The sequence below is a fragment of the Benincasa hispida genome, chromosome 6, assembly GCF_027475165.1.
Source record: "Benincasa hispida cultivar pf3 chromosome 6, pf3_genome.v1.1, whole genome shotgun sequence".
NCBI lineage: Eukaryota > Viridiplantae > Streptophyta > Magnoliopsida > Cucurbitales > Cucurbitaceae > Benincasa > Benincasa hispida.
Genome location: NC_143483.1, coordinates 32603926 through 32676014, shown reverse-complemented (window position 1 = coordinate 32676014; position 72089 = coordinate 32603926). Strand labels below are relative to the sequence as shown.

General features: G+C 34.2%; 3 protein-coding genes and 1 pseudogene across 6 annotated transcripts; 1 reads left to right on the top strand and 3 right to left on the bottom strand.

Annotated features, from left to right (window-relative positions):
• Positions 1-20839: 20839 nt before the first annotated feature.
• LOC120079309 (Zinc-binding dehydrogenase family protein) lies at positions 20840-25875 on the bottom strand. The gene is made up of 5 exons (XM_039033462.2): positions 25445-25875; positions 24309-24489; positions 23279-23445; positions 22508-22590; positions 20840-21395 (listed from the first exon to the last, which is right to left on the bottom strand). The coding sequence occupies exons 1-5, from the start codon at positions 25664-25666 to the stop codon at positions 21017-21019; spliced, it is 1032 nt and encodes a 343-aa protein (XP_038889390.1). The 5' UTR covers positions 25667-25875; the 3' UTR covers positions 20840-21016.
• A 486-nt stretch (positions 25876-26361) lies between these two features.
• Positions 26362-28094, bottom strand: LOC150035604 (serine/threonine-protein phosphatase 7 long form homolog; annotated as a pseudogene).
• A 13945-nt stretch (positions 28095-42039) lies between these two features.
• Positions 42040-42510, top strand: LOC150035603 (uncharacterized). The gene has a single exon (XM_090314369.1). The coding sequence runs from the start codon at positions 42040-42042 to the stop codon at positions 42508-42510; it is 471 nt and encodes a 156-aa protein (XP_090170495.1).
• Positions 42511-50997: 8487 nt separating this feature from the next.
• On the bottom strand, positions 50998-64367 carry SYN4 (sister chromatid cohesion 1 protein 4). 4 transcript variants are annotated; one of them, XM_039035049.2, is made up of 16 exons: positions 63460-64363; positions 62058-62319; positions 61853-61950; positions 61712-61761; positions 60518-60567; positions 59446-59536; positions 58945-59266; positions 58331-58825; positions 57740-58192; positions 57491-57635; positions 56697-56833; positions 54439-55403; positions 54095-54128; positions 53528-53627; positions 52918-53047; positions 50998-51278 (listed from the first exon to the last, which is right to left on the bottom strand). In XM_039035049.2, the coding sequence occupies exons 1-16, from the start codon at positions 63581-63583 to the stop codon at positions 51219-51221; spliced, it is 3516 nt and encodes a 1171-aa protein (XP_038890977.1). In that variant the 5' UTR covers positions 63584-64363; the 3' UTR covers positions 50998-51218. The 4 variants fall into 4 exon arrangements, with proteins under 4 accessions (XP_038890977.1, XP_090170846.1, XP_038890976.1 ...); XM_090314720.1 differs by having other exon boundaries at positions 58331-58729; positions 63460-64359; XM_039035048.2 differs by having other exon boundaries at positions 51274-51791; positions 63460-64367.
• Between the last annotated feature and the right edge of the window lie 7722 nt (positions 64368-72089).

Here is a 72089-nt window from a genome sequence, read left to right as displayed (position 1 = left end):
AAGGAATATTATTATAAGGTGGATTGGAAGAAGACCATGCATTGATCATGAAGAGCATACATTGAGCATGAAGTTCCAAAAGAAGGAAATATTGTCAGACAGTGAGGTCTAGAAGTAGCTCCAAGGGAATCGGGTTGGTGAGTGAAGAAAAGACAGAAGGGTCGAGTTGTCAGGTAAGCTTGGGCAAGTCTTGATGTTTTAATGATTTCGGCCAAACCATGAGAATTTATGAGCTAAGATTTTAAGGTAAGCTTCCTGAGACATTAAAGAACATTTTTGTAGAAGAAAGTATCTCGAGATAAGGCTTAGAACTATTAGTAATCTGAGCTTTAAATTGAATCTGGATCTTAGGGTTCAAAAGGGAGCCCGAGGTGATCAAGGAACTTCTAGAAAGAAAGGTTCCTACCATACTAAGATGAGTGGTACTTTCCTTTAAGTCTTAAGCATATCATTTAGAGTATGTGTATATGCTTATGTTATGAATGAGAAATTAGCATGAAACCGAGATTATATGATTGGAATGGTTAGGGGGTCAATAGACCTAGTTCCTGAGCCCTGAGTGGAACCTCACGGGATGGTCAGGGGACCAAGAGGTCTAGTTCCTGAGCATGTGGGAGGAACCTTGCATGGGATGGTCAGAGAGCCGACGGGCCTAGCTTCTGAGCCCATGAAAGGGAGGACTATATGCACATAGGTTAGTGAATGTTTATAGATGTGAAATGTTAACTATCTACCGTGTGTATAGGTAGAGTTTAAGATCAGACTCATTCAAAGCTGAGGTTTGAGTGTTAACCTTGTATATATGATATGTTTGTTATTATGAGTTGAAATAGACTCTAGAAGTTGTTTATCACTTACTGAGCTTTGTGAAGCTCATTCTTTTCTTTCATGTTTTCTTCCCATGTAGCGAAAGATGAGGAGTTCCAGGGTGCTGCTAAGGTCAAAGTCTGCCACAGCCACAGTTACACTTCTAGGGTTTTAGAGTTGTTGATGTAAACTTTGTAGACAAGTCTTGGAGTTGTATAAACATTACATTGTTGTAATAAAATGGGTCTACTTAATCAATTGTTGTTTATCTCCTTGACTTAAAGTTTACTGAGTACAGTAAGGTACGGATGAGCAGTAGGTATCACAAACGGGTGGTATCTGCAGTCCCTCACGCCTCTCATCGGGCTCGGGGCGGGGTGTGACACAGACCTTCAAAGCTAGACTTACAGCAAAGGGTTATACCCAGAAGGAAGGGATTGACTATGAGGAAACTCTTTCCCTTGTTTCTATACTTATAATAATTCTCTTATCCATAGCCACATATTATGACTATGACATATGGAAAATGGATGTCAAGACTGCTTTTCTGAATGACAATCTTGAAGAGAATATCTTTATGTCTCAGCCCGAAGGATTCGTTATTCAAGGTCAAATAAAAAAGTTTGCAAGTTGAATCGATCCATTTATGGGTTGAAGCAGACGTCTAGATCTTGGAACATTAGATTCGATATTGCAATAAAATCTTTTAGTTTTGATCAAAACGTTGATGAACCTTGTGTCTACAAGAAAATCATCAATAGTAAAGTAGCTTTCTTAATACTTTATGTGAATGATATCCTACTCATTGGGAATAATGTAGGGTACCTCACTGATATTAAAAAATTGCTAGAAAGCCAATTCCAAATGAAAGATTTGGGAGATGCACAGTATGTACTTGCGATCTAAACTATCAGGGATCGCAAAAACGGAACATTTGCTTTGTCTCAAGCAACTATATTGATAAAATATTGACTCGATATTCAATTAAGAACTCTAAGAAGGGTTTATTATCTTTCAGGCACGGAGTTCAGTTGTCTAAGGAACAATGTCCTAAGACTTTTGAAAAAATTGAGGATATGAGACGTATTCCCTATGCCTCAGCTGTGGGCAGTTTAATGTATGCTATGCTCTGCACTAGGCCAGACAATTATTACGCAGTGAAAATAGTCAGGAGGTACCAATCCAATCCAGAGTTAGACCACTAGACAGTGGTTAAGAATATCCTTAAGTATTTTAGGAGAACGAGGGACTACAAGCTGGTGTATGGTTCTAAGGATTTGATCCTTATAGGATACACCGACTCTAGTTTCCAAACTGACAAGGATTCTAGGAAATCCACGTCAGAATCAGTGTTTACCCTAAATGAGGGAGCTATAATGTGGCGTAGCATCAAGCAAGGTTGCATTGTAGACTCCACAATGGAGGTGGAATACATAGCTGCTTGTGAAGCAGCAAAACAAGGAGTTTGGCTCAGAGTTCCTAATTGATTTGGAAGTGGTTCCAAATATGGACTTGCCCATCACCTTATATTGTGACAACAATGGGGCAGTAGCCAACTCTAAAGAACCTCGCAACCACAAACAAGGAAAACATATTGAAAGGAAGTATCACTTGATACGAGAGATTGTGCAATGAGGAGATGTGATTGTCACAAAGATTGCTTTGGAGCACAACTTTGCTGATCCATTTACGAAGGCTCTCTCGGCTAAAGTGTTCGAGAATCATCTAGAGAGTCTAGGTCTGTGAGACATGTACATTGTTTAATCTAGGACAAGTAGGAGATGTGTAATTGGTATATGGATGCCCTAGTTTATTGTATTTATATTACCATTCCCGTTGTTTTGGATAGTGATACTATGTACATCCCACTGACTAAAGTTCAAGTGGGAGTTTGGTGGGTTTTATGCCCTAAAACTCGTAAATAGTAAATGTAATTAATTGATCGTCATTACTAAAGAGTTTGATGTTATTTCAATAAATGTTATTGATTATGTTACATCATCAATAAAGAGTTATCAATGTCATTTCGACAAATATTAGTGATTGTGTTATATTTTATTTTGTCTTGATAATCATAAATTCAATAAACTAACATCCAAGGCTGTGTGTATAGAGACATATAGGGATCAATGTTCAAGATATAGCCTAAATGGTTTATAGTATAGGGATAAGGTTGGGTGCCTTATTCTAGTAACATTATGGATACAACCCACTTTGTATTTGATACAAACGCAATGATTCAACGTGTTTATGTAGGTGACATGCGGTGGGGGTATCCTATGCAATGAGTTTGTATAAGACTAAATTGTGAAATAGTAACTACTAGATGTAACACCGTTGACTAGTTAAGTTTCTATTTCAATAGGGTGACCTAAGTAACTTAGTCTTAATCCTAAGTGTATTGTGAACTCCTGTTCACGAGAGATTGTCTTTTGATTTGTATGGGTGAGAGTGGCCAGTTTTTCGACTCAATAAGCCTACCATTTTAAGGACAAGACCGAGTGAGAAGCTGGGAACATAATATTACAAGATGAAATTCACTCCTTCTCGACTTTAGGGTAAGTAGATGAATGTTCCCTTAAGTGGTGTCTCCAGTTTGTAAACATGATTGAACAAACTCTTTACGCATTTAATAAAATATTTGATATTTTATTCATTGTCTATAAAATATATAATATTTTGTTGCATTAACCACAAACCAATAAACTAATATCCGAGGTTATCATTATAACTTAAACATGTATGTGGAGACATACGAGTGGATCATGTTTAAGTGATAACTTAAATGGTCTGTAGTAGATGGATAAAGTTGGGTACCTTATCCTGGTGACACTACAAATATGGCTCGCTTTGTAGGTATTACAATTGTTGCAAAGTGCTACAAATGATCTGATCCTGATCATTCATGTATTAGACATACGAGCGAGGATATTCTATACAAAGGAGTTTTTATAAGATTGGACCACGAAATGTTTAGTTTCATTATATAACACCGTTCATAATAGAGACTTACATTTCACCAAGATGATAATAGGTAACATGATCTGAATCCTAAGTGAGTTGTGAACTCCTACCTATGAGGGCGGTCCATTTATTTTTAAAGGTGAGAGTGGCCAGATCGCCGACTCAACAAACCTATAATTTTGGGGATTCATCTGATTAGGGAGTCGGGAACACAACTACACAAGATGGAGTTCACTCCTTCCCCAAGGCAGGGGTAAGTAGACAAATTGCTTCCTTAAGGGCTGATTCCAGGTCTTGAACAATGTGGCGCCACACCCTCTCCTAGCCCGAGAGGGGTTTAGTCATAGTTGGACTATGATCTATTGTTCATTAGAGGGATCAGTGGTACTTAAAGGTTTAGATGTAACTACAAGGGCAAAATGGTAATTTGGCACAACTGTACTTACGAGCAATTTGTGAAGGGTCATCGTACTATTGATTGGTTATATCCAATGGACACAGAAATATATCTGTAGTGCGAAGAGTGAAGTTGTCGGTCTTTAGTGGAGTGTCTGACAGTTAACGAATGGTGAATAATGTAATTAAAGAGTTTAATTAATTATTCATGTACCATTGGAGCTTCAAGCTACAGGTCCATAAGGTCTCCTTGGTATCTCAATAGGATTTAGTTGAGAATTAACTTTTGGATTAATTTGAATTGTTTAAATTAATAGAGAGATTTAATTCTATATGATATAACTAAGTTGTTTCAATTATATGTTATATAATTATCATAATGTATTTGATACATTATAGCTTAATAGAAGGAAATAACTATTTGAATGAGATTCAAATATATTTTCTATGAATGAGATTTATAGTTGTTAAATTTAATATAAATATGATTTATATTAAATGTCATATAATAGAGAAAACAAACTATAGTTATATTGTATGTGATACAATATTAAAACTATAGGTTATATGTTTTATTTGATATAACATATAATATATATGTAATATGATAAGTTAGTTATCATATTTATATTTATATTATTATTATTATTATTGTGATAATAAGGAAGGGAGTTACAACTCCCTTCTCCATCTTTTCTCTTCACCCACATTAGTGGGGGTGGTTATTCTTTGGCAAAAGAGAATAAAAAGAAAATGGTTTTTCTTCTTGTTGCTGGATGTTGAAGGTATTGAACGATTGAGAAATATTTACAGAAGTGTTTTGTGTATTTTTGCGTTCTTGAGAGAATTCTTAATCTTCTTCTTCCTCTATATTAACCTTCTCCTCTTAACAAAAATAAACAGAGTCCACCACTCTTGGGTTCTCTAATCTTCTTCTTCATCCACATCATGAAGAAAAGGTTTTACAAAGGTGATAATTCTTGAAACTTTTTCTTGTAAAGCATGTTGTAATTTAGTTTTAAATGCATATCTAGTTGTTTGTTTACTGTAAACTTTGTATTCAATAATTTATGGAATTTAGTCGATCCGTTTTCGCTCAAGGTTCTCTCATACGAGTTCCTTCATCCAGGTCTTGAACAAAGGGACCTACCCTCTTACTGGCCCGAGTGGGGTTTCTGTTTAATGGTTGGACCATAAATAGGTTGTTAATTAAAGAAGCACTGGTACTTAAGGATGAAACCAAGGGTAAAATGATAATTTGACCTAGTTGGTGTTACGAACACTCATAAAGGAATAACTCGCTGTTATTGGTCTATATCCATGGACACATAAATATATCTACAGTGAAAAGAATGCAACTGTGGGTCTTTATTGGAGTGTACCCGCAGTTAACGAAGATTGATTAATTTGGTTAATGAGTTTACTCAATTAATCTCATATCATTAGAGCTTCTAATCTGTAGGTCTATAAGACCCCTTTGTTAGCTCACTATAGGATATTAATGAGGAATGATTTGAATTTTTCAAATCAATTGAGGTAATTGTATATTAATGTGATTAATATATAATTCTAGTTATGTAAGAGAGATATATTTGAATGTTATTCAAATATTAGATTTATATGAATTGGATTCCTAAAGAGATGTATACATATAAATATATGATATTTATATGTTAATTAAATTTATATTAATTATGATTTAATATGGTTATTTAATCGATTAATTAATGATTATTTAATTGATCAAGAGTTGATAGAGAGGTGGAAGTATATAAACATATGATGCTTATTTATTAATTAATTGACTATATGTTAAATTAGATTAATGTGTGGTTATTTAATTAATGTGTCAATAAATTAAATAAGGGGTTATTTAATTAATTGACACCAAGAGTAAAAAGGGAATTACTTGGAGAAGGGGTAAACCCTTCTCCTTATATAATCATCTTATTAGTCCATTTAGTGCAAGAATTGATTTGATGAAATCAAAACCCTAGCCTCCACAAAAAGATTTTCCTCTCTATAATTCTTCTCTTCAATGTCTCTACCTCTCTCTCTTCCAAGGATTGGAGACCACTCATCCAATTCTTGGATTTCCTTGAGAATAACAAGGTATTCTTGTGGTAGTGTCGGTATTCGTTGAGGACATGTTCGTGCAAAGATTGAGAGAAATTTTGAGGAGCTCGGGAGTCTATAAAGGTAATAACGACTCTTCCCTTTTGCTACTCCTTCATAAAGCATGCTGTAAAATATTATGTATAATGTTTATCCTTTTATTCTATGTGTTTGCTTGCTGTTTTTGTTTCTCATAAAATGGAAAAATCGAATTCAAGCCAATCCTAAAGCTTCTGCTCGGGATTCGATCCCTTCAACCACCACAATTTTAATTTGGTATAGGGTGGATTTGTTTTTGAGATGAGAGATTTCACAGAGAGTTCCTGCAGAGAGAAAGATGATGAAGATGAAGTAGAGATCTCTTTCTCCTATATTTTCACGTATATGAGAGGTTAGGGTAAATAACTTCTCACTCTTTACTAAAATTAACTCTCTAAGGAGTTATTGATATTAAATTCAAAATTTAAAATCAATTTTTATTTAATTATATTGACTAACTAATATAATTAAACTATATATTATATCTCATATAATATATAACATAGAGTTTATTATATCACATATAATATAACCCATAATAATATGAATTATATTCACATTAATTTTAACCTATAGTTTATATATAAGTCACATTCATATAATTAATATTTGAATCATATTCAAATTTTTATTTCTCTCACTAAAACTTTATATTATAATGTATCATATACATTATATTAATTATATCTTATATAATTAATCCCCTTTAATTAATTTTAATAATTCAAATTAATCTAAAATCAATTCGATTATCATTAATCCTTATTGAGCTAACAAGGGGATCTTATGATTGAAGCTCTAATGATACTTGATTAATTAATCAAACTCTTTAATTAAATTAATCAATCTTCATTAAGTGTCAGACACTCCACTAAAGATTGACAGTTGCGCTCTTTGCACTATATATATATATATATATGTGTGTGTGTGTGTGTGTGTGTGTGTGTCCATTGGATATAACCAATCAACAATGTGTTGACCCTTTATAAATTACTTGTATGTACAACTTGGTCAAAATTACCGTTTTACCCTTGTAGTTACATCTAACTTCTTAAGTACCACGGATCCCTCTAATGAATAATTAGTTATAGTCCAACTATAACCGAACCTCTCTCGAACTAGGACAGGTGTAGCGCCACATTGTTCAAGCCCCGGAATCAGTCCTTAAGAAAGCAATTTATCTACTTACCCTAACAATAGGGAAGAAGTGAGTTCCTTCTTGTGTAACTATGTTTTTAGCTTCCTAACCAGACTAATCCCCAAAATGGTAGACTTATTGAGTCAAAAAACCTGGCCACTCTCACCACACAAATCAAAGAACCGCCGTCATAGACAAAAATTCATAACTCACTCAGGATTTAGGTCAAGCACCTATGGTCATCCTAGTGAAATGTAAGTCTTTGCTAGCAACGATGTTATAAAAAGATACTATTCATTTTGTGGTCCGGTCTTATACAAACTCTTTGTATAGGATACCCTTGCTTACATATCTCCTCATGAATGATCAGGATCATATCATTTGTAGCACTTTACAACAATTGTAACAACTACAAAGCAGACCATATCTATAATGTCACCAGGATAAGGTACCCAACCTTATCCATCTACTACATACCGTCAGGTTATCACTTAAACATGATCTACTTGTATATCTCCACATATATGTTTAAGTTACATCTAATAACCTTGGATCTTAGTTTATTATTTTTTGGGTTGATGCAACTAAATGTTAAATAAAACACAACTTATTTTATTAGATAAATAATAAGTTTGTACAAATACAATTACAAACTACAAGATCACGAGATTTAAGGTATCAACCCACAATAGTATATCACTAATATCACAAACATCATTGATTTTATGGGCTAGAATTACCAAATTCAGATTTTTTACACTTTCAATAAGGCTTTAGTGAATTCTTTTCTAAAATTCAAAGACAATAGGGATAATCATTGAATTTTTCAATCAATAATATAATCCTTTGAGTGACTAATATAAAGGATATAAATGACTATCACCTATAGATTTCAATTATTATACATGTCATGATAATAGAAGTTCAACAGTGATAGCTACTAATAAATTTTATAAGTTTAGACTTTTAGTTTAATCTAGTATCTAATTACATTCTAATTACAATCATTCAAATTAAATCTTCTACACCAATGTTTATTTACTCGAGAGAACGTGTTATCAAACAAATATTTACTTATAAAGTATTAAACATTAGTTGATTAAAGTCTATGAGTTATAGACTCTTATCACAAATTGGAGTAGTTAATTTGTTAGTGATAGATTCCTATCACTAGTAGACTATGATAAACTTAGTCTATTATTGATATTTCATACTATCAGTGATAAAAGTTTGTTACTGAAGGATCTCTTGACGAAGAGCATCCATGAGCATGTTCGGATCTTTCCGATTTCACTATGACCGAAATACAACATATACATTTTAACATACAGTTATGCAAACAAACATTAATTAACGGCATGCTTTGAATACTAAAGAATAAAGGAAAGAGTTCTCATACTAGTTGAAGACCCTCTTCAAGCTTTAGAACTCAGATGCAGTGGCAGAACCTCCACCCGTACTCTATCACCCAACAAATGAGTCATCTGCAGCAGCACGATCAATCACGAATAAGTGAACGCAGCGGGGACAACACCACCAAAATGGAGCCCTTGGTATTCTCATAGTGAGAACCCAAAGTGTGGTCTTTGATGAGTTTGGTAGAGGTTGGAGAATGAACTAATCGTATAGACGATAAGCAAGTGGGAGAGAAAAGGAAGCTATCGTATAGCTAAGTGCTTATTGTTTAGAAGAAGCTACACGATAGTGTAGGTTTTACTAAGCGATCGTTTGATAAAAGGTGGATGATCGTTTAGAAAAATACGACACACTATGCGATCGTTTAGGAACGTTAAGCGATTGCGTGCGATCGTTTATGCACGACGTGTGTGATTGTTTAGGCACTGAGCGATTATCGTATAGGATCTCGACTATGCGATCGTTTACGTTTCCACACCGATGCCAAAATTTTCAAACTCTTGTAAAATGAAAATAATTTTCATTTTATTCTTCGGTTACCATAACCGAAGGGGCTACCACCACTAACGCACGTCTGTACCTCCCATCAGCACCCCGTTTGTGCTTGTAGATCCATTTATAACCTATATGTCTTATCCCATCAGGCTGATCTACAAGATCCCATACTGAGTTAAAGTACATCGACTCCATCTCGAGATCCATGGCCTCAACCCATTCATCTTGGTCAACATCCTTCATTGCCTTCTAATAAGACAATAGATCCTCAACATTTCCATCTACTACCATAGCAAGGATTTCCGTGAAACCCAGATAACGAATGGGTGGGTTCGCAACCCTCCTACTACGTCGAGGTTCTCCCAACTCTTGAGGTGGAACCGACCTACTAGATGAACTCCCATCAATAACTCTTGCTGATATAGCAGGCTCTTCAACACTCTTGTTGAAGTTTCAGTAGTTTCATTGGAAAGCTCACGCAACACGACTTTACTTCGTGGACTGTGCTCCCTTATATGATCCTACTCCAGGAAAGTAGCGTTCGTTGAAACAAACACCCTATTTTCCATCGAATCATAAAAATAACCCACCACCCCCCCTCCCGCGTGTACCTTCGGGGTAGCCTACAAAGAGGTATAACCTCGATCGTGGTTCCAACTTCTTTGGGTTTGTCGCTAGCACATGTGTTGGACAACCCAAAATCCTAAAGTGGCGTAAACTACCTTTACGGCCTCTCCATAACTCAAAAGGTGTTTTAGAAACACTTTTTGAGGGAACGTTGTTCAGAATATAACATGTAGTCTGCACTGCATAATCCCAAAATAAGTCTGGAAGATGAGCATAACTTATCATAGACCGAACCATGTCCAACAAGGTTCTGTTTCTTTTTTCAATACACCATTCTGCTGAGGTGTACCAGAGGCCGAGCATGTTCTATCATATAGTTCTGGAATTGGAAGTCCATATACTCTCCATCATAATCAAATCGTTGTGTTTTTATCTTCTTACCTAACAAGTTTTCAACTTCAGCCTTATACTTCTTGAGCTTGTCAAGGGCTTCAGACCTACGTTGCAGAGATACCCAAACCTTGAATAATCATCTATGAAAGAGATGAAATATTTATACCCACCTCGAGCTCTAACATTCATCGGACCACAGAGGTCTGAATGTACAAGCTCCAAGGCTAACCTGGTTCTAATACCAATTGAAGGATCTCTTAACGAAGAGCATCCATGAGCGGTTCGGATCTTTCCGATTTCACCATGACCGAAATACAACATATACATTCTAACATACAGTTATGCAAATAAATAATAATTAACAGCATGCTTTGAACACTAAAGAATAAGGGAAAGAGTTTTCATACCAGTTGAAAACCCTCTTCAAGCTTTAGAACTCAGATGTAGCGGCAAAACCTTCACCTGTACTCTATCGCCCAGCAAACGCGTCGTCGCAGCAGCACGATCAATCACGAACAAGTTAATGCAACGGGGACAACACCACCAAAATGGAGCCCTTGGTATTCTTGGAGTGAGAACCCAAAGTTTGGTCTTTGGTGAGTTTGGTAGAGGTTGGAGAATGAACTAATCGTGTAGACGATAAGCAAGTGGGAGAGAAAAGAAAGCTATTGTATAGCTAAGTGCTTATCGTTTAGAAGAAGTTACACGATCGTGTAGATTTTACTAAGCAATCGTTTAGTAAAAGGTGGACGATCGTTTAGAAAAACACGACACACTATATGATTGTTTAGGAAAGCTAAACGATCATTTAGGTGCGAGGTGTGCAAACGTTTAGGCGCTGAGCGACTATCATATAAGCTCTCGACTATGCGATCGTTTACATTTCCACACCGATGCCAAATTTTTTGAACTCTTGTAAAATGAAAATAATTTTCATTTTATTCTTCGGTTACCATAACCAAAGGGGCTGCTCCCACTAACGCACGCCCGAGAGGAATTTTAGGCCAATTATCATATAATTAACCAATTTAATGATTAATAAATATAATCATATTATATTCTTACCTTATAGTTTGATATCACATATCTACTATAATAATTTCTCCTCTACTTGATATAAATCATATTTATATCTAATTTTCTCCAAAATAATGTATCTCATACATTTAGTTAATTATATCATATATAATTAACCATTTCAATTATATCATATATAATCGAACTTTCTCTTATCAATTTGAACATTTCAAATTAACCCAAATACTGATTCTCGACTTTATCCCAGTTACCCAGGGGACCTAATGGATTTGTGGCTCGAAGCTCCAACGGTCCATGAATAGTTGACTAAACTCTTTAGCCACGAGATCCACCATCCGTTAACTGTCAGGCATTCCACTAAAGACCAACAGCTGAACTCTTCTTATCACAAATATATTTCTATGTCCATTGGATATAACCAATCATGAGTACGATGACCCTTCACAGATGCTCGCAAGTACAGCTGGGCCAATTTACCATTTTTCCCCTGTAGTTACATCTCACTCCTTAAGTACCACTGATTCCTCTAATGAAGAATACAACATAGTCCAACTATGTGTGAACACCTCTCCAGCCAAGAGAAGGTGTGTGGCGCCACATCGTTCAAGCCCTGGAATCAGCCCTTAAGGGAGCTATCTATCTACTTGCCCCTACCTCGGGGAAGGAGTGAATTCCATCTTGTGTAGCTGGGTTCCCAGCTCCAAAATCAGACAAAATGGTAGATTTGAATCGGCGACCTGGCCACTCGCACCCATACAAATCAAAGGACCACCCTCAATGGCAGGAGTTCCCAACTCACTCAAGATTGAGGTCATCTTACCTATGGTCATCCTAGTGAAGTGAAATCTCTGTCATGAACGGTGTTATATAACGAGATATTAACACTTCGTGGTCAGGTCTTATACAAACTCTTTGTATAGGACGTCCTCGCTTGTATGTCCCCAACACGAATGATCAGGATCAGACCATCTGTGATAAGTCACAAAACTTGTGACCATTCCACAAAGCGGGCCGCATTCGTAGCGTTACTAGGATAAGGTTTCCCTCCTATATCCATATACTACAGACCATTTTGGTTATCACTCAAGACATGATCCACTTGTATGTCACCATATACATGCTTAAGTTACATACAGATAACCAGGGATTTTATGTTTATTGGTTTGTGGTAAAGCAAATAAAACATACAACTGAGCAAAAAACAAGATGTGAAGTAAATATCATATATTATACAATACAAACATTCGTACAAACTATTTACAAACTACAGGACACGAGACTTTAGGGCATCAACCCCAACAATCTCCAACTTGTCCTAAAGCGAAGTGAGGTGTACAAAAAAAAAAACTAGTACAAAACAATAAACTAGGGCATAAAAGCCGAGTACTAAGTTACTAATAGACTTCATATTTTTAAATTCTCACAAAAATAAATAAATAAATAAATAAAAACTATGAGATCATTTATAAAATTCATGTTGCCAAAGTGAGCTTGGCTCAATGGTATTGACATGTGCTTCGTCCCTATAGGTCGAAGGTTTAATCTCCCCACTCTACAATTATTGTATTTAAAAAAAAGGATAGCGTTCAAGTTTCCTATTTTTTGATAAATAGACTTTTTTGATAACCATTTATGTTTCTTACTTCTAAATTTTAAGGAACGTTTTTAAAAAAGAAGCAAATGTTAATAAACTAATAAAAGTAGTTTCTTTCCATTTCATTTCTATTTAATATTTATATTTAACATTCCATTTCAATAATCAAACTTGACAATGGCTCATTGGTGTTAAGGCATCTATGAAATGATTAAGTACTATTCAAATCTTGGATTCAAAATCCAACTTCGTCGGTTCTTATTTTTAAGGAGAGGAATTGAGAAATTGGAGAATATGAAAAGTAGAGAGGAACTGAGAGATAGGAAAAGATGAGGTGGATTGAAATTTGGAGATGGAAGGTGAAGGAACTCTTATACAAGAATACCTCTGAGCGGAAGTGGATCGTTCCAAATACATTGTGACAGAGTTTCCACATTTACATTCAAACAAAACAGATATGCATTATACTACAAATTACCGACATGCTTTCAAACTAAAAACAAGAGAACAAGAAATACATACCAGTTGAAGAACACTTCTTCACCAAAACCTCGTTCTCTCCAAACGAACTGCTACTGTCACACTCACTGGAACGTCCAAGCAATCGTTCACTAACACCACCGGTCGTCTACTCACAAACGGTCTCCACATGAACAGAAGAACAATGGGGACGACACCACTTGGAACCCTCGGTATTCGTGTGAGAATCCAAAGTGTGGACTTTGTTGGAATTTAGTAGAGGGAAGGAAGAAAGAATGTCGTATACAATAATCAAGCAAGTGGGAGAAGGGCAAGGTCTATCGTATAGACAATGCTTGATCGTTTAGAAGAAGTACACGATCGTGTAAGAAATAGGCAGCGATCGTATAGACGATCGTTTAGTAAATGCTCGGATGCTAGACGATCGTTTAGTAAAACTTAGGCGATCGTTTAGAAAGAGACGCGCATGTATACGATCGTGTAGTAACTTCGAGCTATCGTATAGTCTCTCGGTTAGCTATACGATAGACTGTATACACCTTGTTTGAGCGAATTACGTGATCTCTTGCAAAATGGAAACGATTTTCATTTTATTCTTCAGTTATGAAAACTGATTGAAACTTCCTAATATCACACGGTTACGGAGAAAACGGTAGGCACAATTATCCTAATTGTCCAATTAAAATAATAAATATAATCATATTATATTCATTAACCTATAGTTTATTATCACATATAAATCATAGTGTTTTCTCTTCCACTAGATATAAATCATATTTATATCCATTTTTCTCCAATTAATGTATCTCATATATAAAGTCAATCATATCAAATATAATTAACCAGCTCAATCATATCATATATAATCAAACTCCCTCTTGTCAATTTGAACATTTCAAACTGACACAAAAACTTATTCTTAACTTAAATCCATTGGGTTACCAAAGGGACCTTATGGACCTATGGCTCGAAGCTCTAATGGTACGTGAATAGCTGACAAACTCTTTAGCCACGAGATCCACCATCTGTTAACTGCCAGACATTCCACTAAAGACCGATAGCTGAACTCTTCTTACCATAGATATATTTCTGTGTCCATCGGATATAACAAATCAACAATACGATAACCCTTTACAGATGCTTGTAAGTATAGCTGGGCCAATTTATCGTTTTGCCGCTATAGTTACATCTAACTCCTTAAGTGCCACTGATCCCTCTAATGAACAATACAAAATAGTCCTACTATGTGTGGATACCTCTCGAGCCATGAGAAGGTGTGTGGCACCACATCGTTCAAGCCCCAGGATCAACCCTTAAGGGAGCAATCTATCTATTTACCCCTGCTTCGAGGAAGGAGTGAATTTCATCTCATGTAGCTGAGTTCCCAGCTCCCAAATTAGACGAATCCCCAAAATGGTAGGTTTGAGTCGGCGACCTGGCCACTTGCACTCATGCAAATCAAAGGACTGCCCTCAAAGGCAGAAGTTTCCAACTCACTCAGGATTGAGGTCATGTTACCTATGATCATCCTAATGAAGTGAAGTCGCTGTCATGAATGACGTTATATAACGAGACATTAACACTTCATGGTCAGGTCTTATACAAACTTTTTGTATAGGACGCCTCCATTTGCATGTCCCCACATGAATGATCAGGACCAGACCATCTATAGCAAGTCACAATATTTGTAACTATTCTACAAAGCGGGTCGTATCTGTAGCCTTACCAGGATAAGGTTTCTCTCCTTTATCCATATACTACAAACCATTTTGGTTATCACTTAAGACATGATCCACTTGTATGTCTCCACATACATGCTTAAGTTACATAATGACAACCATGGATTTTAGTTTATTGGTTTGTGGTAAAGCTAATAAAACATCCAATGTTCAAAGACAATAAGTGAACAAAATATCATATATTATACATCACAAGCGTTTGTTCAAGACTATGTTTACAAACTACAGGACACGAGAGTTTAGGGCATCATCCCCAACAAGAGAAGATTAAAATCAGAAGAAGAATTAGGGATAAAAAAGGGACAAAGAATTATCATTTTAAAGATTTTCCACATTTTCAAATCTTTTTAAAAATTGCTATATTTGCAAATATTTACCTCTAGTTTGCCACTCATTGCAGTTATTTTAAAAAGTATTATGTTTGATTATTAATTTTCATGAAGTTGAAAAATATTATTATTTAGTTTGGCCCTATAACATTATTTTGTTTATTACCTAGTTTCTTGGTAGTATGAAAATGTGCATGCAGATTTCATCATTGAAAGCTTGTAGAATTTGATTATAGTTTAAGAAACCATCTAGCCATAAAATGTATGATATTTCATAAGAGCTTTTCAAGATCTTGTGGGTCTAAGGTTATTCGTCCTTATTTTATTGAGTATGTTTATGATCTTGAAAAATAGAAAATGTTAACACATACTCTCATGTGACTAAAATAGTTACTATTAGAATCTTGATAGCTTTTACAACAATTCATATCTTCTAATACATCAGATGGATGTAAAGACGACATTCGTCAATGGTAACTTGGAGGAGAAAATATATATGACACAACCTGAATGCTTTATTAAGCAAGCTCCTAAATAATGGTGTGAGAAATTTACTAGTACTTTAGTAAATTCTTCTAAGACATGTGCTTACTCGAAGTTGATTTAAACTGATTGTGTGGTTATTTGTCTGTATGTTGACGATATGCTTGTATTTAGTACAAACATAAATTTAATTAATAATACCAAGTCCTTCTTGTAATCACATTTTGAGATGAAAGACTTAGGTGAAGTTGATGTGATAATAAGTGTTAAAACAAGAAAATATCAAAAGTTATTATTTTTCTTTTATATCAATCACACTCAAAGAGATTTGATTTCTCTAAAGCATCTCTTGTAAGAATACCTTATGGTTTCTCAATCTGAATATGTAAAAATTATAGGAAGTATTATATTTATGATGAATTATACTACCCCTGGTATTGCATATGTTGTGAGTATATTGAGTGTAATAAAGATCATTAGATTACTCTTCGACCCTTATTAAGTTATCTTATAGGTACTATGGATTATTATTGTCATTTTAATAATATTTTTGCCATATTAGAAGGATATCGTGATGCAAACTGGATAACAGGCAACTATGAGATAAGCTCTACTGGTAGATATGTGTTCTTACTAGGTGGAAGAGTTATTTCATGGAAATCAGCAAAGCGGACTTGCATAACAAGGCCCACCTTGGCTATGAGTTTATAGCTCTCAAGTTAGTAGGGTATGAGGTAGAATGGTTGAGAAGCCTACTAGGAAATGTACCATTGTGAGGGCAGTAATAGTCTCTCGACATTGTGATTCACAATCTGTCACAGGTATACGCCTCAGGCATGGAGTTGGATGACAGTTGTTGAAGGGAGGAATTATTTCCTTGAAGTATGTCAGGTCCGTGAGGAACTTAGGAGATCAGATTATCTTACCAAATGTCTAACAAGGAGGAGTAATTTTAGAGTCCTCAGTGTGCATGAGACTTGAAGTCCCCTTAAAAATTCTATAACTCTTTATTTATTTCATCCTAGTATAGACTTGATAGATAATTGTGAAGTCTTCATAGCTCAGTTTTTGAGTGGTTGGTCTATCATAAACTTGATGAAGTAAACAATGTGACGGTGAAGGTGTGACTGCTTTCTATGAAAGAATTCAATGGTCTTTCTTTAGAGATTTTACGGTGACCTAGGGGTTTTAAGTGTACGACCTTAAATAGCACTTGATTTACAGTTATATTGCAGAATTAAGAAAAACATATGTATTGAAACGTGTTAAAGGGGTCTCAATCATAATTATTGAAAGTTCAAAAGACAACTTACTTTCTTTAATGAGATTGTTGCCCTACCTCCTGGGCATCAACTCAAGTTAAAAGATATTGAAGTTTACATTTATACTCATTTCTTTGCACAAAGAAATTATTTCATTGATGTTTTTTTTTTAAATGTCAATCATTCGTAAGGGATTGTTGGGAATGACTTGTCAAAATTTTTTTTTTTTTGTCCCACATTAGAAATCTTTTAATTTTGTGACCGTTTTAAAGTTATATATCTGATAAAGGTTTTGACAGTTACAAATCTAGTGTTTTAAAACCAATTTAAATGTTATAGATCTAATGCTTTAAAACCGTTTGATCGTTATAAATCTAATGTCCTATAAATAGGGATTTCTTTTTCGCTCTATTTTCCATCTCTTTGATTCCCTTTGAGCAAGGTTTTTATTGGTTCCAACTCTTTTTCGGCAACGTCTATCAAGAGTGTTATATTAATCTTGGTAAACAACCAACTTGAGACAATTAGCACTTAGGTTGTGTCACAATTACTTTCAAGGTAGTGATCATTCCAGGGTATCACAATCAATATGTTCGTCACTTCGTATTTACACTAAATATATGTATTGATATTTAATGTTGAGTGATTTTTCAATTTAATTATTACTTTTTTAAAATTTTTAATTCAAATACCATTTTGTTAGTGATGGACTATTTATTTATTTATCATTATTATTTAGTTCAATCAAAATATAGATATTTGAGATGGTTTGGTCGCTAACACATGACTCAATCAACTTATCAAGTCTATCAATAAAAGAGTTAACTTTCCAACCTAAAATATTGTAGGAAACCATAAATGTCAAGTCTATCAATAAAAGACTTAAGTTTCCAACCTAGATAATGAGGTCACCATGAATAGTCATTGCTACCCACATTGACATTTTTTTTCTCTCTCTTCTTAAGTATTTGTATCAATGTAAATCAATATAACTAATAATTATATCAATTTAAGCTTTCAAATTTTATAAATATATCAATTTACATCCTCAATTACGTTTTATTTGGATAAATATCGTATAAGACTAACAATCTTATCAATTAAACTCCTAAAGTTTCATAAGTGAATCATTTTAGTCTCTCAATAAAGCTTTCTTTTGAGAATTGTCCATACATCAATTTTAATAATCCGACATTTGAAAAAGTCTATATGTATAAGAATTGAATGCATGAATGATTTCCAGATGCAATCCCAATAAATGACCTAACTTGATTCACTTATAACATTTTAATGGTTTAATTAAAACAATTATATGTCTCGCATGAATTTTTTAAAAACAAATCTGAAAGAGTGTTAATTGATACACTTATAAAGTTTAGGGCTTAATTTAATACAATTGGTTCATGGTTTAACTTGATACAACATCAAAATTTAAGATGTGAATTGAAATTTTAGTCTATTTTTTTGGTAAAAAGATTACATTTTTCTTAATACATATCGAATCATAGGCATTTTGGTCACTAACACATTCACATGTCAATTATGTTATACACATGTTAGTGGTAAAGATCACATTAATGTCTTATTCTAAGTATTCATGTTTTTCATTAACTAATTATATATGTGTAGATTAACTCACTCTAATTTAACTAACATAAAGTATGCACTTTTAATTAAGAAGTTGGAAGTATGAATCTCTATCTCACATTCTTGAACTCCAAAGAAAAAATTATATACATATAATGTATACATCTAAATTTACTCATTACATTAACAAGTGTGAAATCCCACTAATTTATGTCCCATTAAATAAACTACTCCAAAATCATATTTTTCAACTTTGCAAATAATTTTTTTTTTTTTTAAAAAAACATATTTTTCAACTATTTTTAATTTATTGGAGGTAGAGATACTTGCCGGATTAATAAATATTAAAATTAAATTACACATTTAATCTCACATTTAATCTCTAAACTTTCATATTTATGTCTGATAAGTCTACAAAATTTTAATACTATGCCTAATAAATTTTGAAACATTATAAACATCAAATAGATTCTTGAATTTTCAATTTTTTTTGTCTAATAAGTCCTAAAACCTTCAACTGATTTTAAAAATAACGAATCTATTTTACATAAAATTAAACTTATATCTAATAATATATTAAATTTTAAATTGTGTGTTCAATAAATAAGTATGTGAATTTCAAAGCATGTTGAATAGTCAAGGACCAATTAGACATAAAGTTGAAAGTTCAAGAACTAATTAAATACAAAATTAAAGTTTAAGAATTTATTAGACAATTTTTAAGGGATATTATTTTGAATGATAAAACTGCTAAAAATATTTACAACTAATAGCAAAATATCACAATCTATTTATGATAAATCGCGATGGGCAGCGATAGACTACTATGATACATATAGTAGTCTATCACTATCTATGCGATCTATCACAGATAGACTGCTATATTTTACCATTATTTGAATACTTTGGTTTATTTTCCTATATTTGAAAACAACTTAATTTTTAAAGTACGAATTTGTTAGACAAAAAATTAAATGTTCAATGACCTAAAAACTTTTTAAAGTTTAAGGAATAATTAAATACGAAAATTCAATGATCAATATGGAACAAACTTGAAAGTTAAGACTAAAATAGACATTTTGAAAGTTCATGGACCAAGAATAGAATAAACTCAAAAATTAGAGGGACTAAAATGAGATTTAAACTAATAAATATTTATATAAAAAAATTGAAGTCATATGATAGTAAATTAAGGATTTATATAGATTTGGATTCTACTTAAATGATCCAAATTCTCATTTAGTGGTAGATTTAAGTCTCTACCCTCGTAATGATGAAAAAGTTGCCTTAGATAAGTTAGATATGGAGATTTCAAATAAATTTGATTTCTTATAATATGATTAACAGAAAAAATGATAAAAGCTAAAAATAGTTTTTAGACCAAATTTAGTAATTAAAACATAATATTTGGACAAATATTAAGAAAAATTATAAACCAAAACAAAACAAGTAATAAAATTTCAAGACCTAAAATATGACTTAAATAAATAAATCTCAGCATATTTAAGAAATATGCATGACAAAAATAGAATGGATAATCTGGAAAAATACTCACACCACACATCTTCAACTTTCAAGCATAACATTATTATTATTATTATTTATTGAAAGAAGCATAACATTAATTTTAGTAAACAAGGTCTTTTGCTAATGCAAACTTCAAATCTTAGGCAATTTCCCTTCTCATGGGTAAACAAGGTCTCTGCATAACAAGGTCTTTGGTGACCATTTTATTTATTTATTTTAAAAATTAAGCCTATATCATATACATTTCTTACCATGATTTACATCTTTTTAAGTATAATAATTGAATTCTCAATCAAATTTTAAAACAAAAACAAATTTTTGAAAGCTGTTTTTTTTTTTTTTTTGTTCTCAAATTTGGCTTGGTTTTTTAAATCATTGGTGAAAAGTAGATAACAAAAAAATAAATTTGGAGATGGAAGTAGTGTCCATAGACTTAATTTTTAAAAACAAAATGGTTATCAAACGGGACATAAAGGAACCAACTTCTGTTTCTTCTGAAGAACAAATATTTCAACAGTAAACAGCTTATTTTGATCAGAAACCATATGAAAATAAAGAAGAATTCAATCTGTACTTAAAGAAGCTACAAATTCTCTCCTAGTGTGCTGTTAAATGTTACAAGTTCATGCAATGACGGATTGCGAAAATTATTTACACGCTACACGAACAACTTGTTTACCTAAGTTATCTCCAGAAAAAAGTCCTACAAAGGCAGCTGGAGCATTTTCTAACCCTTCTTTTAGATCTTCAATATAAACAATCTTTCCTTGCTTGTAGTAGTTACTAACCTCTTCGTAGAAACGCGGAAACAAGTGAAGGTAGTCGCTCTGTAGAAATCCCTTCATATTGACACGTTTCGGTATGAGATTCCACAGATTGCTGATTCCTTTTGGATTAGAAATGCTGTTCTGAGATATCACTCCACAGACAGCAATTCTACCATGAACCCTCATGTTGCAAAGTGCAGCATCAAGCATATCCCCACCAACATTGTCAAAATATATATCTATGCCTTTTGGAAAGTACCTGCAAATGAGATATGAGTTTTGTGTAAAGTCCTAAAGGCTTGAGATGATTGGAACTGGCCTTTGAAATGTACAAAATCTTTCTAGGAATTATCAGGCGGATCATAAGCATAATACAAAGAGGGAAGTCCTGCATGTTCCAGTTATTAGGAAAAGCAAGAAGTTACGTCTACGAGATAACGATCTTTCTCGTAGAAGTCACAAAAAACAACCAAGTTTGAGCTAATTACAAAGGAAGAATCGCACACAAAAGAAGAGTTCGACACTGTTCATCAGCAACAAAACAGCTATGATACTTAAAGGCCCCATTTGATAATCCACTTAGGTTCCATTTGGTAATCATTATGTTTTTTATTTTGAAAATTAAGAATATTTTCTCTCATTTTCTTTCAATGATTTGCATCATTCTTAAGTACAAGAGTTGAATTCTTAGCCAAATTTCAAAAACAAAAACAAATTTTTAAAAAACTACATTTTTTTAGTTTTCAATATTTGGTTTGGTTTTTGAAAATATTGAAAAATATAGATAACAAAACAAGGAATGTGGAAGAAGTATTTATAAGCCTAATTTTCAGAAACATAAAAACAAAAAACCCAAATGGTTATTAGAGAGAGCATTAGTTTTAGGTTTTTGGTTTTTAAAAGTTAAGCTTACAAACATTATTTCCACCTATTGATTTCTTAGTTTTATTGTCTAACTTTTTAGGAGTGTTTTAAAAATCTAAGCCAAGTTTTATAAATTAAAAAAGTAGGTTTTTAACAACTTGTAAGTTTTTGTTTTTGGAATTTAAGAATTCAAATGTTTACTTAGAAAAGATGAAAACTATGGTCAGGAAACTGTGAGAAAACAAGAACCAAAAATAAAAAATCAAATGGTCATCTAAGAAGGCTTAAATAAGTCTAACATTTCATGTCATTCCATTTCCTGTAATTAACCAGTGTAGTGTGCTCAATAGTTTTTTTTTTGGTGCCTTTTTCTAATGCAGAGTAAAGAGGTAACTAACAAATATATTTCAAATTGAAAGGAAATGCCTTTTTCTAATGCACACACAAATCTTAATAATATTTCTGAGGGTTTATCAAATTTATATCCTCATAAAACTCAATGCTAACCTTTTCAAAGCTGCATTCAAATCTGATTCTTCTTTATAGTTGAAAGCTTCATCAAATCCAAGTTTGCTCTTCAGAATATCAACCTGAGATGATCAGTGCAATAATCAGGGATGATTATCCCATATTTAAATACTTCATCTAAAATCCTCTCAGAAATATTATTAAGATTTGTGTGTGCATATCTATCATTAGCTTGAAATTTTTGGTTATAAATAGAGTATGTTGGAGGTGTTGTATTAAGGTAGATTTTAAAATTGGGAAGAACATAGCCTTCTCAGAATGCATAATAACCTCATAATTTTCAGCTCCGAGTATTCATGGGGAAATAGCAGCGATCTGATTATGATATTAAAGGGGGTATATGAAAAACCGAACTTTTATAAAGCAAATAAAGGATATTCGATCGGGCAACAAAAGAATCTGCCCAAACCAAGAAGAGCCAAGAAAAGAATTGAGGATTGAAGATCAAGAAAAACAGGACCAAAAATAAATTGCAGTATCAGAGAAAACTACAAGGATACTAAGCATTCAAGCTGCTTAGAACTCTCCCAAAACCATTCTTCAAAATCTGCAGTACTAAATTCCTTCAACCTACTCTATTAATTTGCCATTCTATTAAGAAACTCTAGAGCTATTGATCGATGTGCTTTTTTAATATCCTAATATTTCCCTACTAATCTTCCTAACAATATATTTTGTCTTGAGTTCTTAAAATGAAAAATGTTGATTCAAAATGCTCCTCGTGGCCACGGGGAATCAAAGAAAGATTACCTTTTGCTTTGTTCCAGCACTTCCTACAACATAACAACCATGCAATTTAGCGAGTTGGCCAACGAGTTGACCAACTGCTCCGGACGCTGCAGAGACAAATACATAATCACCTTTCTTTGGGGAGCAAACCTCAAAGAATCCAGCATAAGCAGTAAAGCCAGGCATGCCTGCGTAAATATCCATAGTTTCAAGACCATTTTAAACAAAGTGCAAAGGAAAACTTTTGGAAGAATGAAAAGAGTCATGTTGGATTATCCAGTCTTCCATCTGAGACCAACAAAGCTATACATGGCTACACGCAGATACGCCTTTCAAGTGCTTAATCCAAAATTAGTATGTTGTTGCCCCATATATTTTAATATGGTCGACTTTAAGACCTCAAACTTAGTAAGAAACGACTACATTGCATAATTAAATTGTGGGCATAATGATAGTTTTTGTATGTAAAAGTCAGTCTAAGAAATTATAGGTGAGAAATAAAGGCACAGAACAAATGCATTTTAGATTCATCCTGATAATCCATCTCACAAGTATTCCCTTTCATACAAGATTTGAGAACATGACTTTCATAACTTTTACACGAGTCTTGTAAAGTAAGAATTAGCCACTCTAAGCAATATGTCTATTAGAATACTTTGAATTTCTTATCTGATGCTCCAAACGACCAAGCATGGGGGCTTAAGGTTTGAAGGAGTGTGCTATATAAACTCTTTAACTCTATTGGTGCCTCCAAACCTGTAATATGATTTTTCTCTCTAATGATAAATTGCTCCCTGCCTCTGTTCGTGGATGTAGCTAACACACTGATAATGAACCATGTAAATCTCTATGTCCAATTCCCTTACGTTTACTTTACACGCTTTCTTTACTTGTCGGTTTTTTAACAATGTCAATAAAAATAATCAATGCAGTTTAAACACCTGGGGGGCAAAGGGGTTATATTGGTATTTTCAGTTTTGGATAGCAAAGGAAAAAGATAATTATTTATTTCCAGTGTGGTGAGCTTTATAAACTGAGGAAGAGAACATACCAAGGAGGCCAACATGGAAAGAGAGTGGGAGATCGTCTGGTTCAATTTTTCTCAGTTGAATACCATCTTTATTAATTAAGCTGTAATCCTCCCAACGTGTAAAGCCTGAAATGATGTCGCCAGGCTTGAAATTGGAGTCATCAGAGTCCACAACTTCAGCAACCCCAAAACCTTCAATTGGCTTCACAAGATATAATAACGTGAAGAAACATTTCACCAAAACAATACATACACTATAAACTGTCTCCTAGCAACAAAATGTGGTAAGAAAAAGAAATGAAAACCGAACGTCATTATCAAACTTAGTTTCCTTCTACAAAAGGGTGGCAAGGCTAGAGTTGAATAAAGATTAACCTACTCAAAACGAATAACAAAAGGACTCCTCGAAATTGAAAACGAGACTCAAATTTGTTAGAATTTCTTTGTTTCTTCCATACTATAGCTATTCTAAGGGTTAAATCATTAATTCCTGGTGTGAAGTTTATCTGTACTACTCTTCATCGTCCCAATGAATGCCTACCTATGGATATAAAAGTTTCAATCACTTCACAACCATTATCTTCTCCATCGAAATCCGAGATGAACGAAATTAAATTATTCCATTTCAGCATAACATGGTACCAATTTGATTGAGTGTAGTGAGTACACAAAGTATACACTCAATTTAGAACTATGGCTAAAAGAACCAAAAATGCTCTCACTAATACAAACTTAACAACAAAGAGTATTTGAGAGATTAATAAATTTCTATTTCATTTCACTTTCTTGCCCTGCTTTCTTACCTGCTTTCTTACCCTGCTTTCTTACCCTGCTTACAAATGATCAAAACTAAATTAAACCCGAAGTAATCCATTCGATCAACACTAACCATAGAATCAACAAACACATGAATGCATCCAGTAAATTACGGTGCAGATGATTAACTATCCAAAATCAAATCTAGATCAATATTTCTTAGAGAAAGCAACTCAAATAACATGCATTACAGCCCTCCAACACGGAAAAGTGGGGAAAAAAAAACAACCCAGAAATCAAACCGCGTCATCTGGTAAGAATAAGAAGCAAGAATCATATACTACTTACAGAGAAAACCAATGCAAGAAAACAAGGAAATTAATCACATAAAAGAACAATACCTGGCCAGGAACAAAAGGGCGAATGTAGGAATCGTGGTAATCGCGCATACGGCCTCGCATATAAGGATCGCAAGAAAGGAAGAGATTCTTGACAAGAAAACCTCCGGAACCTTTGGGAACTTCGAGCTTAAGCTTCCCAACTTTGAGTTCGAAGTCCGCCAGTTGTGGAACTCCGTCAATGTAGCCTTTGAATATCACTTGTTTGTTCTCTACTTCCGCCATTGCTGCGAAATCGAAGGAAGAATTTGATTGCTGATATGATCAAGTGAAGAAAGAGAGGGAAATCCTCAGGAATTTTGTTCGCAATGGAGCGGTTGATCTTTTCTTGTACAAAAATTGCCGGAACTCTCACCGTTGTTATTAACGATTAGTAAGAAATTTGAGTAAGCAAATAATTATTAGCCGTTGACTTCTCAACAACATCTTAATTTGGTTTTTTTTAAAATAATGTTTTTTAATAAATAATGACAAAAATAGGGTTGGGAAAGTATTTTCAAAAGTAGGTGTTTTGGGAAAGTATTAACAAAATTAAGGTAGTGGAATTGTGTACCCGGTACACGATTTCCATGTGGCATACTCGTGTACCCGGTACACGAGTAGCATTTAATCCAGTCAGTTGAAACTGACTGGTTGACTGATCAAGCGAACTCGGGTACCCAATACACAATTCGCTTATAATTTTTTTTCTTTTTTTTTTTAAAGTTAATTATTAAACTTAACTTAATTCATTCATTATTGTTTATAATTATTTTTTTTAATTGTTAAACTTAATTCTTTCATTATTAAACTTAATTATATATTTAATCTACAATAAAAACATCTTGCACTCATATTAAAAAAATAACATGATATTAAAGAATATTTACAATTAGTTCTTTTGAGATTTCCAATTTGAAAATGATACAATGTGGGACCCCCTAGCCCTTACTCATCATGGGGTTGTCTTCGTGTCCCTCTAAATTAGGGTCATCCCATTGTCGTTGTCGTCTATGACGAATACGTCTTCGATCGGTGTCAGCAACATTAAGTCGTCTTGTTTGTTGAATAGTACCTTTTATGTTGACTAATGTTTGCTGACACATTGAACCCAATTCTGGTAAGTTGTTCTGCACTGAATATTGTTGAACATCGCTGATAAAATTATTATGTAGAATAAAAAAAATATATTAAACAATATTCATATTATATATATGGAAAATGTCTGATTTTAAATCTCTCACCATGCAGTAATAGTAAGCGTCGTCGGGTGAGATAAATTGCCTCGTGATCGAATTGTACCAGGAAAGTAGTCGTCTGATACAACTGGCCCATCTGTTAATTCTTCCTGTGTACAACGATCACGTCGTCCATGCCAATAGGATAAATACTCCGCATGGATTCAACGCCAGTCTTGGTCGTGCTTACCTCTTAAGTCGATCTGGTGTAGTGCTGGGAGTGTATAGGACAACGAAGGTATCGTTTTTCGCATACCAAACTGTCTCAGCACACGATTTGGATGATGCCACTCTACTATATGGAAGCATATAAGAGGGCTAACAGTCAACCAGATGTTTTCACCATCATGATAATAATCAGGTAAGGATGACCAAATCTGTATGTATGGCGTCCAAATAACCTGAAAAAAAATAATAATAAGTATACATATAAATTTTTTAAAATATTCATTTATATACATATTTACTACCTAATTAGGCGTCAGCATATCGAATATTTTTCTGTACAGGAGCAACATATTTGCTGACTGTTCAAAGGCAACTAATACACTACTCCATCTAAAATTATAAAAAATACAAGTAATTTATATTATTACATAAAATGATAACGAAATAAATATATAAATAAAATAATACCTGGCACCAAGTGGACGATGATCTAGGGCCTGTAGTTAGATTTGTGGTGCTACAATTGGAAATCGATTATAAGCCCATACTTGTAATAGTATCAGTGGCCCCGCTATTTCCAACGCTTGTGCATTGGAAGCCCGACAAAGTTCTCTATTCAACCATGCAAGACATGTACCACCCCACGAGTACGTACCAGCGTGCTCGAAATCAAACAATAATGGGAGGAACATGAGATGCACCAGGGTATTTGACTTGTCGGCAAATAAAAATCCTCCAATAAGCTACAGGATGTATGCTCGTGCATACCTACGTATGCTGATGTCGTTGGCATCGGGAGGTAATTCGGGAAACTAGGACGCCAACCAAGGGATACTCAATCTTGATCCCTTCAGATCCTCTGGTAGAACGCCTAAGAGCTCTTCACAAACGTTCTTCCAGTCATACTGTAGTGAGCCTGTCAGTGGTTGCTCGTCCACTCGTAACCCAAATTGTACGACAACATTCTACAGCGTAATCGTACATTCCCCACAAGGTAGGTGAAATGTGTAGGTCTCCAGTCTCCAGTGCTCAACTAGAGCAGTAATCAGGTGCCAATCAAGCTGGATGAAACCAATATGTGCAACCCCAAGAAAACCCGCCTCCTGAATATATGGAATAATGCGGTGATCAAATGGGATAGTATGTTGTGCAGTCGCCTCCCTCCTCCGACAGCTCAACACTATAGTGAAAGAACTATCCCATACTGTCTGTGAACGATGCGTGTTTTGTTGGTACAATTGTATAGGATTAGAAGGACCAGGCTCCATTACCTAAAAAGTTCAAATCATATTACATAATAGAATCGATAACATAAAAGATACATAAAAAGTACATAAAAAAATACAATTACATAAAATAAGTTTATTAAATAAATTCATTACATAAATTTATTATAAATACATAAAGAATATAAATACATGAAATATACAATTACATGAAAATTATAAATATATAAAGAATACAAATACATGAAATATACAATTATATGAAAAATATAAATACATAAAGAATACAAATAAATGAAATATACAAGTAAAAAAAAAATCCTAATGACCCGAAGACGACGAAGCACCCAATGTATGGTGTGGACAAGTGCGTCTGTTACGTCTTTCTCTTTTACAAAAGGAACATCACACTTTTTGGCTTGCTTCTCTCCAATCCATTTCATTATGAATGCGCGTACTTTTTGGCCGACCTTGTTCTCTGAGTAAGTCCGCATTTGAACGAACTTCTGTAAATGATAATTCTGGCCAATAATCTGGGTGTTGAATTGGATGGAAGCGGCCTTCATGAAAACGCTTGAAATTGGACAATTTGTAGCATTCATCAATAAGTGATAGGTATGTCATATGCATGTAATTACAAACTGCAATTACATGAGAGCATGGAATCTTGAATGATTGTCACTTATTGCATGAACATGTCCCTTCTTTCAAGCTTAAAACTTGGGTGTGTTGTCCTTTGTAGAGAGAAATCATATTTATGCTAATTTGTACTTCGAAAGTTTGACTTTTCCTGTCAATGGATGTCACCGTATGTGCCGATGCTCGTTTTTCCAACCTATTCAGTTTCTTTAGGGCATATTTTGTATATATGTCACCACGATCGAGTGCTTCATTGATTTCTTGTCTCCAGCGTTCAAAATACAATATTGTGCGATAGAATGTTAGCCTAACCAAAGAAGTAATGGGTAACATTCTAGCACCTTTAAAAACGCCGTTCATGCATTCAGCTGCATTACTGGTTATCCACCCATAGTGGTACCCACCATCATGTGACTGTGTCCATTTTTCTAAGTCAATGTCTGAAAAAAATTCAAGACATTCAGGGTGCAATTGTTTCAATTCTTTCATGCACCGAATGAACTTACGCCTTTGGTGTTGATTTCCGGCCTTAAACACCAAATTTTTTAGTTGCTTCAATTTGTATTTTGTATTGAAATTACTGGCAACATGGCGAAGACAATATCGGTGGTACGCTTTGGGTTCACTCCAACCAATTTCTTCACTATTAATTGCAGCAAGAATGTCCTTATGTCTGTCAGAAATCAAGCAAATACCCTCTCTTTGGGTAACATGTTCACGCCGCCCACAAAAACCATGACCAACTAGACGAATTCTCACCTTCTACGATAGTAAAAGCAAAGGGAAATATATGTCCGTTTGCATCAATAGATAAGGTTGTCAATAATTTCCCCTTATACTTTCTGTATAGATGAGTTCTATCAATCTAGATTAATGGCCTACAATGATTGAACCCTTCTCTTGCAAGACCAAAAGACCAAAAAACTTGTCCAAAAATAGTCGTACCTGGCACATCAGAGGGAAGGAAAAACCAGTCTATTCGTGTTCCTGGATTGTAATGAACAACAACACTCAGCCAATACGGAAGCTCCGAATATGATTTCTCCCAATCACTAAACACAGCAATTAATACTTTTCTCTTGGCTTGCCACACCCATCTATAATTGACATTATAACCATATTATCTATTAATGGCTTTTTGAAGTAGGGCAACAAGTACTCCAGGATCAGCTCTAACCAAATTTTGAATTTCGATACTCATAAAATTTGAATCTAGCTGTGAATGATCCTATGTCAACTCTGAAAACAAATATGAGTGTTCTCTTTGAAGTTTTGTGATTTCGAACATCCCATGAGTTTTTCCCCGACATGCCCATAGCCTCCAAGCACAACCGTCACTCCAGGATTTACATTTAACATACCAAAGATCCTGATTTGATTCCACTACAACAATTTTGTAGTGTTCTGTCACACAATATTTTTTTACAGCAAGCTGTAAATCTTCTTTGATATTAAACAACATTCCCTTTTGTATTAAACTACAGTTATCTACTTCTACATTCTTTTCTTCCAAAGTAGACCTTAGTTCACACGTTGAATTTGTCATTTCCCAATCTATTTGGTTGAACATTTCCGATGGTACCAACTCAAGATCATGTTCACCACTACCGTCATTTCCAAATAATTCGTCCACTTTAATGTCAATGTCACTATCTCCATCATTTCAGGTTCAAGAATTACTAAATCTTCAGAACGCATCGACATATTTATTATGTTTTTTTTCAACTGTTATAGTTGACAAAAAATATGTTAATATGTCAACCCAACAAACTCTAATTTCTAAGTTTTCTAAGTTTTCTAAGTTTAAATCAATCATACATAAACTAAATCATACACAAAACTATACAACATAAACTATACATAAATTATATAATACACTATACATAAACTAAATCATACACAAACTATATATAAACTAAATCATACACAAAACTATACAACATAAACTATACATAAACTATATAATACACTATACATAAACTATACATAAACTAAATCATACACAAACTATATATAAACTAAATCATATACAAAGCTATACAACATAAACTATACATAAACTATATAATACACTATACATAAACTATACACTAAATCATACATAAACTAAGTTTAAAGTAAACTCAGCCCAAAAACATGCAAAAACATACATATAAATACAGATCAGCCCAACTAGAGAAAGAAATATACCAAGCAAAAATCGACAGCCAAAAAGGTATGAAAATCGAGCAACACGACCTCTACAATGGAGGATTTGGTGAGGATCAAATAGAGGACTAAAAATCGAGCAAAATCGAAATTTTGGAAGATTTCGGTGAAATAGAGGCCTCGGTGAGGAAAATCAACGAGATTTTGGTAAGTAGAAGGGAGGAATCGATGGTCTCGACGAGGGAAATCGATTATAAGCGGCTGTGAGGAAGAAGAATGGGCGTTTCGGTGAGGAAGAAGAAGGGTTCGGGCGGAGTTTTTAAGGCGTGGAAGTCGTGTACCAGGTACACGACTTAGGGTAATTGTGTACTCGATACACAATTCCCTCAGTCAAACCTGCATGACTGCCACACCAGACTGGGCATGCCAGGTGGCCAGGTACTCGTGTACCTGGTATACTATTTAGGCTTTATCGTGTACCCAGTACACGATTAAACACCTATTTTTGGGAATACTTTCCGCTCAATCCTTTTGTCATTATTTATTAAAAAAAACATTATTTTAAAAAAAAATCTCTTGATTTATTAAAATATATGTTAAATTATAAACCATACCAAAAATACTCTTATATAAATAAATGTTATAATCTTTAACAACAACCTTGCTCCAAATATCGTTTTTTAAAATATATTCTCTCGTTCTCAATAAACGAATTTTTTTTTTAAATAATGTTTTTAATATATAATGACAAAAATAGGGTAAGATGGAAACTTTTTCTAAGAATAGGTGTTTGGCAAAACTTTGACAAATTGGGGTAGTGAAATTGTGTACAGGTACATGATTGCCATGTGGCAAACTCGTGTACCCGATACACGAGTACCGTTTAACCCAATCAGCACCACGTCGGCTGACTGGTTGACCGGTCAGATGTAAACTCGTGGACCCAGTCCACGATTTGCTTTTCTTTTTCTTTTTTTTTTTTTAAGTGTGTTGACTAATTTTTTTTTAATTGGAGATGTACAATAATATTAAGACTTTACGAATGGGTCCACAAATTTTTTTCATTATTAAACTTAATTATATATTTAATCTACAATGAAAACATAATTATCTTGCACTCATATTAAAAAAAATGTCATGATATTAAATAATATTTACAATTAGTTCTTTAATTTTCAATTTGAAAATGAAAGTTTACATGAAATTTAAAAACGACCCCCCTCACCCTTACCCCTCATGAGGATTGTCTTCGTGTCCCTCTAAATTAGATTCACCCTGTTGTCATTGTCGTCTATGACAAATACGTTTTCAATCGGTGTTAGCAATATTGAGTCGTCTTATTTGTTTAATAATATCTTCTATGTTGACCGATGTTTGCTGACACATTGAACCCAAGTCTGGTAAGTTGTTCTGCACTGAATATTGTTGAACATCATCGATAAAATTATTCTGTACAATCAAAAAATAAATATTAAACAATATCCATATCATATATATGGAAAATGTCTGATTTTAAATCTCTTACCATACAGTAATAGTAAGCGCCATCAGGTGTGATAAATCACCTCGTGATTGAATTATACCAAGAAAAGTGGTCGTCTGACACAACTGGCCCATTTGTTAATTCTCCCTGTGCACAACGATCATGTCGTCCACGCTAGAAGGATAAATATTCCGCATTGGATTCGATGTCAATCTTAGTCGTGCTTACCTCTCAAATCGATCTGGTGTAATGCTGGGAGTGTATAGGACAACGAAGGTATCATTTGTCGCAGACCGAATTGTCTCAACACATGATCTGGATGATGCCACTCTACTATATGGAAGCATATAAGAGGGCTAACGGTCAACTAAATGTCTTCACCATCACGACAATAATCAGGTAAGGATGACCAAATCTGTTGTGTGTATGGCGTCCAAATAATCTGAAAAAAAAATAATAAGCATCTAAAATGTTTTAAATATTCATTTATATACATTTGTTACCTGATTGTGCATCAGGATGTCAAATATTTTTCTGTATACGAGCAAGATATTTGCTGACTATTCATAGACAGCTAATACCCAAATTGTATGGCAACATCCTGCAATGTAATCGTCCATTCCCTACAAGGCATGTAAAATGTGTGGGTTTCTAGTCTCCAACGTTCAACTAGAGCAGTAATAAGGTACCAATCAAGCGGGATAAAACAAATTTGTGCAATCCCAAGGAAACCTGCCTGCTAAACATAGGGAATAATGCGGTGATCAAATGGGATAGTGTGTTGTGCAGTCGCCTCCCTTCTCCGACAACTCAACACTAAAGTAGAAGAACTATCCGATACTGATTGTGAATTATGCGTATTTTGCTGATATAATTTTACAGGATTAGAAGGCTAGGCTCCATTACCTAAGAAGTTCAAATTACATTACATAATAAAATTCATGACATAAAAGATACATAAAAAGTACATAAAAAGATACAATTACATAAAATAAATTCATTACATAAAAAATACAAGTACATAAAATATACAATTACATAAAATGAAACAATTATATAAAAAGTATAAGTACATAAAAGATACAATTACATGAAAAATATAATTACATAAAAAATACAAGTACATAAAATATCTAATTACATGAAAAATATAAGTACATAAAAAATACAAGTATATAAAATATATAATTACATAAAAAAAATACAAGTAAAAAAAATACACCTAATGACCCGAAGACGAAGTACCTAATGTACGTTGTGGACAAGTGGATCTGTTATGTCCTTCTCTCTTGCAAATTATACATCGCACTTTTTGGCTTGCATCTCTCCAATCCATTTCATTATGAATGCACGTACTTTTTGGCCGACCTTGTCCTCTTAATAAGTCCGCATTTGGACGAACTTCTATAAATGATAATTCTGGCCAATAATCTAAGTGTTGAATTGGATGGAAGCGGCCTTCATAACAACGCTTGGAATTGGACAATTTGTAGCATTCATTAATAAGTGGTATGTATGTCATACACATATAATTACAACTGCAATTACATGAGAGCATGGAATCTTGAATGACTGCCACTTATTGCAAGAATATGTTCCTTCTTTCAAGCTCAACACTTGGGTGTGTTGTCCTTTATAGGGAGAAATCATACTTATGCCAGTTTGTACTTCAAAAGTTTGATTTTCCCTGTCAATAGATGTCACCGTATGTGCAGGTGCTCGTTTTTCCCATCTCTTAAGTTTTTTTAGGTCATATTCATACATGTCCTCACGATCGAGTGCTTCACTGATTTCTTGTCTCCAGCATTCAAAATACAGTATTGTGCGATAGAATGTTAGCCTAACCAAAGAAATAATTGGTAACATTCTAACACCTTTGAAAACACCATTCATGCATTCAGCCGCATTGCTTGTCATCCACCCATAGCGATACCCATCGTCGTGTGACTGAGTCCATTTTTCTAAGTCAATGTCTGAAAAATATTCAAGACATTCAAGGTGCAATTATTTCAATTCTTTCATGCACCGAATGAACTTGCACCTTTGGTGTTGATTTCCTGCCTTAAATACCAAAATTTTTAGTTTCTTTGATTTATATTTCGTATTGAAATTACTGGCAACATGGCGAAGACAATATCGATGGTACGCTCTAGGTTCACTCTAACCAATTTCTTCATTATTAATGGCAGCAAAAATGCCCTTATGTCTATCAGAAATCAAGCAAATACCACAATTCCTACAAAAACCATGACTAACTGGACGAATTTTCACCTTCAACAATAGTAAAAGCAAGGGAAAATATATGTCTGTTTACATCAATAGATAAGGCGATCAATAATTTCCCCTTATACTTTCCGTAGAGATAGTTCCAACGATATGGATTAATGGCCTATAATGTTTGAACCCTTCTCTTGTAGGATCAAAGGACCAAAAAACTCGTCCAAAAATAGTCGTACCTAGCAGGGAAGGAAAAACCAATCTGTTCGTGTTCCTGGATTGTAATGAACAAGAGCACTCAACCAATACGGAAGCTCTGAATATGATTTCTCCCAATCACCAAATGCAGCAATCAACGCTTTTCTCTTGGCTTGCCACACCCGTCTATAATTAACATTATAGCCATATTGTTTTTTAATTGCTTCTTGAAGTAGGGCCACAGGTACTTCAGGATCAGCTCTAACCAAATTTTGAATTTCAATACTCATAAAATTTGAATCAAGCTGTGAATGATCCTGTATCAATTCTGAAAACAAACATGAATGTTCCCTTTGAAGTTTGGTGATTTCGAACATACCATGAGTTTTACGCCGACATGCCCATAACCTCAAAGCACAACCATCACTAAATGAGTCACTTAGGTAACTTGATCTTAATCCTGAGTTAACTATGAAATCCTGTTTATCTGAGATTGCCCTTAGATTTACATAGGTGAGGGTTGGCTCAACAGCGCCGGCTCAATATGACTGCCATTTCAGGGGTGAAACTGGATAGATAGCTGGGGACATAGGATGCAAAAGAGAATTCACTCCTACCCACTTTAGGGATAGTAGAGAGGTTGTTCCCTTAAGTGTTGATTCTGAGGCTTGAACAAGGGATCCCGCTCTCTCATTTGGTATGAGAGGGACTCGATTTTGTGATTGGATCACAAAACAATTGTTCATTAAGTGATCAGTGGGGACTTAAGGAACAAGAGGTAATTTCGGGGTAAAATAGAGATTTGATCCCGCCGTTATTACGAACAAACTGTGAAGGGATAACTTACTAATCATGGTTATATTGAGTGGACATAATATATCTATGATGAGAGAAGTTCAACTATGGGTTTTAATGGAGTGCCCCATTAGTTAACGAATGGGGGTTAGATCGGTCTAATGAGTTTAGCCAATTAATCCCGTATCGCTAGAGCCCATGATCTGTAGGTCCATAAGGTCCCCTACTAGCTCGAAAATGAATTAGCTCTAGAGTAGCGTGATAAGTTAATTTGGAACGTTCAAATTAGAATCAAACGGAATTAGAGAAAATATATTTAAATATGACTTAAATATATAAAGATGAATTTGTGTAAAAATTAATTTAATATTGGATATTAAATTAATTAGAATTATTTAAATTATTTAAATATTTATTTATTAATTTTATTAGAAAATTAATTTATGAAATTAATTTGTAAAATTAATAAATTTTAATTTTAGAAATAAAGTATGATTTTAAAATCAATTTTGGATTTTTGGAAATTGAAAAATCACACAAACTTGAAAAATGGGTTTTTTCAAGTCATCTTCAAAGTAGCTTACAAGGAACCCACTTTCTCATTTGGTTTACTCCAAGCATGAGCTACATTCCATGCAGCACATCTCGTTGCATGATTGTCTGCAATATATTGAAGAGATTGGAGTGAAGAAAGGGGTGATGAACCAACTGAATTTTTGGTGAAAAATTCGGATGAAGAAGTGTTCTTCAAATGGGTTGGTTCAGTGAGCTTTCTCCATATTCCCTTTGATTTCAGCTTATTTTGAGTCTCATAACTCAATCTAGAGCACCAAGAGGATAGTAGGGAAGATCTTGTGGTGGTCTACATAAGGATTAAGAGGATTTTGCAGCTGGAAAATGGAGAATTCGTTTGTTCGACCAAGGTATGTTCTTAAAACCTATTATACTCTGTTTTAGCATGTTTCTTTTCAACCAAAATTAATGAATTAGAATGCTTATGGATCTTGTTCCCTTCCGTTGTGTGCTAGTGTAGATCCAACAATTCCCCACTACTGTCGTTTCCAAATAATTCATCAACTTCAACGTCAATGTAATCTCCATCATTTCCAGGTTCAAGAATAACTAAATCTTTTGTCAATATGTTAATATGTCAACCCAACAAAATCCAATTTCTAAGTTCCATATAAGATCTAAATATTATACATTTAAATCAGCCCAAATATAAGATTCATAAACTATACATAAGATCCATAAAGTATATATTTAAATCAGCCAAAATAAAAATAAAATAATATATCAATTAATCATACATTTAATTCAGCCCAAATGCAAACAAAATTATATACATATGAACCAATCTTCATTTTTATAAATATATACATATATTTCTATATTCAATCCAACAAATACATAATCATCCAACGAATTAATCATAAAAAAAATAGCCCAAAAAATAGACAAACATAATCATCCACAAAAATAGCCCAACAAAATCTAATTTCTAAGTTCATAAACTACATTAGACAAAATCAGCCCAACAAATAGACAAATATATACATATATTTCTTTAGCCCAAATGCAAACAAAATGATATATATAGGAAGGTTATATATTGGATTGGAAAATAACCTAGGGAAAGAATTTTATCACAAAAGCATTTGGACGATTTTGGACGGACAAACAAATGGAGGACGATTTCGGACAATTTTAGACGGACGAACAAATAGAGGCAAAATGATACGTTTGGTTGCACAAGACGGAAGCAAAATGAGGAATATTTCGGATGATTTTGGACGAAGAAGACAAAACAAAAAAAGGCAAAAGATGATTTTGGACGGAAAAGGCAGAAGCGCTCGAATCAGGAAGAAGAAGAGGTGAGGCTCGGTTTAATGAAGAAAGAAGTCGTGAACCGGGTACACGACTTAAGGTAATCGTATACCGGGTACACGATTACTTCAGTCAACGCTGCATGACTGCCACGGTAGACTGTGCATGCCAGATCGACAAGAACTCGTGTACCCGATACACGATTTAAAAATCTATTTTTTACAATACTTTCACTCCTACCCTATTTTTGTCATTATATATTAAAAAAACATTATTTTAAAAAAATCTCAATAAACACATATGTAAAATATGATATAGAAGTTGATAAACTTATAAAGAAAACAACATTAATGCTATTTTTTTTTTATTGAAATTTATAAATTTTAGACAAAATAATTCAATGGTTAATTTGTATATAGGTCAAAATCAATTTTGTGCGAAATTTTATTTTATTTAAATTAATGAATTTTCTTACCCTAAGTTTTTTTTTTTTTTTTTTTAATGAATTGGTCGACTGGTAAAATTTTAAATAATTATTTAAGTTTAGGGTCTAATCAACTGAAATCTGTTAAGGGTCCAATTTGAAACAACATGTCTAAAGTCAAAATTGATTTTCCTTCTTCATTTTTATATCAATATACATTCATTCACTCAATTCTTAAAATGTTGTCATAAACTTGTGTGAAATCACAAAGGTTTCGGTTGTGTATATGAAATCACAAAGTTCATTTTGATAATATATAAACTAACATATTCTTGCCTTTTTAAATATTGTATTTCTTTAAAATAAAATTTTATTGAAAAGTTTAATTATTTAGGAAGATTTATTTCATAAATACTGAAGTTTTAAAAAATTACTTTAGATGTAATTAATCTCTCCTCTTAGCTGCTCCTTATCTCTCAACTACTCTATTAAATGTGTTATCTTTATCCTCTCCTTTATCACCATTATTTATTATTATTATTATTTTTTTTTATGAACATTAATGAAATTCTTACCCCCCCCCCCCCCCCCCCCCCAATATTCTTTTAGGAAAATGAAGGGAAAAAAAACTCTATACAAAGTTTTGAAAGTTTAATGTTTTTTAACTTAATTTTAAAAACATATATTTGCTCAAACTTTTTTTTAAAAAATATATATATCGAATTGTAAATATGAATCTACCTTAGTTTTTACAAATAACAATAAAAAAAAAAAAAAGAGGGATATTATATGGAAAATTATTTTAAGTGACAAAATTGCTAAAAATATTTAATAACAAAATATTTATAACTAATAGTAAAATACCACTGTTTATCTCTGTGATAGATCGCGATAGACAGCAATAAACCACTATCGGTGTCTATTTATGTTATGGTAGACACATATAGTAGCCTACCACGATCTATCACAAATAGATTTTGATATTTTATTATTATTTATAAATATTTTGATTCATTTTTCTATATTTGAAAATGGCTCATATTATATTTCATTAAATAAGTAATATCTAAATAAATATTTCAATAACAATAAAATACTTTATTTTACAAATAAAGTATTCAAATAAGTAATATTTTTAATTTTTAATTTAGTTTTACAACCAAAACATGAAAAGAAACATGCAATAAGATACTATAAAAATAACAACAAAAAATAAGGAGATATTATATTTCACTTAAAAAGAAAAAAGAACCTATTTACATTTAATAGTAAAATTTTAATCTTCTTTGATAGAGACTGATAGAAGTCCATTGGTAATAGACGCAGATAGAAGTCTATCAATGTTTATGAATGTTTTCTTTTCTTTTATCTCTATAAAGACATGTTCCTTAAAACAATAAAAGAAATGGTTTTATAAAATAAGTATCGAGTGGCAAACGCTGTGTGGGTCCCAATTCATAAAGAATGTATTTTTACTACAGAAAAAAAAATCACATGTTTTCCTAAACTACCCTTTTCCCTAATTAGTTTAAAAAACAACATATTATCTCTCCGATTAACCCCACTCGTAGCCTAATAGGAAATATATTCCCCAAAAGGGTCTCCGCATAACTCTTGTCTCCCAAAGATAATGAACATCACTAGTCACAAATGTGTCTCTTGATGTTTATGGGTTGGATTGGATTGGGTTGAGTTGAAAGACTTTTTAGACTCAATCCAATTATTCGAGTTATAAGTATTTTCAACCCAAATAATCCTTATTAAAAAATGAACCCAACCATGAAATATTTGAGTTGGGTTGGTTTGGGATAATCGGGTCATTTATTTAAAATTTTGTTATAAAAAGAAGTAAAATGCAAATATGTAAAAATCTAATTTAATTGTTTTCATATATTGAATTAAGATTAGCGACTCCATTTCAATTTATATAGTGAAAATTTTCTTTCTAAAGTGTAGAGAAACTATTTTAAGAGTTGTTGAATAATAAATTATTAAAAAAATATTGGAATTCAATAAAATTAAAATCAATATATGTATAAATAATTGTATTATAAGTAATAAAGAATATATTTTAAAGTTAATAATAAATTCGGATTGATTCGAGTTGGTTTGGGTTATATTCGATGAACCCATGAACCAACCTAACCCATAAAATTTTCATTTATTTGAACTCAACCCAACCCAAATGAGTTGATAACCCAATACAAACCGCACGGTTGGGTTGGGTTGATCAGTTTTTTCGGGTCATCGGGTTTTTTTAATACCCCTAGTATCTCTCATGTAACCTTCTCAAATAAATATTAAAAGATACGAATGTTTCATAATTGTAATTAATTAATATAATAAAATTCTATTTAAATGAATCTTTTTTAGTACAATTAGAGGTAGGGAATTGGAGTCGTAGACCTTTGGTTATTAACACTCGTAAGCTTGAGTCATGCTCACTTTGATAGTATTTAAATGAATTTAAAAGATTGTCAAAGTAAAATAGTTAGAGGAAGAAATGTAAAAAATTACAGTACCAGAATATCATACTTTCTTTGTTCACCCAATAGATTTGTTTTCGTAAATATTAATAGATCCTACATTAATGTCAGTCTATATTTTTTTGTTGAAGTTTTTTTTGGAAGAGAGGAAAGATAACAGGAAAAAATTTACCTCAACCATAATAAGAAAATAATAAAAGTAAATATTTATATGGTTTACAAAGATGATCCGGTCATTTGCTCCAACCCAAGGAATAAACACCATAAGGGAGAAAATCAAATAATAGTAATAATAATAATAAAGAAGTCAATTATTAATCAATTATCAAGCAAACAAATTCAATCATATACAACCCTTAAATTTGTTCTATTGTATGAGTTTAGACTTAAATTAAATTTTTGCTAATTCCTCCATTGAAAAGAGTTTAAAATTTTTATGAACTCATTAATTTAAAAAAACAAAAATAACTATAAATTTAGTTAAAAATCACTTTTGATTTAAAAATTTTCATAAAAGTGACAGTTTGATCCTTTAACTTTTAAAATAATGAATTGATCCTATACTTTAAAATAGGTGACAATTTAGTATAAAAATTTTGTTAACTTATGGGTTGCTTTCTTCCTTAAAATGGTTTATTGGTTAACAATTTTAGGTTTTTTTTGTACAGATGGCCTCATTTGGGAGGCCCAAATGAAAAATGGTCACTTGTAGAGAAAATAATGGAAAGTGATATTCTGCTTACATCACAAACATGTGATTTTATCGATTCGCCCCTGAGATGCACCCTGTGTGCCTGCCAATACAAATTTATTCGATCCTCAATGGCTCATCACTCAATACCCGATGGCTCGTCACACATTCCTCGGTGCACGATCACTCGATACACAACTTCATGGTCACTCGATACGGCTGCAATCGACACGTATATACTCGATCATATCCACGTCATACTTGATGCTCAATTACTTTATACTCGATTCTTTTGAGTTCTTAACCTATTTGAAGGTGTTTGAAGTCTATTATTTCACCACTTTCGACGAGTTCAGACTATTCTCTCTATTCGTTCGATTGTATATCCTTCAACGACAACACATCTACACTCGAAACTCGACTATCTCTGCATCAGGTAACATTCTTCTCCTTGTTGTTTGTAGTTTGGCATCATTCACTTGAAACTCGACTATCTCTACATCAGGTAACGTTTTTCTCCTTGTTTGTATTTTGGCATCATCGCTCAAAACTAGACTATCTATGCATCATGTTCCTCGATATGCGCTTCCATGTTACTCAATACTCGACCGACATGGTTTTCATTTCTATTTTCATATCTTGCATGTTTGGCTAGACTTCGAGTTTGTTTCGTTTTGGTTTTTATATTTTTGTTACTTTGGACCGTCTAGAGTTTAGGATTTGAGTTGGATAATGCATAAAGGTGGAAAATCAAACTGAATACTCGATAATCGACCTCTAATCACTTGTAATGTAGGGAGTAAAGGACACCATGTAGCATGTATAGAATATCGAGAAATCGAGTATCTCGTATCGTGCATCATGTATCGAGTATTGAACAAAATTCTTATTTATCCCTGTTTTTTGTTGTTCTATGCAGTATGGCTAGACAATTTAATATTCCTCCCCAAGATTTTTTCCCAGGCCAAGCGACCAGCCTATTCTCTCACATTGGGACGATTAACAAGATAGTAAAAGAGAAGCTTATTCCCACTTAGCTTGCCCTCTTTAGGAAGACGATATTTGGGCGATTCGTGGACATGGACATTATCTTCAACGGTCCATTAATCCATTACATTCTATTGAGAGAGGTTGAAGACGATAGGAAGGATACAATGACATTCGATTTGAATGGTATGATTGTAACATTCACCAAAGAGGACTTCCTATCAGTGACAGGATTGTGGCGATCACTTAATCCAATAGTTGTAAGGAGGGCTGAAGTAATTGGATCACTACGTAATAGATACTTGAGGAATGATTTTGCGGGGGACATTCATATTGGTACCTTAGAGACAACATACAAGGAGATGGAGTTTGAGAACGGTATAGAAGCTGTGAAGATGACATTGGTCTATTACACTAAATTAGGTATGATGGGAAGGGAGAAGACGAGGGCCAATATCGACAAGGTCTTATTAATTGATGTAGAGGGTTTAGATTACTTCAATTCCATGGATTGGAAAAATGTGTTATGGGAGAGAACTTACTTGGACTACAAAAAGGATTGAGTGGCAAGGTAAGAACTACAAAAAAGGTCCAAGAACTATAAGAACTACATTGTCAAGTACAACCTACCAGGATTTCCTCATGCTTTTCAGGTAATATCCATTTATTGGCCATATGAGATCTATTAATTGTAATGTCAATATTACTTACTACTTATGCTTTTCTTATAATCATTTATTAATTATGGTAGGTGTGGGCATAAGAGATCATTTCAACGATTGTTCAAAAATTTGCAACCCGACTGAATAGACATGTCATACCTCGATTCCTAAGGTGGAAGTGTACATACTCACTGCCAACCAAAACAATAGTGCGATACGTGTTTAAGTCCATCGAGGTTTGTGTATTACATCACAATTTACTTGGATTTAAGGTGAATGTCACATATAACTAACAATTGTTGTTTTGTACAGACAAGAATCACACCCACATTATTGATCATGTCTGATAATAAGAGGTGGTATAAGGACACTAGGATCGATGAATGATTGTACGAGCGCATTGATGCCAAGACGATCTCCTCAGAGACACATAGATCACACCATGATGAGGATGCTCGTAGTCACTCCAGTGACTACGAGAGTCACAAGCATTAGTCTCATGAGTCAGAACTTAATGAGCATCAGTCTCACAAGTTTCCTACCAACGAGCGTGAGATTCACCCTCCTCATAACGAGTCTCAAGAGTTCCCTACTGACGAGCATGTGCTCCCAACTGAGGAACGAGGATCGCCTCGGCCGAATACAACCCATTTTGAGCCCATAAGAGGTGTGGGCATTCGCACATCACTCCGTGACATAAACCAAAGAGTTTCTATGATGGAGCGTAAATTAGACAATGTACAGTCAGACTTGAAAGATGTGAAGTTTGACTTGAGTTTCCTTCAGGCTGACGTACAAACAATCACCAACCTACCGCAATTATTGTGTTAGGTACGTAATATCATCTTAAACTTATTATAATGTAAATCTATATCATTTTGTGTTTGACCTAACATACTTCATAAATGATATAGGGTTTACGCGTGGAGTCCACCGAGACTATTGACCCCATTCCTCCATATTCCACCGAGTCCCGTGACCCAACCCCTCCATCAGCCACTGAGTCCCGTGACCTCATTCCTCCACCTTCCACCGAGTTCCAGGACCTCAGTGCTCCACCTACCACCGAACTAGTGACCTCATTCCTCTACCTTCCATTGAGTCATATGACCCCATTCCTCCACCTTCCACCGAGTCCCATGACCCCATCCATCCACCCTCTACCGAGCCTGCAAACTGTGAGTGGGAAAAAAGGCGAACAAGTCGAAAGAGAAAGCTGACACAACTGTACACCCCTCCAATTAACACAGTAAGAGCAATAGGAAAAAAGCATAAATACATTCAACTCGATGAACGTCTGATTGACATCGTCCCCTATAACCCGATGCACGCTATTCTAGAGGATTTGATGAATGACTTCATGGTCTGGTTGACCAGCGTGGATATGGGTCCTCACTGGTTGAGAAATGAAGTCCTATTCAAGAGAAATTGCACAATAAAGGAGTTATTCCAGGAGTTACCACGTCATAGTAATTGGGTTGAGAACGACGTAAGTTAACATCCCTTATTACATTTATATGCTTGTTAATTACTATTCCCATTCTTTGACTTAACTTGCAAATTACATTGCCACATAGCATATTGGTATGTATTATAGAAGGTTTAAATTTTAATGTACAATTTTTCATTATTGATATACACTTGAACCTATTGTTATCTATTTTGCAAAGTCAATTGAACCTCCAAGGTCCAGATAGCTTGTTCCAAGCCATACGTGGAAAAACGATGGAAAAAACTGCTAAAGTATAGAAGAAAGAGCATACGTATATCGATTACGTGCTGGGACTAGTACCTGAACATCAGCCTGGTTGGGCAAATGTTGATTACATCTATAGCCCAGTCAACTACAAATAGCATTGGTTTATGTTGATGGTGGACATGAACATCAAACGCATCTTTTTGTATGATTCACTCCTCAAGTACATCACACCGAAGGATCTGCTAAAATTCCTGGCGCCCCTATGCTTTACTCTCCCTTCACTGGCACAATTCTACGGCCTATATGATGCAAAACCTGACCTTGCACCCAGTCCTTGGAAGCTGAGTCGTATCAATACAGGTACATTACAGGGGAATACACTGAACTGTGGGATATTCAGTATTAAGTACTTCCAATACTTGGTGACCAGGTCAAGTATGGATACCTTACGATAGGATAAGATGCATGATTTAAGGTTGCAATATGGTGTCGAGTTATGGGCAAATATAATACAAAGTAATAAATTATCAAGTATTTGAGTTTGGACGTTTGTTGGGTCTCCTATGTCGTCATTGCCCGTTTGTTGAGTTTGGACGTATCAAGTGGTTCGTTGCACTTTTTTCTGTTATGTCCTGGTTGGCCACACCGTCCACATTTCTTTAATGTGACATGTTTTCTAGCAAACGGTATCTGTTTACCTTTCGTCTACCAACCTGTACCACTCTTTTTGGTGGGAATATTTTTACCTTAATATACTCTAGTGACTTTTTTCCATTCGGATACATGACCAAGCGAGTTTATTAATTTTGCATATGCTAGGACTAGGGAATCAACACTAAACAATTTGTTGCATAGTGTAAACGAATTGATATTGTGCTCTTTAGCTGCAGCAATAGCATGCAAAACACGGAATCTCCAAACACTAAAATTGCTTGCAACTACACTCTCGAGTGTTAAGGCTGATTATACCATCTAATCTACCGTCCTTTACATGAAATCTATAACAATCGATCGAATTTACTCGACATCGCCTAGTTTGTCACACTCTAAACCCATTATTTCCTCTACATACATTGAGTTTGTCGATATATTATTAGACCACATTGTTCGCCGCTCATGAAACCAACCTTGAAGTAGATCTCTTATGTATTCTAGCAACAAAGTTATTGGTAACACTCTTGCTTCTTTAGTAATAGCATTAAAGCATTCAACACTATTACTAGTCATGTTATCATATCGGTTCTCGAACTGATAACACGATGCCCACCGCTAAATACCAACATCCTCTAAATATCTAGCAAGGGAACCTTTCTTGTAGTTCACTATTTGGACCAATGATGCTTGAACTTTGATTCTCGATACACTCTACAAGCATCGTGAAACAATTTTCTAACGACCTCATATTTGAAGTATTTCTCCACGTTCCTTTTCAAATGAAAGGTACAAATTCCGTGGTAAAAATTGGGGAATACGATATCAACGACATTAGCTATACTCTGTCCACGGTCTGAAACGAATACAAGGTTAGGGATTCTATAATTGCTATTTTAAGGTTCGTCATGAACCACTTCAGGGCTCGATCATTCTCACTATCAACAATTGCATATGTTAGTGGGTACAGTTGGTTATTATCATTCATTGCAACACCAACTATCATTGTTCCCTTATACTTACCCTTTAGATGAATGTCATCTACAATGATCACGGGTCGACAACTCTTAAAACCTCTTAGACTCGCACCTAGTGCCATGAACACGTATTTGAAATATTTTGATTCTTCAAGCTCGACCTCTAATACAATTCCAGGATTTCTATCTTCAAAGTCTTACCATATGCATGCAAGACAGCATATGATTCCTCTAGCGTCTCCCTTGCAAGAGCAAAAGCAGTTTCTCTCGCATGTAATACCTTATCATAACTAATATTGACACCATATTGATGTGCATATCCTCAATATGGTGTTGTTTGTCCCCCCGACTAACGTCGAATTTTTCCTTAATTAGGTGACAATAACGAATGTGCTGGCTTACCTGTGGTCATGATTCAATACCTCAATCAAGCATGTATGATTGGGCATGCAATTTGCGATCTTGAAGATACCATATTCATCCATTTTAATTGCTCGAACGACCCACTTACAAGTCTGGTGTAAACATCAAACACTATACAACTTTTTATTCGATTTTTTAACCCACAGCTCAAAGTTATTCTTAATGGCCAACATTGCTAACCTCATCTTCACATCACTCTTGCTAAAGAAAATTTGACCTTCTTCACCTGTATCCACAAACCTTATAGACGACTGTGATTGTATAATCAAGTCCCCCATTCTGGCGTTACTACTAAATGGTACATTGTTCAGATTTTGGCGAGGCACACTCCCAACAAAAATTGCCAAAATCATTTGATAGAATTGGAGTTGGTTATTCTTCATTCACAACAGAAGGACCACTCCCTAAAAAAACCTGGGTTGACTGTTCTTCATTCACAACAGAAGGACATAAAACAACTGGGGTTGTCTATTCTTCATTCCTAACCCCTTCTTCTTCTATCATCACATTCTCATTTACACATGTCCCAACATCTTCTATTGTCACATTCGGATGCAATACGTTCGCTATATTAACATCGATGTTGACGTTTTCTAGTAAGACATTTGATGGACATATATCATTCTCATTTACATCACCTCTACACATGGGTTTTTCTGATCTCTCTGGGTAATAAAATATTGCCCCACAATAAATTTCTTCAATTTCCTCAAGACTTACAAATACCTGCGATCTAGTACGGTCGTACTCTGAGAGGAGAAATTTAACATCAGCGTCGTCCATTAAGCATATTGAAGGAGAATCAATATCCATCTTATATGTCACCTATTATAATCTTGAACTCTGTCAAACTAACTTACATGATATCATATACAAGATTTACCAACTCATTATACGTCAATTTGCTTAGAACTAACAAACCCTTCAAACGGCCTCCAGTATAGCATTCTTCTATGTCCTCCCATATACCACTATAACATAAGAATATATACTTATCCATCCTTCAAGAAAAACAATACAGAAAGTGAGTAGTTAGGAAAATAGGTAACTGTTAAATACTCGTTATACTCGCTACTTGATGCTCGTTGCTTGTCATTCGATACTCGGAATTCTCAACTCGAGGCTTACTGTTTCATAACTCTTTCCCCTTATCCTCGCTCCACTGGAAGCTACTTGCATGTATCAGTGCACACTCACTCATTCTCTATGCTACGTTCGTATATCTCACACATCATCGAAAAAGTAAAAAAATTGAGCAGGAAAAAGCACACTTACTTACTTGAGGTATGAGACAATATAGTGAAATGATTTCAACGCCTTTATAATTTGATCTCCATCAAGAAAAACAGGTTTTGTGAAGTGGTTTTTTTTTTTTAAGGAAAAATGATCCCAATTTCTCTTTTGTGTTTCAGTTCTGTTTGTTCTTAGTTAATAATAAAAAAAAAATTACTTCACATTTCAAGAAATTGATTTGAAAGAATCATGTATATTGTAAAAAAAAAAAACCATCCCCAATTTTTATATGTTCGTACATAAGCATTAACTACAAAGCAGGTTTTGACGACACGAAGAATTCAAAAGAGTCGAGTATAAAGTAATCGAGCATCGAGTATGACGTGGTGATTGAGTATACATGTGTTGATTGCAGCCGTATCGAGCGACCATGAAGCTAGTGGGTATCGAGTGACCGTGCATCGAGGAACGTGTGACAAGCTATCGGTTATTGAGTGACGAGCCATCGAGGATCAAGTAAATTCGTATTGGCAGGTGTGTGGGGTGCATCTCAGGGGCGAATCGATAAAATCACATGTTTGTGACGTAAGCAGAAAGCCACTTTCCATTACTTTCTCTACATGTGGCCATTTTTCATTTGGGTCTCCCAAATAAGACCATCCGTACAAAAAAAAAAACCCTAACAACTTGTTCCTTGGACTAGCTCTAGCCATTGATGACAGCCAATATTTGAGAGTATCAATTTGAAAGTGATTTTTTGAATTTTTTCAAATCACTTTTATCAGATTCAAAATCAAAATCTTTAATCCCTCAAAGTCAATTCAATATTTAAGTTTACACCCTTAATTATATTTTTGGCCTATTAAAATTTGTGTTTAAACGATTAAAAACATCTTGATTAATAAAAATGCGAAAATTGGTAACAGTTACAAAGATTCAATTCATCACTAAGAAAATTCAAGGCGTAAATTTCTCTTCTCCTCTATCTAAAGAAGATGGAGCAATGAATTCATTTGTACCTGGGTGGTTTACCTCAGCTTTTTCTAAGGTGATTGTTTTTTCTGTTCGAGTTGCTTTATGAAGTATTCCCTTAGGGGGTGTTTGGCTCATCAACATGAGAATTTTTGAGTTGGTATAATATATCAACTCAATGTTTGGCGCACCAATTTTAAATGTTGGTGGAGTTAAGTTGGTATATTTTACCAACTCACCCCAATTCACCCAACTCTCCCTTCTTACAATGTTCTCAATAGCTCCATCCATCGACTATTGTCGGCGACTATCGCTATCACATCTCGAAAGCTAACTCCAAGCTCCGATAACCACCTCCAATGACAACTCCAATGAACAACTTTGGACTCTAACAACCACTTCTGATGAAAACTCTGGCGAACAATTTTCCCCTTCGACATCCACCTCCGATGACAACTCTGGCCTCTGATAACCATCTCCGGTGACAACTCCAACAATCAACTTCGAGTTTCGACAACCACCTCCGATGACAACTTCGATGACCAACTCAGGTCTCCGCACAACCTTTGCACGACCAACTCCGGCAACCACCTCCGATGACAACTCCAATGAACCAACTTCGACAACCACTTTTGCGCGACCAACTCCGACGACTAGTTTCAGGCTCCGACATCCACCTCCGACAACAAATTCCGATGACTAACTCCGACAATCACCTTCATAAGCTCCGATAACCACCTTCGACTACAAACTTTGAGTGAGCAACTCCGACGACCAACTCTTCAATAACCACCTCTGACGAAAAACCCAGGCAACCAACTCTTGAATAACCACCTCCGACGACAAACTTAGGTAATTAACTCTAATACCACCTTCATGCGAACAATTTTAGGCTCCAACAACCATTTTTCGACTACAAACTCTGGTGAAAATCATCTTCTATGGTCAACTTCAACGACCACTTTCGTGCGACCAATTCCAGGCTCTTAAAACCACCTCCAACAACAAACTTCGATGACCAACTCCAATACCACATTCATGCGACCTTCAACCTCCGACAACCACCCCCAACTACAAACTTTAGCGAAAATCATCTTCGATAATCAACTTTGACAACCACTTCTAACTATTATAAGACTGTAAACTATGTTGTAGGGTCGTTGATTATATAAATAACAGTATTTTTTTCTGCATTAAGTGTAATATTTATACATAAAAAATTGTAAAATATATTTTTATTTAATTGAATTCCCATATCAAAAGAGTGTTAAGAATATTTAGACGAAAAGTATTTATATGATTGAAAAGTATGTAACATATAACAAAAAAAAACCATAAAATGAAGATTTTTTAGAAAGTGAAAAATGAAGATTTGTTCTCTGATGATCCTCCAAATTTGGAGGAATTAAAAGTGAAATTATTGAAAAAATGTGGTGACATTCCATTGACTGCTAAGATGATGGAGGAGATTTAATTAAAAAAAAAATTGATGACAGAGTAAAAATACAGAGCAACAATAGAAAGAATAAGAAAAAGAAGAAGATGTAATGAAATTCATGGAGAAAAATTAGAAATAAAAAAAAATGATTTCTCTTTGATTTTTCATTTTATTTAATCATATTTCTTCAAGAAATATAATGGGTTAATTGTTGTTCATTACTTAAAAAAGAAAGAAAGAAAGTAAAAGCTTTAAAAATTAAAAGAAAAAATTGTAATTTATATTTTATTCAGACAAAGGTAAGTAGAATTATTGAATAAAAAATTTTCAAAACAAAAATCATAATCATAAAAACAAATTATTTAGAGTTCAAAAAACTGCTCTCGATACCCCAAACATATAAATTCAAGACATATGAACTTGAACTCCATACATCTTATCACATCTCAACGCCCTAAACAGCTCCTTATAGTCATATTCATCCACGAAAAGATTGAAGGCCAAATATTGAAAGTTTAATCCAGTTGAAGACATGATTTATTTTGAATTGTAGACTTGTCTCACAAAGCAATGCGCATTTGCAAATTTTCTTCTGAGGTTGCTTATTATCTTGGTCCATAGAGATCTTTATTCTCTTTTTTAGATTTAGGCTTCCTCAATAATAAGAACAGATTATTATTCTTAAAGATATATAAATAAACCCAAGACCCAACCAAGATGAAACCTTATTTGTTGGCATGGTTCTCTACACCCATGTTTAACCCTCGAATTCCATCGAATTCCATTGACAAATCAATCATAATAAACCTCAATCACAAATGTAATTAGATCGCTTTTGATCGTTTTTATCTCAAATTAAGAATTGTCAAATTTACTCCTACCATAACGATAATAGTAACAGTAAATATATCAAAATTCATAGTTGTTTTTCTAAAATAATAACAATAATGATAACTATAATCATAATCATAACAAATACGATAATGATAATGATATGACGTAACTTTTTAACACAATTTAATTAATCATCTCACAATCGTCATTCAGATTTACATTCTTGATTACGGATTTTCAAATGAGACCCACCTATCAATATGAATGTAGAATGTCGATATATACTAAAAACGTAAAATCCATATTATCCCTACAACTAATCCAAATATAAAACAAACTTCAAAAAGTAGATTGCTCAAGTTCACTGCTGCATTTCTGATATCTACACTCCAAAACTTCTGTAGGAAAGCTTCCAAATTTGAGCAAGACTCCATAGGTGATCCTAAAAAATAAATCAGCATCTTCAATAGCAAGAGACTATTTTTACAGATAATATATACACGAGTATCTGTCATAATACAAAAGTTGGGTACAATAACACATTAATATACGATGCGCCCACTTGACTCGACTCGACCCGACCCGACCCGACCCGACCTCACTGTTAGACTCACTGACCACTTACATAAACGTCTAGCTTAAACAAAGCAATGTATAAATAATAATAACAAAAAGAAGAAAGAAATACAAAAGATTATTTTGTTGGGAAGGGGAATTCCTGATGATGAAAAGAGCCATGGGCGTCCCGAGTGGAGCATCGGCTGAACTAACATCTACCGGAGCCTTTTTGTTTTTTGTTTTTTTGTTTTTTTGGTTTTCTCCCAAGCTGTGTATCTCTGCCTTTTCCTAAAGTAAATCAGAAACTTGACTTCATGAGATTTATTCTTGGCTTTATACTAATGTTATCAAAGGGTTTTTCCTGTTCTACATGGAGGTAATCCTTTGTCTTGAGAACCTGCAGAAAGAATGATTTAATTTTATACGTATATGAACCACCAAAACAAATTGTTCCAATTAGCACAAAAGAAGTAAATAAGTCTGTTCGTCTCAATGAAAGCTCGGTTTATAATAATAATAAATAGATAAATTAATGTGCACTTTTAGTCAAGTTTTCAAAAATAGATTTGTTTACCTTTTTGTTTGCTATAGTGATTCAGAAATTTATTAATTATTTTTAATACTGATGTGGAAATTTACAAATTACAAAAAATAATAATTAAAAAAGTAATTTTTATTTAAAAAAAAAAAAAAAAAGGAAAAAACTCCCCTCTCCTCCATCTCTCACTCCATAGTTTAATCCCCAAACAAGTTCCTGCTTATTACTAGATGGTGCATATTTTCTAGACCAGTTTACTACCTCTCTCAAGTGTAAAGCTTGAATGCATCTATTATTATTATTATTGAAACAATTACTCTCATTGAGAAAAATTGAAAGAATACAAGTGCATAAAAAAAACTAAGCCCAAAGGAAAAACTCCACTAGAGAAAGAGTTTCCAACTAAGTAAGATATTCCCTAGAGAATAATTACAAAAAGTCTTTGAAACCAAAGTCCAAAGAGAAGCATGGAATCTCACCACGGACCAAACCTCACCAGTGTCCTTATCCACTCCTCGAAACACTCTATTGTTCCTCTCCCCCAAAAGATACCACAACAAAACACACCCACTGCAAACCACAGAAAACGACCTTTCTCTTTGAAAGACAAATGGAAGAGGAACTCTCCAATTATCAAATTAATGTCCCTATGGCGAGGGATCACAGCTTGAATAGCTTGAATGCATTTTAATTTTACATGTGAGCCTAAGAGGAGGGTTATATTTGTTCATGTTCAAGAGAATAACACATAAGATGCAGATGTCATTCATTTGAACACTAATTTCTTTTCAAGCCTTCTCTAGCTACAGTGGTATTCAAAAGCCATGAATAACTAGGGGTAACAAGAAATTTTGGCTGAAAAACGTGAACCTGGATAGCTATATATTGATCGACAATCATATACTCAAAGAAAACCCAGACCATAGTTTGTAATCATTCCTGGGTGCTAACAAGATATAAATCTATGAGGTTCAAAATGACGTACCAGTGTCTCAAAAAACATTCTCGATGCTTCCTTCCGAGTTTTGTTAACGAGTAAGTTATCCATGTGAAGGACCTTTCTCCCTTGTACAGAGTCCCTATCAAAGAGATTTTGGAGATATCTGGCAACAGCCCTGTAACAAGGAACAATGATCAGTTCGGATGAATTGGAAATAAAGAGACGTGATAAATGAGAGGGAATTGGTATGCAAATCAAATTTCTGGAATACGAATTAGATGTTTGATAAAATAATGAAGGAAACCAAAAAGCCACTCAAAAAGGTTTACTACCCAACCATGTTTTCTACCTTAAAACAGAAGACAAGAACTTTCTAATGTCATTCCAAAATAGCAGCTTAATCTCTCGAATTAACTTCAGTGCAAACAATTTGTGCTCCAAACCAAAATATAAAACAAAAAAAATAAATAGAAGAGAAAGAGAGAGCCAAAAACCTTCATATTCTAAAATCTCAAATGGAGAAAATGGGAACTATCCTTTATGTACATGTGCAGTTATAATTCAAGTAGCTTGCAACTCAGAGCAAAACCACGAATCCAAACATCAGGGATAACAGAAAAAAAGTATATGTATATATGAGTAATAAAACACATACCTGGTGCGGGAAGACCATCCACTGTTTTCAAGAAAGCTAGGATCTGCAAATTGCGTGTTGTCCTCATCTTCTTCTTCGTCATCGTCTACGTTCAAAAATTCTGGAGGAAAACATATATCATCAGCAAACATAACAACAAGTGTTGCCCTTATGTATAACAATAATTTGGCCCCTCAAAGATGGATGTTTGTTAAATATATATATATATATATTAAAAAAAGACCCTGAATTTCCTTGAGTAATTTGAGTATTGAAATGAATATTACTGATATCGAGTATATATAAAAAGAAGAAGAAGAACAGTAACAGAAGTACATATGATTTCTAAAAATAAATTGATAAATGATGAGGGTAAAATTCCATGAGGATAGAGAAAAGGGCAAGCTGCTGCCTATAATTTGCGTTCTTTCCTTTTATCAATACAGGAATACTATGTGGAACCCAATATCTTCTAGTCAAATTAAGGTTACAGAGAACGCCATATAATTAAGACTGAGGGAAATTAAGGTGATACTAAGGACACTATCAGTACAGAATCAAGAATGTCAAAAAAAACAAAAAGCAAACCTATATCATTTGCCACTGTCGCATCCTCAAAATCCTGCACAACGAAGAAATTTTAGACACAAGGGAATTACCGAATTAAAAAAAAAGGTACAATTTTAGGAAACTGTGAATGAAAAACATAATAATAAAATAACAAGAAACCCATTTTTCATTGAAAGATGAAAAGAAACAATTTTAGAAACGTTAAGAATGAATTCATCTAACTTTAGTATTATTATTATTGTTATTATTATTATTATTATTATTTTGCAAAGAAACTTGTAATTCTTAAGATCCTATCATTTTTTTAAAAAGAAAAAAAAAAAAGAGAGAGAAAGAAAAGGAGGGGAAAAAGTTGAACATACACCACGGTCTTCTACCATAGGATGGTCGAGGATATTCATTTCTGTGTCCACAAGATTGAGCAAATCAGTTTCTTCAGGATAGTCTGGATTTACAACTTCATTGAAGGAGGTACTTTTAAAATCCATATCAAATCCCGATGGAAAATGCGAATCCATCTGAACTCCATCAATTAAACAAAGAGCAGCTGGATCCTTTTCATCGCAAACAAAGTCTGATGTATTTACTCCATCCGCATCAATTCCCACTAACTTAACATCTAAGATGCTTTCAGCAGGCTTGTCACCATTATCAGGAGTCAGATAATTGGATTCACCATTTTCTCCAGGTGAAGTTACAAGGGAAATATTGTGATTGGATTTTTCATCGTCAAGATTATCTCTGATCTCAGTGCAATCATTAGTATTAACAGTTTCAAGACCTATATTCCCTGTTTCCACTAAAAGAGTATCTTCAACACCAGGCTGCGATTCCAGAATTTTCTCTGGAGAAAAGCAAGAAATATCCATCTGCAAAGAACCATTTGGATCATCATATTTATCCCCAATGACTAAGGATGGCAACTCTAACTCCGGAATCTCAAAGCTATTGACTGCATCAGCAACATTTCCTGCTTCAGAATCTATTTTTTCCATCTCTCCAATGGGTTCCTGTCCAGCATTCTCAGTTGAAGTCACTTGCAGCTGCTCTTGAATATCAAGATCAGGACACTCTAATGTAAACTCTTGGGCTAATTCAGTCTCATTCTGAGTAGCAGCCTGAGCAGGCCGAGATTCAAGATCATTTTTGTCAACCACTGCTTCCAGGTTTGTTTTTGTAGCACTTTCTTCAGCGGTATTTGGCCTAACAGCAGATTCAAAATCGTTTCCTGCCTCAGTAGAAGCACTGACTGTGCCCTTCTCATAAACCCTGATTTCACTAAGGTCAAATGCTTCCGCATGCAATGAGGCCAGTTCCTTGGAGATACCTAAAGCATATGGGGAAAAAAAACCTTGCCTTCAGAAAATTATTCAATTAACTAGCTAGCAAGGAGAGATTATTTAAAGAATGCAAGCCACGAAATAACTTATGGAGCAGCTCCAAACACTATAATACTACCACCAATTCATTATCCTTAGAACTTAAGGACCCAGTAACACAATCTACACAACAGATCCTGTTCATCTAAGGTAACGTACAACCAAACCATTCACCTGTGACGAATGTTTCATCAACATAATTTCCTTCTTAGTGAAAGATTGATTTTATTTTAAAGGAAATATAAAAATTATTTTTATTATTTATTTAATTTTTTTTTAAAAATGAATTTTTTTTTTTTTAAAGAAGAATGAGCTGTTTGAGAAAAAAGGTTCTTTCTGGGAGTGGCATAGGGAGGGAAATTGAAACATCTAGATGTATAGAATTGATTCCCAATCCTCCATCAGAGCATGTGGGTTTTCGGATTCACAATTAAAAGAAAAAAATGGAGCTCCTTTAGTAAAATGATGTTGGAGAATTTCAACTAGATCAAGTGGATGGCAGAGGGTAGTAACAGGTATTTTAGGGCTCGCGAGATCAGGTGGTTCACAAAACAGAAAAGGGGGGAAAGTTGTCGTATAGTAGTCCATTGTAGAACACATCAAAACCTTGGAGTTATATGTGACTAGTATTGAGGTTGGAACTGGAAGAGCTCAATTTAGCCAGACTCTCCAACTATCAATTCAACTTTAGCAATACAATTTTGAATATTCTTTGCAGTGGCTCAAAAGCAAACTTAGTTAACCTTTTATGCACCAGATTAGAAAAGCAATTCAAGGAAAAATTTGGCAGGGAGAATTTGATGGTACGTGTCCTGATTCTTCAGAACAAAAGAATCAGAAGGTCTATCAGGTCATCTTCAATCAAATCCTTGAATCTACTATTAACTCATTCATCAAATGCCTATATTTAGTGCCCAAATGAGACTTAAGCATGCAGAGACCATAATTGTCTTTCATTCATTCACAACAAGTACAGACGACATTATCGACACATTTAATCTTGATTAGACAAAATTCTACTACTGCTAAAGGTGATGGAACTACTTTTTTTTCCCTTTTGGATAAGAAACCATTGCATTGATAAATGAAATATCTGAAGTACAAACAAACCAAGAATAGGATGAACCAACATCAATAGATTAAAAAAATACAATGATATCAAAGGGAAGGGGGGATGGACAAAATGGCAATAAAAGATGATGGAATTATGGAAATTAATATTTTTTAGCATAATAAAATACCTGAAAATATGGGTTCAATGAAAATTTCATCTTCTAAGAATTGTCTCTGAATCATTGAAATTTCAGGACGAGTACAAGGTGCCTTTTTCCGAACACGACGTATGTCATCAGTGCTTGTAAGTTGTTGACGTATTGTGCTGAACAATAATAGTACCCACGATATTAGTGTTTCAACACTCAGCAGAAAAGATCAATTTACTACAGTGAAGGTGAGCACTGTTAAGGAGTGATCAATTTACTAAAATAAATAGTGAAATATGTAAACAACATGTTAGGGAGTGAATTGAAATTGTTAGAATTACTTTTTTTATGTTTAAAATCATTCCAAAACAAATCTATAATAACTTAAAATTAATTTAATATTTAATTTTACACTTTTAAATGCAATTTTCATAACATCAAAATTGGTTTTGAATGATTAAAAACATATTTTAGAGTGATTTTAAAAATGACAAGTGACTTAACACTAATGAACTTTTTACAGACAATCTCAAATATGCACTTAAAATGGTATGTTACAGACAAAATCTCATACTTTGTGATTTAATACTTCTGAACTTTTTTATTTTATTTTATTTTATTTTATTTTCAGAAAAACATCAATTAGAAGACGATAAACTAATGAACAAGGAACTACAAATTAATGTTTGCTTCAAATTCATAATAAATTAACACAAATTTTAAGGTAAAGTTAGATATAAGAAATTTAAAAAATATAGAGAACTTGTGAAATAAAGTACAACGTATATATCATATCAAGTATGTATAAAAAAATGGATGCATATGATACATACTCTCCATGCAAAACCATCGTATCATCCATAAGCACCTTCTTCTTTGAGGTGCCAACTCGGAGTGTAGATCGTGTGCGTTTCAAGGATATTGATTCATGCACAGGAGGTGACGGTTTCATTTTCAAAACCGAAGATCTTCTTCCAACTAAATCAACATAAAAATCAATTCAGTTACACCCAGTCTACCAATTAAATAGTCAGAAATATCAGCACATTTTCTCAGAGATGTCAACAGGAATGTAATAATACCTAAAATAGATGACAACAAATCATCATCATCAGGAATGGATTCTGTAACCCTCTTAGATCGATGCACCCCAACTGACTCAGCTGAGTTCAAACTCTGGGCTGTTAAAGTACTTTCAGTAAAGCTTCGCTTCTTCCCCGACATAAGATTAGTTCCAGAAACACCTCCATCATCCTCGGCCAAATTTCCTTTTTCCAATGAAGAATCCAATGGTAAGTCGTCAACATGTGTTTCAGTAAGGCCCTCTGGTACAGAAAGAAACTTCTCAGGTGCAGGGAAGTCTGAGGTGGGAGACCTATTAGAAATCTCTGTGCAAATATCATTCGGCAATGCACAATTCAAAGGTTTGTCAGAATCCCTGCAACCAGCTTGTCCGTCTTCAGAAACTTCTGTACCAGTTTTCTCACTTGTATCCAAATTTTGCGTCACGGCATCAGTTCCCTGGTAGCTTTCACCTAAAATCACAAATGATTAACTAACTAATTTTCAAATTTACAATGTATATCATGGGAGCTCCAGAAGAATGAGGTGCATCCGATATTCTGGGCATTTTGAATAAGCATAACAGTATACCAAAACCACTGATCGATTACCTTCAAGAGATGACCTATCAGGTTCAATCGCATGGGAATTGCATGGCTGCAGCAAAGACTTCTCTATGGATGTGATTTCCTCACCATTGAAAGAATTCTGAGTCTCAGTGTCCTTTGGCTCCTGAAATTCCTTAGATTCAGCATCAATAACCTCAGGCCTTCCAGGAGATTCCTCTTGGTACGTTGTATCTGGAGCAACTTTTCCAGGTGAGAGCACTTCAACCAAGTTGTCCATGGGTTTTAAGGTTAGTTGATCACCAATCAAAACACCTTCTGATGCTAATGCATACGTGCCATCTGAAGGAACTTTATGGCCCAAGTCCTCCAAATCAGGTGTGACACCAGACCGACTAGGAGACATCGCAGTTGCATCCAATGTAGATCTGCTGCGGTCATATTCTGCATCAACGTGATCAAGAAAGGTCATTTCAGGCTCATTGTTTATTACAACTCCATTGTTCATTTCTTCTCCTGTGCTTGAACCACCCAATGCATCTGTAATTCATATGAGCATTTTACAGCAGAGTATTTATCTTTTCTGTAGAAACAACAAAGGATGATTCTCGGGATTCTAAAAAACAACATGAGTAGAGAAAAAGTTAAAAAGTAATTACCTCCTTTGATCTTTTCCATTGTCTCGCCGCTTGGCAAAGAAAACTGTTCAAGTTTTCCATCTTTGTTTTCTGGGTCACTAGAAAGATGGCCATTCTCTTCAGGAAGTATGCTTCTTGTAGTATCATAATCCAAATCATTAGGGGAAGACCAATCTAAAACGTCAGTAGTTCCACCATAAATATCTGATTTCCTGGATTCATTATTTTCAGTTCCCACAGCTTCCAGGTCTGTACCATGATCTTCCATTTTCAAAGAAACATCACAATCCTGTACATTTGACAAGTTGCATTCATCCACTTGTCCTGTAGTAGATGTTGGATCCTACATAACATAGAAACAAACTAACAATTTATGGCCAACTCTTATGACAATTAGTATAAATAGAATCTATCGTTTACGTAAGCTAGAGTAAACACACAATTAACACAGAATATAAAAGAATAAATAGAAAGCTAAAATCATAATCAGTCTACATTAATCTGAACCCCATTGACATGTACCTGCACCATTTCAAAGGCTTCTAAATCTTCCTCCATATTTTCATCCTTATCTTTCAAGACTGTCAATTGAGAAGGTGTCGGAGGATCATTACTGCAACCACACACACACAGAGAGAACAGAACATATGAGTTCATGGGTCAACGGGCAGACTGTATTCACCTTAAGAAAAAATAGAGGCTCCAATCATAAGACTCCAAAAGTAATCAGAGAACTATAGATGAGATAGTTTTAAGAAGTAATATATCGCTATAGCATGTGCTGATTGAAAACTAATTCCACCAGATGACGATCTCAGATGCTACGGGGAAATTATCCTAACATATACAGCCAGATCCATATAAATACTTACATACTTGATTGGTTACAAGGTAAATACCTATTTCTTCGTACCTCACATAAGCATTTTGATTTTATCTTATCATTCTTAAAAACTAAATGAATAAAACACTCTAATTAAAACAATAATAATATTATTATTAAAAAGAACTCCAACAATACCCTTTTTTTAAAAAAAGGAAACAGATCTCTTCTTTGATATAATGGAATGAGACGATTGCTCAAAGTACAATATTAAGATACAAAGGGGAACAAAAACAAGAAACAACTAAGAAACCAACCCCAAATCACCCTAAGAAAATCCTAATACAGCCAACAAAATTAACAACAATACACATACATGCATAATCGGGCAAGAACACAAGCCAAGAAAAGGATATTCTGGACATTAAGGCTATCCAGTTCAAGTAGAGATCTTGCTGTGAGGCTAGTGAAGACAAAACAATCCCTTCAATCCAAAGGCTTAATGTGAGAGATGCGCTGATACCTTTTAAACCAAAATCCATCTAATGAATCTTTAACATCATTAGATCAAATCAACCGTGGCCTAGACTTCCAGCTTACTTTTTACAGTGAGAAATTCAGTCAATTAGAAATCGTGCTCATCTATTTAAGGATCTTATTCTTTCTGGGAGAGGGAGGGTATCATTTGATACACAACTCCAACTCCATGAATACCAAGATTACATAGAGCAGACAAGCTATAAAATACCATATAGATATAAAAATGCTTACTCTGGAATCTCATCGTGGTCCTTAACAGTGATCTTCTCCACAAAGAGTTCCTGCTTGTCACCAGTAGGTGGGAAAGGGGAAGACAAAGTTACAAACAGGAGGCAGGAATACATTAAACAAGAAATCCAGGAAAAAGATAAAGAGATGAAGGAAAAACTAAAAACCGACGAGAACACTATACTAGGCATTTGTTCCATCTTTCTCTACCTTTTTTCCTATACATATCACATGAACTTCTATAAAGATACATGAAGACCAAAAGCAAGGATAGTACAAAATACAAATTCAACAAAAAGAAGATCCAATTTAAAAACCAAAACTGAGGGATAATCACAAAATACTTTAGTTCTGGACTTCCAAAAAGAGAAAATACGATGGGACAGAACTGGATGTCCACAACAATATTGGACATTTGATAATGAATAATAATCTACATGAGCACAGTAAAAATGTAAACTTTGTGAAACAAATATGTTTCACATTACTTTGTTGATAATCATCTCTTTCGGGAAAAGTATGTGATTACTTAATTTTGGATATTGGCACCAATTGGGAGTGCTTTTAAGTAAGCTCCTAGGCATTTGTTAGGATGTATCAACCTTTCTGTCATATTTCTTCATTTTTAAGTTTTAATGAAGGGCATGTTTGGATTGACTAAAGAAAAAATGTTTTTCCAAAGTCATTTTTATTTAAATTCTTTTGATAAAAACTATTTAAAATACATTTAAAAATGTTTTTAAGGCTATTTAGAGTAGTTACCAAACACTTTAATGTTTTCCAAAATGACTTATTTTCAAAATTAAACACTTGAAAAGTTAAACCAAACACACCCGAAATGTGTTTGTTTCTCTTAAAATCAATCCCATTGTGATCTAATAACTTTATTTCAACACCAAAGACTTCAATCATAAAAAATATCCAAACTCAAATTTTAGGAAACTGCATTTAATAAAAGAAAATTGATAGCTCAACATTCTTCATCATGCAACAAGATATTCAAAACATAGCATTGTATCATGTGACAAATTATCACTCACAACGTAGTTGCCTCCTAATAACCACTAGACTAGAACTAAAAATATATACACTCCCCAAGAATGATTGGATATAAAAGAAAATACTTCTATACTTTCTCTCTCACACATCCAACGGTGTGGCAGCCTCCTCAAATAATTTACTGTATTACTATGTTACCTCATCAAGATCTAAACCAATTTGTGAAGCATCGCCATCACCAAATCGCTCTACATAGCCAAGAAGATTAAAATTTGTCAAGTCAACACTTAATGTAGTACACTAAAACACCATCACACATAACATGGAGAAAAGACTAACCATCCAAGCCAAATTGAGAAGTGGTGTAGACTACACCCTCCATAGTATCTTGAAGGGTAATTTGCTCTCGAGAACTAACGTGATGATCAACATAATTACTGCAGCAAAATTAGAGGTCATTCACTGAGGGGGAAATGCTACAATATGGCTTAGTTGCTATTGCTGCTGGTTTATTATAAATATAACTGAAAATCCTTGAACTAACCCCTGATAAATTTCATTGTCTGGAAGCTCAAAATCATCAAGATCAAAAGTCTCGGGCAAAGTGATAGAATGATATGGAGCAGTAGATTCTTCAGGGGGTAAATCAACAGCAGTAGAACGGAATGCTTGCTTTATCTTAAGCAGAGCTTCGCTGCAATCGTCAAATAGGTAATTCACCTTTCTAGAATATATCCTCACCACTCCAAGGAGAAGATGGCTGGACAATCGGAGTGCAATTGGCACATCAGGGAAAAGAATTGAATCTGTTCCAAAAATTTGAATAAATAAGTGAATTAATAGGCCCCAGGGAAACACAAACAATAAATCAAAAATGCATCATATGGCATTTTAAATTATCATTTCCAGGTAAACTTAGTCTAATCTTCAATGGTAGAAAGATGCCCACAAAAACTGGAAAAGAGAAAATATCGCACAAGTAATCTTTGCAACCGTAATATCACAAAGCATAAATTTCTGCCACTAAATATTGGATTTCTTTTTGGGTCGGAAAACTAAGCTGTCATTGGAAAAATGAAAGAACCTGTCACTAAATAGTGTTATAGTACCCTCGTAAAGCTTAAAAAAATTCGAGGGAGATAACCATATAGAGCTGAATCTCGAATCTTTTACTGGATCAAACTTGTATTCTTATTAATATTCAACTCTAATCATCCTACACTAATACTTGAAATTTTTTCTTACTTCTCATTTATCAAACAAAAGTTGTTTCTCGTAAATGATGATGATGATGTGATGATGATAATAACCATCCAACACCAGTACTGAGATCCCGAACACGACCAGTTCACAGTCACATGCAAATAATTACCATGACAAACACTAGCCAGATTAAAACCAACACATCATCTCTCATTAAAAGAAGTACCGCACCAGCACAACTAAGATATTTTTTCCCATAACCAACAATAATTTCATTCAGACAGAAAGCACACGGATGCATGTACCCAAAAACATTCCGAGACAAAAATTTCAATCAGCTCTTAACAGAATATATCAAAAAATTTCTCCAATGCATAACTTGTAAGAGATGTATAGACGTACAGGAAACTATAGCGCCCCCCCCCCCCCCCCCCCAAAAAAAAAAAAGAAAAAAAAGAAAACGATTCTTGGTCTTCACTAGTGCGAAATTGCACCACTGAATACTACTAAAAGGGGGAAGGAGAGTGACTCGCGAAGCATACTTTCAATCAACAGCTATGCCATTTGGGATTGGTCGAGTTTATCTACCCTACACCAGGATCATTTCAAGGAGGGGAAAGGTAGGCCGATTTTGTAGATTTTCAAATCTTTATTAAATGTTCTAGCTTTGCTTTATCTAAGAAGGAAAGGGGAAAATAAAAAAACCAAGAACATAGAGTGAAAAAAATAAGTAAGCAACTAACCAACTGAGACCCCAATATCAGTGTCCGCCACTTGATTTTTCCGCAGCTTCCTCTCCAAATGTGCCGCTATCCATATTGTCCCAAGCGGCCCTTTCTTGGCCAATATAAATTGAGAATAGAACATCTTTCACTTCACCTCTGAAACCTTACCTTTGATACAGAAACTGTTTCCCAAACCTTCCTGAAGTCGCAAAATCCCATTAAAATCTCCAAAGAACCCAGCAACAAAATAACCCAAATTCTAAGCCAACAAGAGGTCTCATACACAGTTGCCCCCCAAAACCATCTTCTCCAGCACCAAAAACACCATAAATAATCAGTACGAATAAAAACCAACCAAATTAGTATAATTCACAACAGAAACCCTAATTCCGACCCACCAAAAAAAATCCTAATTTCCACCCCTTAACACACAAATTAAGCAATTCCACCCTAATTCCAGATATAAACCCCGACAACTACAAACCCCCAGTAAAAAAAAACGACAAAAACCAAGCTTGTTAAAAACCCCAGAACTTCGAACCCAGAAGAGAAGAGACCCCAATTCCCAAAATCGAAGTGGGCTCCTTGAAACACTTGCCACAAAAGCTCGAACACCACAACTCCAATAACAAACGCTCAAAAGAATGAGAACCCAGATACGGAAGCAGCTAGAAATCCCAGGAAGCGAAGTCGTCGAGGGAATTCGAAAAAGGAGCAAAAAAAGTGAAGAAGTGAGAAAGAACCCAAGTGAGGAAACAAGTAATCTTGAGAGCAGAAGAGTGAGCGAACCGGATCAGACCGAGTTGACCCACAAATTGAAGTGAGAGAGCAAAGGAAACTGTCTGTAATGGGGAGAGAGAGAGATAGAGAGAGGTTGAAGAAGCGGGGTCTGGCTCGGAACTTCAAGGATTTTCGAACAGTGAGAGGAAAAAAATAAACGCTGTTGGTATAACACAAAAGGAGGCTGTCTCGATCACACGCGTCAAAGAGCAATTGGAGAGTGTTTTTTGAGTATGAGATTTGAGTTTTTGACGAAAAATTTTAAATATTTGAATGCTTTGGGAAAGAGCCGTCTTGAGAAAGCTTGGATTTTCCTAAAATTTATCCTACTATCCTTCTTGAGCTCTACTAGTTATTATTGTGTGCGATTAAATATCCAAGTACATGAAACTATGTTGAACTCAAACAAATAAATATTATAGATAATAAAGTTAAATCATAAATATGGTCCCTATAATTTAGAAAATTCAAAATTTAGTATTTACAGTTGGATAAAATTACAAAAATAGTCTCTATAATTTAGTAAAATCTTCATAAGTAGACTCCCTAATATCCTTAGTTGTGAGAGAGTCATTTTGCTCGATCTCATCAATGTTGATAGCATAAGTCTTACGTGCATGTAAAATTGAATAGGATCCTACTAACTTACCATACCTTCGATAGCAGGCACTGTCGTACAACTGGGTACCTTATCATACCTTCAGTACCAAACTTAGGAGTAGGTTTTCATATCATCATACATATTAACATCATTAACTAGCATGCTTGTCATACTTTCATGAATCAGGAAATAACTCATTTCAATGCTAAGTCATGGCATGAAAACATTAGTAGAACACATGCAACTTTCATAATAAAACTGGCTTTTAAAAACATTAATCATGCGTTAAACTCAATTTCCATTACTAAAAGCATGCATTGAACATTGAAATAAAAGCAACTATGCGTTGAGCTTCCATAAGTAAAACACTTGGAAAATATTTTGAAAATTAATCACTCACCATCTTAAGCAACTTATCTAAGGGGTCTGTAGGCCTCCCCTATTTGCATCTGCCCTGAAATAAGAAAAGGTCCTTTGATTAGTATAATTAGCTCCATTTTGAGATTAACACATAAACTTAACTTCATCGCATATTAAAAATTCATCGCATCATAAACCATCTTCGCCGCATCGGTTATCCTTAGCCATCTTACCTTATAACTTGCCTGATAGTTAGGAATCCTTCCTCAAGGTGCTCGGGTAAGTACTGAGACACCTTCTTAGTCTATGTGATGTACGCAAAATGCCGTCGTTGTGAGCTCTTGGTTTATGCCCACTGGGTTAACACATAACATGAATGGTTCAGCTGCTTGCTTACTCTTCGTACGTAGCTGCCTGCTTATTCATCCACACATCAATTCAAATTCAATCTTTCAAATTTCATAACTTCAATCCCAACATTCCTTTAGCTAAACTTTCTTCAACAAAATTGCTCATAAATATCTTAATTTTCATTTACCTTAGAAATTAAGCATTACTCCCTTTTAAGTTTATCGAAATTCCTCCAGCTTTCCTTCAAGCTTGTCGAGAACTCTTCAAACCTTCAAAATCTTCAGTGACAGCAGCACTTCTTCCTCTCAGGCATAAGAAAAGTTTTGGCAAACCATTCTCCTTCTTCATCTTGTTAATTTATACTTAGGCTTGCATGAACACTCCAGCCTACTTAAAAGAAAAGTTTTGGGAAACCATTCTCCTTCTTCATCTTGTTAATTTATACTTAGGCTTTCATGACACTCCAGCCTACTTAAACGCCACCTGACATACTTATTTTCCACTTAACGTCTCCAAGACTACCACCTGGCTTACTTATAAGTTAATTAAGCTAAACTCCTCAACTTAATTTCATTGCATGGCCTTGCGACCACTTAAGCCTTTTCCTGGTCGGCGTATACTTCTACACATCTTCATTCCTCTGAGCGACACCTTCAACACATGATCTTATGGTGCCTCGTTTGTCAACCCCGCCTCAACATTGCTGTACAAGGTTAGTCACATACTTCCCATATACCATATTGTTGTACTTAGCCATAACGTCCCCTTCTTGGACCTTTGGCCGCATAGTTCAACAGAACTGGTCGTATGGCGCCTCATAGCTCCAACGCATGGAATCCTCCACTTTCTCTAAGTGTTAACTTCTTTCTACTTCACCCGAGAGCTAGACATTCCATACTTAGCATATTTTCTTGTCCTTTTTCTAGTTTTCCATTGTTTAAACTCTCAACCTCTCTATGCGTAGATTGCTCTTATAATTTAAGAGCATATAATTCTAATACTTAGAAGATTTTCCTTCTCTTAAACATTACAACCGCATCATTCATTAAACATACTTAGCTCACTCTTGCATTAATGTTAATACACATCTTTAATACATAATTAAGAAAACTTAAATTTAATTAATCAGTAAAACAAGTTCAGAAGTTTACAATTTACCTTCCCCTTAAAGAAATTTCTCCTCAAAATTTGCCTTGAACTTCTCATGTAAATAAGGGTGGACATTTGTTTTTCATCTGGCCTTTAGCTTCCCATGTAGTATCCTCAACTTCATGATTTCTCCACAAGATTTTTATTAGCGGAATAGTCTTGTTCCTTAACACATGCTCTTTCTTGCTAAAATCCGAACTGATTCCTCTTCATAAGACAAATTCTCTTTCAGTTGCACTGGCTGTTCTTGGAGAATGTGAGTAGAGTCGGGTACATATTTCCGTGACATAGATACATGGAAAACGTCATGTATCTTGGTTAACTCATTAGGTAATGCTAACCTGTAAGTTGCTGGTCCTACTCTTTCAATTATCTTGTAAGGTCCTATATATTTGGGACTCAACTTACCTTTCCTACTAAATCTGAGTATCCTTTCCACGGAGATAACTTTAGGAATACTCGATCTCCAATCTCGAATTCTAACTCTCTTCTTCTTTTATCTGCATAGCTCTTCTATCTGTCACGAGCTATCTTCAGATTTTCTCTAATTAACTTAACATTTTCTGATGTTGCCTAAACCAACTCTAGTCCGATTAACTATATTTCACCAACCTCATTCTAGCAAACTGAAGTTCTACAAGGTCTTCTGCAAAGCCTCATACGGTGCCATACCAATGTTGGAATGGTAACTCTTATTATAAGAAAATTATGCCAACGACAAATGTGTATCCCAGCTACCTTTAAACTGCAGTACACATGCTCTCAGCATATCCTCCAGAGTCTGAATCTTTCGTTCTAACTGTCCATCCGCCTGTGGATGAAAGACTGTACTAAAATACAACTTAGTACCAAATGCCTTTTGCAAGCTAGGCCAGAGCTTTAAGGTGAATCTTGGATCTCCATATGATATAATGGATACTAAAGCCCCAAACTGGCTCACAACTCAATCAACATATAACTTAACCAGTTGGTTAAGGGTAAATGTAGCTCTAACGGGCGAAAACTTTGTCGTCTTTGTCATCCTGTCCACTATTACCCAAATGTCGTCATAATGCTGGGTGTCCTGGGTAAACCAAACAGAAAATCCATGGTCACATGCTCCCATTTCCATTCAGGTGCTGGAAGTGGTTCAACAAACCTGCATGTCTCTGACGCACTGGTTTAACTTGCTGACAGATCAAATATCTATCTACATAACTAGCTATGACATTCTTCATTCCCAGCCATCAGTAAGACTTCTTTAATGTTCTGTACATCTTGGTGTTACCTGAGTGCACAACATAGGTTGAATCATGTGCCTCTCGTAGCATTGCATTTTTCAACAGCTCATCGTTAGGAACATATAGTCTGTCATCCTTCATCAAAGCTCCATCTTGTCTAAAAAAAAAATCTAATATCTTTTGTTGTTTAACTTCTTTAATATGTTGGGTTGTATGTCTTAAAACTCAAAGTTTGTAGCATTAAACATATCCTATTTGCAATAAAATGGTTATTGGGTTTTATTCAATAAAATGGTTATTGAATGTGTATAAATTGCGCTAGTCTAAATCCAATAAACTAACGATTCCATGGCTATAGCATGAATAATTGAACTTTATGTGGAGACATAAAAGATGATCAGGTTTGAATATATAGCCAAAACGGTCTATAAGTATATGGTTATGGTTGGGTACCTTATCCTGGAGATACTATTGGATGCAGTCCACTTTGTATATTAATACAAACAATGTTTTTATAAAACTAGACCAGAAATAATCACTTTTTCTTTATAATGTCATTTACTGTTAAAATTTGATTATTTCAACTAGACGACCGAAGGTAACTCGATCTTAATCCCGAGCTAACTGTGAACTCCTTTTATTCGAGATTATCCTTAGATTTGCATGGGTGAGGGTTGGCTTAACAGCACCGACTTAATAAGCCCCCCATTTTAGGGGTAAGACTAGGTAGATAAATAGGGATATAGTTCTGCAATATGGAATTCACTCTTACCTACTTTAGGGTTAGCAGATAGGTTGTTCCCTTAAGTACCGACTCCTAGTCTTGAACAAAGAGACCCTACCCTCTCAAGACTGAGAGGGACTTAGTTTATTGGTAGGACCATAAACCAATTGTTCATTAGTGAATTAGTGGAGACTTAAGAAGCAATATGTATTACAAGGGTAAAACGGTTTTTTTGACCTAGTTGTAAACACAAATGACCTGTGAATGATCGAATAACTGATCATGGTTAGATTATATAGACAAAAATATATCTATAGTGAGGAGAGTGCAACTACTAAGCTTTAGTGGAGTGTCCCGATAGCTAACGAATATTGATTAATTCGGTTAAAGAAGTTTTAGTCTCAAATTGTTGGAGCTCATGATCTGTAGGTTGTTCCTTTAAGTACTGACTCCTAGTATTGAACAAAGGGGTCTTACCCTCTCAAGCTTGAGAGGGACTCAGTTTATTGTTAGGACCATAAACCAATTGTTCATTAGTGGATTAGTGGAGACTTAAGGAGCAAGATGTATTACAGGGGTGAAACGGTATTTTTGACCTAGCTGTGAATACAAACGACCTGTGAAGGATTGACTTACTAATTATGGTTAAATTAGATAGATAGAAATATATCTATAGTGAGAGGAGCACAACTTCTGGGCTTTATTGGAGTGTCCTGATAGCTAACAAATATTGATTAATTCGATTAAAGGAGTTTAGCCAACTAGTCTCAAATCGTTGGAGCTCATGATCTGTAAGTCCATTAGGTCCCTTACTAGCTCAAAAACAGACTAAACCTTAAAATAATGTGATGAGGGAATTTGAACGTTCAAATTCAATTTACACAAATTATTAATTATTATAATTAAACGTTTAATTATTAAATTAAACGAAATTGGAGAATTGGATAATATTTAAATTCACTTTAAATATTAAATACATAAATAAAGATTTATGTGTTTTAGAATTAGTGTTTAATTAATTTAATATTTGATATTAAATTAACTTTGATTAATTAAATTGTTTAATTAATTGTTAAGAATTAATTTGAAATAATATATTAATTATTGAATTAATATATATGTATGTTTATATAATTATAATTTCATTTTTGAAATTTTGATTTCAAAATAATAAAATTGAATTTAAAAATTCTTTTTAATATTATGAAATTCTTAGTGGATTAATCCCACATTGAACACCATGATATTCCACTCAAATTCTCAATTGTGAGGTGTCATCTCCATATGCAATTAGATTGCATTATTAATTTGACAAAAATCAGCTTAAAATTTGCTGAATGACAGAGACATGCAATGTTTTTTTTCCTGAAAATTTGAAGTTGAAGAAGGGTTCTCCAACCAAGTGAAAAAAAACTAGCAATTCTCCGTATTTCCCTACAATTTAACCTCAATTTGGAATCCGCCTTCTAATCTAAGGGCCTAGAGGATGGTGGGGAAGATGTTGTGGTGGTCATCAAGCATTTGGAATAAATAATCAAGCTGAATTTGAAGCAAAGAGTTGTTGTTCTTCAAAGGTAAGTTTTTCCAAAAACCCTAAATAATATTGCATGTTTGTTATTCAAATTAAATGTAGTTAGAGTGCTTAATGATTCTGGTTGCTTTTTCTAATTACATGCCTATTCCAACAATTGGTATCAGAGCATAATTTAAACACTCAATTAACGTTAATTTGAGTTTGGTGGGTGAATTTCATAAGTTGCATGAAATGGTTGTTGATATGGTATTTTTCCAATTTTGGCATTAGATTACTCTTCAATTATGTTGTAATTGTTGTAATTGGCTTTTGGTTGATGGACCTTAATGTGTGATTAAGGGTCTATAAATTTATTAGAATCATTAGAGTTGTAATTAGGTTGTAATTAAAGAAAAAAGCAAGGAAGGTCAGCTGAAGAAAACCAGTTTCGAAGCTTTTGCTTTGCAGCGTCATGACCCTGTTCTTATAACGTTACGACACTGTTCATCCCTCAGCCCAAAAAAGGTGCGCACGTAATGATGCTAGCTCGAGGAAATCCGATTTGATCAGTTCAGTTGGTTGGAAGTTTAGTTCAACCATTCTTAGTCCGGTTCAACACCTTGGTTCAAACAAATATAAAAGTTATACATGGATAATCACTTAAACTTAGGTTGTTTCTTAGTCGGAATATACCTAAGTAAAATTTTTATCCAAGACAAAATTAAAACACTTCATTGGGAGATTAATAATATATACGATACATTGTTTTTAGCTATCACGTCCCTAAGAGTTCACACCATGAGATTTGTCTCGGCTTCGTGTTGGTTTTAACCCGACTGTTCCATTCGAAAAGTGTTTGCATGGGTCAATAGTAAGGAGAATAGGGGAAGTAGTTCATATTAAGTGGGTGAAGGATATGTGTCAACATATCCTACGGTCTCTTCCATTAGTTGCACTATAAGATTCCTATGTTGCGCATGTTGTTGTTTTTAGGTGGCATTAGCTAGTCGTTTTCTAGCGATTATCCCCTCGGAGGGTTATAACATGGGATTCGGAACACAACAAACTTCAGAAATGAATAGGGTTTCATAGTTTCGTCTTCAACAATGTTTTCCAATTCAAGAACTTGTTGATACCATTCTATGAAGTCTGAAAATGGAGGGTTACACTTTCAAGAGTTACTAATTGGTAGTAAGTTCTTGACAAAAAAAGTTAACCAAAATCACTATAGGAATAAAGAGTTATTCTTATATTAGTGTTTAGTCAAGAATTTGACTGCCCCTTGGTGCATCTATTCTGACTCACTAATATAAGGTTGCAAACAAATAATGGTTTTCGGGTACATTATTACTTTTGCTTATTTTAAATTGGTTTTAAAAGAAATTTACTAGAATTTTTTTATATAAATCAACATGACAATCTTTCTAAGAACTACTCGTTTCCATTATGTTTAACGAGCTTAAAATATTCAACATGGAAGTAAAGATCAATACTGGCTGTTGATGATTTAAGTTGGTTTCAACAAGAGAAATGTCTTCTAAGTCCCAACTCATATACAAATAAATTGTTTGGATTGGTTATGACAGACAAAAATAGGGCAAAAAATAAAGGCTCTATTAGCAAGTATATCATATATACTAGCTAAGAAATCAAGGACATAATTTTAAATTGTGAATTTGTTACAGACATTGACAATGAGACAGGAACAATATTCTCGATAAATGTTTGTTACAGCATAAACAACAGAACCTTTAGAGAACATGTTCTAGATATGCTGTAAGTAAACAAAACTGTCATAGAAAAGAAAACTCGGAAAGCACAACAAAGTAAATATGATTTACTTGTTGTTAAAAAGTTTAGTGGAAAAATTAACCTGAATGTTAATTTCAGGAACGACTAAACATATTCATGCTTTTAATCAGGAAACTAGTTCTTGGAGACAGTTCTCTA

Excerpts from the sequence above, each read along its gene's own strand:
- LOC150035603 (XM_090314369.1), top strand. The coding sequence starts at position 42,040 with ATGGACATTATCTTCAACGGTCCATTAATCCATTACATTCTATTGAGA.
- LOC120079309 (XM_039033462.2), bottom strand. The coding sequence starts at position 25,666 with ATGGCGGAAGTAGAGAACAAACAAGTGATATTCAAAGGCTACATTGAC. Across the intron at positions 22,591-23,278 it reads GTGCTGGAACAAAGCAAAAG|GTTGATATTCTGAAGAGCAA; the intron begins GTAATCTTTCTT and ends TGATCATCTCAG. Across the intron at positions 21,396-22,507 it reads TTGAATGCAGCTTTGAAAAG|GTACTTTCCAAAAGGCATAG; the intron begins GTTAGCATTGAG and ends TCTCATTTGCAG.
- SYN4 (XM_039035048.2), bottom strand. The coding sequence starts at position 63,583 with ATGTTCTATTCTCAATTTATATTGGCCAAGAAAGGGCCGCTTGGGACA. Across the intron at positions 58,193-58,330 it reads TGATAGGTCATCTCTTGAAG|GTGAAAGCTACCAGGGAACT; the intron begins GTAATCGATCAG and ends TTGTGATTTTAG. Across the intron at positions 57,636-57,739 it reads TTTGTTGTCATCTATTTTAG|TTGGAAGAAGATCTTCGGTT; the intron begins GTATTATTACAT and ends ATGTTGATTTAG.